Raw genomic sequence first — 72,089 nt, forward strand, 5'->3', positions numbered from 1 at the left:
ATTGTTTGGAGAAATCAGGTTAGTTCGGAAATGTGAGACCACATTTACATACGTAACTAAATAACCAGGTTAGTGTAAAGCGTGTTTAAATGCAGCTGTTCGCTAATCATATTTCTCCTCTACCTGCTGCTATATTTTTTAATCAAGACATCTTTCTTAATTTTAAGCTACTTCTAAAGCTGGTGCAACATGATTTCAAGTTAAACCATGATTTAAGCAAAAATATACAGTAATACTTGTTGGTGCAACCCAGACTTACTCTCTCAACAACTTAGGCCAGAGTGAAGTACATATAGGACAAGTAAAGGGAAACAACATTGTACTTCAGTACTCAGACATGTAACATGAGGAATTTAATAAGAATGAAACTATAACACCTCACAAACTTGAGTTCAACACTCATTGGATTTAGTTAGACTCCAAACTAGTTGTTGCTTAATGTTGCTCTTGGCTCTGTTAGTATTCTTGTGGGGTAGTTTTTTTAGCTCTGTTGTGTTGGTTGGTTACCGTGGCAGCAAAGAATCGGTTTTGTTAATGCCCTTAAACTGTGAGCCTTCCTCTGTGTGTCAGCGAGGGTTCAGCTCCCAGGATGGATCACCTGTGGACACAATACCGGGGTCCTGACCCAATGGGGTTCCTAGCTTCGCCCTAATTAACTTAATACAGATTAATCTACGAGAATGTGCTCTCCTCTGTCACCTCTGCCTGTTTTGTTAAGGGGCCAAAATCGCCCGGGGCCTCGCGCAAACGTGACAGGAATGAATCCGCTCCTAATCTACGTAATTGGTGCTAATGCTTTTTCTTCTATAGACAACAGACAAACAGGGCAACGTTGGTTAGTCATTTGATATTTCCGACGTGCTCGTGATTGGATCCAGGCTGCTGGTGTTTCTGTGTTTCTTTGAGCAATCCAAGTGTTACAGCAACACAATGTGACCTGCAAAGGACTGAATTGATTGAGGTTAAAGCAGAGGTTCCTTAAAGGAGAATTCCGGCCAATTTTTATGTTAATCTTGATCGCTATAAATATGCAAGTGCAGTCAATAGAAAAAAAAACGAGTTTTAGAGTGCCTTTGTGCCTCTTAACAGACACAAAATGCAATTAAAATGTCTGTGCAACATGAAAAGGGCCCTTATGTGACAACATGCGTTTTCAACTCAGACATTGTTTAAATTCACCTACCCTGTCTCTATCCTGCCGGTAGCTAGCTCCAGTGACGTGCGGAGATGTCAGTGAGAGGCTAGGCACTGATTTATGAAAGCCAGATTACCTAATTTATTGATTAGGCTAATATATCAAAACAGTAAACGTTATGCACAAGCACGGCACACACGCACGGTCAGTATCAACAAAATTCCAATCAGGATGACATATCCACCCACACACACACACACACACACACACACACACACACACACACACACACACACACACAGTTAATGTCTAGCATCAGAATGGAAGTTATGCAACCATTTTTATCCTTAATTATTGCACAGCGGACAATTAGGGGTGTTTGTCAGTCAGCAACAATGAAAACACACACACTGCTCAATTGAATATGAAGGCAAATGGCTTGCAATCGGCATTAATTCAACCACACTTATCAATTCATATTAAGCCCAAAATAGTTTCTGACTCACCAATCGGTATTATTTATAGACATAAAATCCATCCGCCGCTCTGTCCTCGTTAAGACGTCGATCACAGCGTTGTAAAACTCGTATTTACGGGCCTTCAGTTTGCATAGTCTCTGGCTCTCAATTGACATAATGGCAAGGGCTGAAAGACGTGCTTGCCCGTAGTTCCGACTTTATGTTTTGATCCGTTTCAGAGTGGTAAAATGTGCGCTCCACCGAAGCTGTGGCTGGTATTGTCAAGACCAGTTGCAGACACCGCTGCTGTCATTTTGACTTTGAATTTCGCGGGGATTACGCTTACAAACAATGTAGCTAATGACGTAAGCTGCGCAAATGTCCAGTAATATCTCGATTTTAATTGGTCCATGTCTGATATGTAACGTAGGTGATTACTGGCCTAACATATTTACGTGTAAAGGCACAGCAGAGTTGTGCTTTTTGCCGTACATGTTGAGGAATACAAGATCGGAGTGCGCATGCGCAACATTGGTTTTTCGCTTTTCATCCGCAATGAATGGACAGTAAAAGCACTGCTTATTCTACCATTTCTTTTGTATTTGATTATGCGTAACTGCTACATTTGTCATCGTAACGTCCTAAAAATTTGAATAATACACATATATAAATCACAAGAATATACAATAAAAAGAGAAATACAAGTTTATTAAATAAAATTATTTAATAAACATTTTTATTTTTGAATTTTGACAGGGTAGGCAGTGCCTAGCTTGCCTACCCTGACTGCACGTCTCTGGCTAGCTCGCCCTGCTAGCTGCTAGCTGTTAGCTGCTAGCTGCCGTCCGTGATGAAGTGCGTTCAGCCAGGCTTATTCTGTGATAATCATCATGCAACAGTTCCGTGTGTATTTGTAGCTCATCCATTTTGTGTGGTATCGATCTGGTGTTGGTGAGTAGGAGGCTTGGCATTGTCAATCTGTGTGGTAGTTCCCTTAGCTGCGCTAACAGGCCCGACCAGGATCCTTGGTTCAGATTTTATATATATATATATATATATATATATATATGTACAGTATATATATATATATATATATATATATATATATATATATATATATATATATATATATATATATATATATATATATATATATATATATATGCATATACAGCCTGGTTTGGTGCGTTTCACAAAGGCCAAGCCAGGCTAAGGAGGAGCGACTTGGTCGAGCCAGGCTGAAGTTATTCGGATAGATGCACATTCACAGCTTTCCTTAACAGACCGCGAGGTCGATCACAGATTTACTGATGCTAACATGGAATCATCATTACCGGCCTGGAATGATTCATCTCTCCCTGCTTATTCCTAGTTGCACAACTTCCAGCACCAGCTATACATATATTATCTTCCTTTTTATTATTCATTTTCATTATTCATAATTCATGTTTTAGTGAAGTTCCTCTATATGCGTACAGCTGAGAGTCCGCCGGGGGGTTCCATACTGCTGCAAACCGGCTGGTGCCACACACTCTGCATCATCTGTCCCAGATTATGAGGGATGAGGAGCGGGGGGGATAACGTGGAGGAAACAGGACAACGGTGGGGTTTTTGGTGAGGAGTGGGTGATGACGAGTGTGCTGATTTTAGTAGTGGGAGGGGGTGATTTTGCAGAGCTGTGGGATACATAAAGAGGAGGCAGAGACTAGTGGAAAAGAGACTGAAAAAACAGGATTAAAGGAATAGTTTGACATTTTGGGAAATTGCCGCATTCACTCTCTTGCAAAGAGTTAGATGAGACGACCAAGATCCGTCTGATATCTGTCTGTTAGATATACAGCCAGGAGATGGTTTAGCATAGCACAAATATTGGAAACGGGGAAACAGCTAGCCTGGCTTATCTGTCCAGAGGTAACAAAATCATTAAATTACATTACATGTCATTTAGCTGATGCTTTAATCCAAAGCAGCTTCCAATTAAGTGCTTTTAACCCTGAAGGTACAAACTCCGGACAGCAAGAATCAAGTGCAAGCACATTAGCTTCAAATAAACCAAACAACAAAGAGTCACACATGTAAGTGCAACTGGAATTGCTAGTTTTTATTTATTTTTTTATCCAATGTGCAGTCAGAAGATATATGTTTTTAGCCTGCGGCGGAAGATGTTTAGACTTTCAGCCATCCTGATGTCAATGAGGAGCTTGTTCCACCGTTTAAGGGACAAGACGGCAAACAGTCGGGATTTTGTTGAGTGATTGGGTGTCCCTTGCTGTGTCGGAGCAGCAAGCATGTTGGCCGATGCGGAGTGGTCGGGCTGGGGTGTAAGGTTTGACCACGTCCTGGATGTAAGCTGGGCCTGCTCCGTTCATGGTACTTTATGCAGGACTAGTGTCTTGAAGTGGATGCAGGCAGCATCCAATAAGAGATGCCAGTCAGACAGGCAGAGATACGTGCTGCTACCTGCGTTTCAGACTCGGGAAAAGAGAGAATTACTTACGTGTCGTCTGCTTTGCTGTAGGTGCAGTGACTTTCTGGCGTCCTGTTGTCACTGTGGGGTTGCTGGTAACCAACGAAGACGCCATGAAGCCAGTAAATCCAGCCAAAGCCCCCAGAAACGGAGCTGGGCTGCGAAGCGATTTTGGTTTAATGGCCTCATGGGGTCTTATTGCCACTTCCACATTCGTCACATGACACATACTGGCCCAAAAAGCATTGCTCCCATACACATCAATGTAAAAGGTATGGCTGTAAAACAGTGAATACAATTGTGTCACAAACCCCTGAAAGTCTTTATGCTGAGCTAAGCTAACCGTCTCCTGGCTCTAGATTTACTGTATGAGTAAATAGTCTCATCTAGCTCACGGCAAGAAAGCAAATAAATGTAAGTAAAATATTTGTTTAGGAAAAAGGATAATTAGAGGAGTGGTGGAATTGAAGTTGTATGATTGATAAGTGAGTAGAATTATTGTCCTTTACTGTTCCAAATATCACAACTTTGTTTCATCAACAGCCATTTGTCCCCCTGTCATAGTTCCCTCAGCATGGCATTACATGTCTAATTTAAGGGTGCATGCACTGTCAAACTGTTAAATCCTCTTCCACTTGCACCAAACAGCTAGAGTCTGCTCTGTTGTCTTTCTCCCAAAAGTATAAATTTGCAAAGCCATTTCAATGCACCAAACCGTATCCAAGTGCAGTGTTAAGCGATTACCATTATCGCTGTTTGCTAATGGCAACTGCTTTGCAGAAACAAAGTGAAGTTGTGTGACCTGCTTTTCTTTAATTACATAAAATGTGTTTGAGGCAGCACTTTTTCTAAAAAAAAAAAACTAATCATAAACTTTAAAAGGGGTAGAGGAGAAGGGAGAGACAGAGGAATACTTGGAGAACAGTTGGAGATAGAGAGGATGACAGAATGGTGTGATTTTATCTTATCTCCTCCCATGATCCTGTGTGTGTGTGTGTGTGTGTGTGTGTGTGTGTGTGTGCGTGTGCGTGTGCGTGTGCGTGTGTATCTGTCGAGGTTGGAGGTTGGGGTTGGGAAGTTTTCTCTCCCCTGGGCTCTGACCCCGACTCTGCTGTTAAACCCAAACCCTATATCATTCGCCCATGGTTAAACCCCATAATGAGTGGGTGGGTGGGGGTCTGTTGGACTGGGACCCCCAAAGGCAGCAGAGGAGTGTGTGTGTGTGTGTGTGTGTGTGTTATAAAAACAGTGGTAGTGGTGACGGAGGGGAATTTAACACAAAAGATCCCGGGGCGTGCAGGTCTGACCTATGTCTAGTCACACCCATCCGCTCCCTCCCTCCATCCTGCCAGCCCTTCGTTCTCCACCTCTTGTCTACCTCCATCCCCTCTTTTCCTCTCTGGGGACCATCCCTCGCTCAGATGGAGGTGTGGGGCAGCAGCTGGTTGTCTGCAAAAGAAGGGAAGTGGACATGGTAAAGTGGATGAAGGAAAAATGGAGGGAAGCATAGAAAATAGCAAGATTTATCTTATTTATGAGTTTTCTTTATCCTTTGGCACAGATTTACACTATTGCTGCCTTGTCTTTGACTTTAGCAGTCTTTTTGGCAAATTAGTTAAAAATATGAAGCTACAGCCAGCCAGCAGCTAGTTAGCTAAGCTTAGCATTAGCCTGGCTTTGTCCAAAGGTTACAAAGTCAGCATATGAGCGAGCCCCTCTAAAGCTCACTAATTAACACTTCATATCTTGTTTGTTTAATCTGTACAAATCTAGCAAATTGTGGTTTTGTGAGGGGTTGTGTGCCAGACAATTTATTGACAAGATTCCAGGAAATAACTGGCTGAACTACTTTCAGCACCGTCATAACCCATGTAAAACCACAACATGTCATTTTTACACTTTGTAAGGATTATAACGTGTTAATTAGGGAGCTTTAGTAGTTGCATTTTATTTAATTTTTTTAACCTTCGGAGAGAGCCAGGCTGTTTTCCTCTGCTTCCAGTTGTTATGTTAAGCTAAGCTAACTATCTGCTAGCTGTAGCTTCATATTTGTCTGAGTATGAGAGAAAGCGGTATCCATCTTTTCTCAACTCTCGGCAAGAGAGCGAATAAGCTTATTTGCCTAACTATATACATATGCATTCCTATTGGTGACACAACAAAATGCTGTTATTGCCATTGATATATAGGATTGTTACAAGCAGCCAACAGTAGGAAGAGCAAGGGTCAGAGCCTGCCATTTTTATTGCTGCCAACTCAAGTGAATCATTTTAAAGAGACATGTCAGTAAAAGAAAAAAATTTCAATCTCCACATTTTCAACACTTCCCCCTCGTCTTTATGTTGGGTGACTTGCATGTGGGACCCCAATGGTGTCTGTAATGTCCCTGAGGGAACCTGCTGACAATATTGCTAAATCACCATCTGTCTCAACTCTATGATCTACTGACCTGAAATTGTCAACCTTGACCCCTCCACCCCCACACGTGCCTGCTGGCCCGTCACCCTGCACACACACACACACACACACACACACATGCACAAACTCAACATATTGTACACATAAGCCCATAAGTTAAGAGTAATTGTATGCATATTAAGCGGAACAGTTTGAAGCCTGTTTTCTTACCTCTTGTTTTCTTACCTCTTGACCGTGGTGAGAAAGCACAGGGGAGACACTTTGTTTCTCCGCCCCCACACTCGATATTCACTCCGAAGCTAATCCCGGTCACTCTCTCACTCGCTCTACCACACACTAACCACACACACAAACACACAAAGAAGCCGGCCCTGCTACTCTCTTAAAGAGATACGCTAGAACAATGCAGACACCAGCGCCCAACTATAAACCTCAGGTCACTTACGTAAGCTATGGCGTAAGCTCTGCGTAGAGTCCCCGCAATGCTGCGTTATATTCCGTCACCTTACTTCCTGCTTATATTACCAACACTAGAGGTCGCCGCCACTGTAACCATAAACATGAGTCGTAATTGCTGCTTGAATAAACAACTTATGTAGGCGTTTTTCAGTGGAGGACAGTCCTTTGGCTATAGTTTGCATTTAGTACTGTATATTGAGTTGTAACCATATCTTGAAATAAAATGTGTTTTCTACCCAGTAAATAACAGGAACCAAGTGAGCATGTCCATGTCTTAGTGGTTGTTGCCACATGTGAGTAGAAATTTGTTGACTTTATTATGAGCTCATGGAGGAGTTGTATGTAGTTATTTAGCAACTGCCTCTTTATATGCGTGTGTCAGTTTTTCCGTTTTTCTCACATTCCACCGAGTGGAGGTAACACAGCTGTACACTACCATTATAAAACCCAGAGGAACGCTGTGGTTGGCTCTGCTGGAAGTCTCGTCTGCTGCCAGGGCAATTGCTCTGTCTGCAACTCACACTTTAACTGCAGCGCCAAGGCAAACCAGACTTATGCTACTCGAGACTTCACCCAATCGTGTTTCTCTCACAGTATGTCCCCTTTCGCTGTCTATTTCATTTGGTTTTGCCTTACAGTGTTTTAATTTTGTGGTTTGTCCTGTTTCGTTTCTCAGTTTTGAGCTGTGTTGTAATGTAACAAAGTACACATACTTTACTACTGTACTTCAGTAGAATTTTCACGTATCTGTTAGGGCTGTCAGTTAAACGCGTTATTAGCGGCGTTAACGCAAACCCATTTTAACGGCGTAATTTTTTTTATAGCAAGATTAACGTTCTTTTTGGCCTTGCAAGCTTTGTCGTTTTTTTCACGTGCTGTTGCAACCACTAGTAACTTTAGAAAAACTACAACCCCGCACCGGATCTAGCTAGGCCAGAAACAAAACAAAAGGCACGCTGCACACACTTGTTTGGGCTTCCGAGTCGACCAAAGAGTAGTAGGCTAACGTTACGTTTTGAGTGGATGGCGAGCACGAGACGCCGAAATGGATGCCAATAAGATTCTGAATGGAAAGTTTACTTTTAAAAAGTTGCCAAATGGTTCCAAGACCAAAGGGATCTGTGTGTTTTGTCGTTTGAAATACCACTCGATGGCCAAGCACACAACTGATGGGAATTCTCCGCCCCCTCGTCAAAGCCAGGCGACAAAAGCACAAAGCAAGCCGATCCACTTTTCCATGTTGATAAGAGCATTAAAATGAGAAAAAAATAATGGGACAAAAATAAATCAAGGGACATTTAGAATAGATAAAAATGTGCGATTAATTGCGAGTTAACTATGACATTAATGCGATTATTTGCGATTAAATATTTTAATCGTTTGACAGCACTAGTATCTGTACTTTGTTATTTATATTTCCGGAAACTTTTACTTTTACTCCACTAAATTTCCTAAATAAAATGTATACTTTTACTCCTCTACATTTCCCCTAAGCATCTTAGGTACTCGTAACTACAAAATAAAATCAGAAGAAATTTGTTACACTGGGAAAAAAAGCAGCTTTGGCGAATCATTGCTCCTAAATTGCCAAGATACTGCACGCTCCACCCCAGTGGGTAACCGAATGCCTGTTTGTTGCCAAGTGGCAAAAACAACAACCATAGGCCAAAACTAAAGAAGAAAAAGAGGAGGAAGCATGATGACTGATAGTGTCACGGAAGCACCTGGTACAGGCTCGGCCGCCATGGTAACAGATGACGACCACCCCGACGACGAAGATAATGTTACACACCTTTGGCCATAAAGTTCATAATCAAAGTTTTCTTTTTTTTTTACTTTTACTTCTAATACTTAAGTACATTTAATATCAGTAAATTACTTTTGATACTTAAGTACAGTAAATATCAGAGACTTTAAGACTTTAAGAATTTTACTAAAGTAATATTCTAAAAGGAGACTTCTACCAAAGTCATTTTCTGGTAAAATACTTGTACTTTTACTCAAGTATTGCTTTCAAGTACTTTATACAAGCGTGGTTTTGAGTGTAATTATTCACTCACTGTTATCCCTTAACACTTATTGGCTTGAATAGAGATACGTCTTGATAATCCCTCTCGTCTGTGTTTGAGTTACGATGTGTGAAATGAATAACAACAGAACAGTTTCCAGGAACAAATCCTTCACACACAAGTGTTAATCACGTAGATTCCAAGAGGAAGTCAACAAAAGCAATGCCGTTATTTTTGAACTCCAACTTTCTCAAGAGTTCCATAAATAGTTGTGCAAAGAAAACTGCAGAGCGTTGATGAGGAGTGAGAAATAATGTTGGATGCATCAAGAGGAAGGCTTTAGAGAGGGGAGCTGTCCGTCATGATGGACTACCTGGATCCAGGCCAGGCCTTTCTCCAGCAGCAGGAGCAGCCTCACGGCCTCTGAATAGCAGGATGCCAGCCGTCTAAACAACTCAATGGTCTTATGCCTGATGGAGAGAGCCGATAAAACACAAATCAACATAAACGGTCAAGGCGAGAAGGAAACCATAAGTTTCCAGTACCTGTCCATTTTTTTAGACATTTGTGATTGCTTTCGCATGAAATTCGCCCACGGGAGGGATGTGGATGGATGTGGATGGATGGCATTTAGCTTCTTTCAAATCTTTCAAATCTCTTCTTAAAACTTTCCTCTTCGTGAAAGCTTTTGGAAATGTTTGATGAATGTTTTTTATATGTATACACTGTTTTTATTCATATTTATTTGATAAACTTATTCTTATTATTGTTTTTTCTTCCTCTTTGCTCATGTCCTTTGGCCTAGCTAGCTCATATATTATGTGCCTTGTGCCTGGTGTTCTCTTCTTTTGTAAAGCACTTTGTAACATTAAGAAAAGTGCTATATAATTTCCATTTGCATATGATTTCTTTTGCAGTTTTGCTGTTTCACATAAGCAAAGTTGAATATACTCATATTGTAGTAAAATAATGCACGGTACAATGAGTATCCTATATAAGAGCTACATCAGCAGAACCTACTTTTACATGTTGAAGGTACCTTATTAAAAAAACAAATCAGCATCTGGGTCGACTTATTTAGATGGAAGGAAGAAGATGAAGGTATAGTTCACAATAAAATACTGGTTCCACCTGACTAATCCTGTTGGATGCATTGACTGGCTGTGAGGTATTTTTAGGTGAACTTGCTAAATGCTTTCAAGGAACTTGTATGCAGTAATGGTGTCCTCCTCCCTCATCGTTCTGAGCAAAGAGAAAGAACTCTTATAGGGAAAAGCATGTTTACTTTATTAACTTCCCATTTGTTCACACTGTTGTCATTTGTTTTTCTATTTGGAAGTGCATTCTAGAGAAGTTTCTTCTTTTTTTTTTAAACAGACCTTCACAGTCGGTGCTTAATTTGTAAAGTGGGACGTCCCGGAGCACAGAGGGGGGTGGAGGTAATGGAACAAAAAAAAAGATTACACTGCCTACGTAGCTTGTCTGACAAAAAAACAACAACCTAAACAACACTGTGTGTACATCAGGGCAATGTTTATTTTTAATTTCCGAACATGCACTGCATGGGTACGAAATATGTCTCCACATTCTTACCCCGAAAAGTCCCCGAAAACTCACCTCAAAACGCATCGAAAATGCAAACACAAGATTTTTGTGGAACTTCAATGGGGAATAAAGACTAAAAAGACAGATAACAACATTGAACACTACACAAACAGTCATTTATTGTTTTTCATTTAGGCGATTCATTTTTTACAGTGACACAGGAGGGCCCGGATGCCACGTCGGAGGTGCCGGAACATGTTCCGGCGTGTTCCGGCTCAAATTAAGCCCTTTTCATACTGTATCTTTCCTGTTTAAAGAATAGTGTTTTTCTGAAACTGGGATGTGATGTGATGATAAGAATTTAGGAATCAATGTGAACAAATATCTTTATCCCCGCTCTGCCTCTTCATAGATCGTTTTTATGTTTTTAGCATGCAATTTTAAAGCTGCTCTATATTTTTATATTATTAACAATGGATGAAAGGACTACCGGTATGTGTAATGAGAAAGGTGTTACTTGTGTTGATGAACCCCACAGAGAATTATCGAGCCTCTTAGACTCTGAGACTTTTAGTGTTTTAGCTATGCTCAACACCTGTTGGATTGATTGACATGACATTTTGTATGGCAACTAGCTAGTTAACACAGTGGAGCATTTAGCAGCTCAAGAGCCAGATATTTCCCTCAGGAGTTGGCAGACACCTGTCTGTATCTGCAGAGACCCGGCCCTATGTCTGTATTTTCTCTTTATTTCTTTTTTTTTTGCTGTGTGCGGGACGTTTTCTGGGCGTCATCCTTAAGCAGTGGGCAGGTAGCCCTCAGCCAGTAACAGCACGGAGAATGTGAGGGCGGGACTCTATAAAAACCATAAAAACGTAGCAAACATGTGACGTTGCTGTCTGTCTTTCTGTCTGTGTCATGGATGTATAAAGAGCTGCAGGTCTGTTTGACTGAGGGAGGGGTGAGCCACACACACGCAGAGCAGAGAGGCCGCAGCGGACCGGATGAAGTGTGCGCTCTTTGGCTGCCTTCACACAAAATCCGGCAATGCGTCACCTTCGCACAGGGTTGTGCGGAGGTGTGTGTGTGCGTTCATTTGTGCTTTAGAATGTAACTGCCGTGAGACAATCAGAAAAATAACGTTTCATTCCTCTGATTCACTGCTTTGTTCTCGCTAACGCAGCTCCCTTTCTTTATCCGCTCTGTAGCTCGCTCCACCACTCCTGCTCCCTCTCTCTCTCAGTCTCTCTCATAGATCTTGCATAGTATGCTTTTAAATGAATGCTAATGTTGCGTGTAATGTGTAAATGGGAAACTGTTCGCTAACAAGTTAACAAGTTCACCATTACAACTTTAGAAAAGTGTAGAGCAGTAGTGGTAGTGTGCACATCCCCACCGGTGAGGTGCAGGGCAAAAAGTAGCCGGATACAACTAAAAAAGAATGAGATGCCCGCACTCTGCTAATTCTCCCATACGTACGTTGATTGTGCTGTAACATTTCGACCCTGCTGGGTCTTCCTCAGGCAAATGGCATTCAACAGTGGCTCAAGCATATACATAGGGCACAGACATTAGAACTTTAACTTTAGAAAACTTTAGAAAAGTAACAATATGTCAGTGTTGTTTACACTACCCCCAAGTTGCCAGAAACTAAGTTAATAAGTTTAATATTTATACAGAATCCTACTCTACGAAATGCATCCTTACTGAGAAACCTCTTTGAAGGAAATGCTAAAGGCCACTGTAAGTTGTAATCCACAACTCATTGTGCAATAACAATGCAGCATATACGGTAAGGGCGTGCTCATATACTCTACTCCCTGCTTTACCGTGTAGCCAAAAAATAACCACAGCAACTGATGACGTCGCGTCTTCCAGGGCCCCCGAATGATTTCCTCTTCTCTGAAGTCCAGCGGTTCGACCGGGGGTCAGAGTCTGAGCCCTCATGAGCTTCCTCCTCCTTAACTGGAAGTCATCAAAAGGACCATCAACACAGCACAGGTGGGGCTGTAAACAACAGCCAGCCTGCTGTTTAACTGTCTCTTTATCGAATGTGAGGCTGTGGAAAATGTGTTACTCGGTGGGGGACATATTTGTTATGTTACATAAGGAGGGAAGCAGCAACGTTTATGCATTTAATTACGAGCTTTTAGGCATATGCTCAAGAAGCTGAACATGAATTGATAAGCCAAGTGCTCCGAGCTGTTTCAGTTCATGAATACTTTTGACTCCTTGAGAGTTTGCGTTTTAAAGGTGTGGGTGTGAAGGGGGGTGGGGGGTGGGGGGTGTTATTGCCCAGGGCTCAGGTAGCAGATAAAAAGAGATAAGACAGTTATGGAACAATGAAATTAAGATCTGCCAACACTCACAGCACTCAAGTTAGAAGGAAGTGCGCAGCCCTTGCTCCAGACTTACTAAATAAAGGCACACAGCCAGACACCAACGCTTTTGCTTTTATGACAAGTAGAGTCAAAACTAGCTTTGTCATGTCTCATTTCAAGACACTCCTTCTACCGATGCAGCTTCAGAAAGATGAAGATTTCATTTCTGAGGCTTCAGTTTTAGCATCACAAACAATATTTACGTATAAAACACAAACAACTTTACCTACTTGTATTTATTTCACTTCTTTTTATGAGTGGTATTTAGATTGAGGTTATTTTACCAATACCACAGCCAGCTTTATGTAGAAAACAAAGAAAAAGCAGAATTGTCTTCACGTTGCCTGTAGGCCTATGTATGTTAGAGATGGCCTGATACCATTTTTGCTTCCCGATACCGATTCTGAGATCTGAACTTGCGTATCGGCCGATACCGAGTACCGATCCGATACCAGTGTGTCATATATTTTATTGTGTTTTAACAATTGTATACTACTATCCTTGTATGGATGTGATATGATTTCTATCTTTATTGTCTGTCTGGTTCAGGTTAAACACAAACAGTGAATGCCACAGAACTTTCTTTTATTCTCCAGTTTGACAGTCAGTTATAACAGAAAAAGAACATAAATAAACTACTTTAACGTAGATTTTCTTTTATTACGTGGTATCAGATCGGTGCATAAACTCCAGTAGCTACTTCCCGATACCGATACCAGCGTTTTAGGCAGTATCGGAGCCGATACGATACCGGTATCGGTATTGGACCATCTCTAATGTATGTGTATTATAATATAATATAGTGTGTGTGTGTGTGTGTGTGTGTATGTGTGTCATAATCTTCCAACCTACATGTGACAGGGTGATGAAGTTTTTGCCTCTGTTGGGTGACAGCAGGGCAAAGGTCAACTATCAGACTCTCATCAGAGGGCTGGGAGGTGAGGTTGGTACAGTCACATTTGCTTTGCAAACTGCCCTGCATTCAAGCCAGGAATGTTTAAGAGAAAATGGTGATTGTTGTTAGTTGTTATGGTGACAACACACGTCAGCGTGTCACACTCATTAGTTGAAGAACTCTGTTTTGGCCTACCGTCCGCACAAAGCCGGCGTTTTCCTTTTGTCTGTCTCTTGTTAAATCCAGCAACCCTCAATTCCTCTCCAGCAGCTAGGCAGCAGACATAGTGCACAAAAGTCGTCTCCCCATTCTTCGTACTACTCTGCTGCTTGTTTGTTGCAAAACCTACCCTCAGTTTGTCCGTGACATGCCGAAAGTCTGTTTTTACAGTCTGCTACAACAGTCACAGTTCTTTTCAATGGCAATGGTACACATAAAAATGGCTGCCGCTCTGATCATCCTGCTATGTTGATTTGAATAGGAATGTCTGGTCTCTCATTCTATTTCTACGGGTGCGCTTTGCGTTTTGCAACCTGCAAAAAGCGTCTGATGGGGCCCTAGTCATTTGATCAGAACCGCTAGGTTGGCACAGTGGGTTTGGCAACACAGTGGGCTCCTGCTAAAAAAAGTTGGACCCGGATGAAATTTTGATGCAACGCTATGCAATACGGGCAGGCACACATTCCTTACATACCACTCTGTTTACTTTGAGATCGTTGCAGATAAATAACATGATTGCCACCGTGATTACTTTGCAGAGTTGTAAAATCCTTCCTCGTAATATTATAAGCTGCTGAGGACTGTTTTCTTGGTTTCTGCCAAGTCTTCAAAATCATGGATGTATTACTCATTGTATTTTTCTTTTTTATGTTATGGTTTGAGGTAGGGCTGGGCAGTATATCGGTTATATCGATGTCGTGATATGAGACTAGATATCGTCTTAGATTTTGGATATTGTAATATGGTAAGGGTTGTCTTTTCCTGGTTTTAAAGGCTGCATTACACTAAAGTGATTTAATTTTCTGAACTTACCAGACTGTTCTATCTGTAGCTTAGTCATTAAATAATTTCTGGTGATTATTTATCAAAAATCTCATTGTGTAAATAACATTTTGTTAAAGCACCAATAGTCAACCATACAATATCGTCGCAATATCGACATTGAGGTATTTGGTCAAGAATATCGTGATATTTGATTTTCTCTTTATCGCCCAGCCCTAGTTTGAGGTATACACCCATGAATTTAAAGGCTGTTTAGAAACCAAAACACTGCACAGGGTTTTTTTAGAGGATGACCTTGCATTACATTTAGGCAAGTTCAAGCCAAGTCTTTTGGCCGACGACGTTGTGTTTTATTTGCCAGATCCTGTTGCATCAGAATCCCCATTGTGCCAACACAGTGGCCCTATTGAAACTGAATGAGAGGGCTCATTTTGTTTCAAAGCTTTACCGAACACATCAGGGTGGGCAGCAGTAAGCAAGTAAACCCACTCTAAAACTAGCAGTTTGATTGAAATAAGTGATGTTTGGTGGACAGATGCGTGCCAAACTCAGCAGTACAAACACGAGATTCCGAGAAGGATATTTTACAAGGTGTGTAACGACACGTTTTGTTTGCCAGGTATTTGAAAGAAGCTTGGTGTAATGTTCTTTCCATCCTAATTTCCATCTTCCAAGTATAGTGGGTTCCAGGAAAAAAAAGATGATACTATTCTGCTGATACTCCATATCAACTGTGATAGTCTGTCCCTCTCTCCTCCCCTATTTCTTTCCACCCCTATATACGTACTTGTTTCCTCAAGATAAGTGGTTAGATGTGGGCATAGCGCCACAGAATGGTTTACAGGGTCGCAGGTCAGATGTTTTAACATTCTTTTTGCGTAAAGTAAACAAAATCCTGTCTCTCGCGTGAACACATGTCCATTAAAATCATAATAACTAAACATTCATCATCACCAAACAGTTATAATGTAATTGTGCTACGATCGCCTCACACACATGCTGGCTGCTCTTTGATGTGTGGCACATATAGGCTACTTGTTGCATCACGCTCACTCTTATCGACGCCTCTCCTTTCATTCAAAGGAAGACTTGCAGAGGAATAACACTGTGGGGTTCTGAGGAAGAAAACAATGATTGTCCTCGTGGGAACAGTGTGGTAAGTGTTGTATCCTCCTCGGCACGCACATGGAGAAAGAGGGGGAAACGTACTCCTCTCTCCTTAGAGCGGAGGTCATCCTGAATTGGTTAATTAAAGCAGGTTGTTGCCAAAACATTAGCTCATCCCAGCTTGTTTTGTCATTAGTTGAACCCAAGCCCCTCTGCTGGCCCCCTCGCTTTGAGAAGGAGAACATGAAGGAGGTAGATCATTCTGCAGTAGAGCTGTAACCTTCCTGCCCATCGTTCATCTCTAAATGTTTTCTTTTATTAAAGGCTGTGGAATTTTGTATTCCTGCAGTCTGTTTTCAGTCATCAGAGGGCCTGTAGTAATGCTATAATAAGGGACTGTTCGTTATTTATGTAAGGGGCCACCGGAGGAGTTTTGGGACCTTCAGTCAAACTAGACCTGACCCTCCCCTCGCCAGTAGTAATTTTTCTATGACCCTCCAAAACGATTTGGGTAAAAAGGCATGACCCTCCCCCAACAATTAATCAATACCTTCTGTACTGGTTTGCGCTTGGCAGAGATATACAGATTACCATTGTTTTTTTTTTTACAGCAATGATATTTGTGATTTAACGTCTGCATTCTCATCTGATGCATCCCACTCCTCTGTTATGATGTGGTGGCCATTTCAGTAGATTTACTCACTAAAATAGTTGTGGAAACACAATAAGCATGGAAACTAAATGCACACTTCCTGCATTACTGCATTACTTCAAATACTAAGTTAGTCCTCTAGTAAACTAGTATTCACATGAAATAAAACAATAAAACATTGAGACCATTCAGCAAAGCACTCTGGATAACATTCAACACACAAACTGGTTGCTATGGACTCGTCACTAGGCTTCCTCCACCTCGCCGTTTAAACAAAGTGGAATAAACGTAAGTCCAAATCTACACAAAACCTGCAATGAATTAGTAAACTGACATCAAATGTGGCATTTAGGAAACCTTTATTGCAACCTTGGCACGGTAAGATGTCCAGACTAGCAACAGTCATTTTCGTTTTTTATGTCCTGCTGCTCCCATCGTCAGCCAGGAAATATGTTTTTTACTAAAGCAGTATATGAAATCAGATGTATTACCTGCCACCATTTAGTTGTTTTGTGTTATTTAGCTAAGATATTTATAAAATATCTGGTCATGCCAGGCGTAATTATTCCACTCATTTTTTAAACAATGCAATTACCCGTTTCAGCCACCGCCACTTTGAAATTTTGCTGTTTCTATGAATAAAAAAGTTGAGTAATTGTTGTTGTTGTTGTTGTTGATTCAAACACAAAATATAACATTCATAAAAAACAGATACAATTTCATTTGAATGTTCCATTCAATTAGAATAACAACTGGAAAGTAAATAAAACAAAACACAAAATATGAAGAAAATAAACGAAATGACGAAAAAATATTCATAAATATATTCATCATTGAATTATTGTAAATTTTGTAAATTCACATTCTTTTGATTCTCCGTGAACCATCACCTTATCGTGGTGGAGAGGTTTGTGTGTCTCTGTGAACCTGAGGGCTGTGTTGTCTGGAGCTTTGTGCTCCTGGTAGGGTCTCCCAAGGCAAAGTGGTCTCAGGTGAGGGGCCAGACAAAGAATGGTTCAAAAACCCCAATGAAAAAGCTAAGCAGAGATGGAGTGACCCTGCCCGGAGGAAGCCCGGGGCCCCCGTCTGGAGCCAGGCCCAGACGGTGGGCTCGTCGGCGAGCGCCTGGTGGCCGGGTTTGCCACGGAGCCCGGCCGGGCACAGCCCGAACAAGCTACGTGGCAACTCCCTCTCCATCCCATGGGCCCACCACCTGTGGGAGGAACCGTTGGGGTCGGGTGCGATGCCACATGGGTGGCAGTGAAGGTCAGGGGCCTCGACGGACCAGACCCGGGCAGCAGACGCTGGCTCTGGGGACGATGGAACGTCACCTCTCTGTGGGGAAGGAGCCGAACTGGTGCGGGAGGTGGAGCGCTACCGGTTAGATCTGGTGGGGCTTACCTCACGCACAGTCTTGGTTCTGGAACCATACTCCTGGATAGGGGTTGGACTCTTTTCTTCTCCGGAGTTGCCCAGGGTGTGAGGCGCCGGGCGGGTGTGGGGATACTCACAAGCCCCGGCTGAGCGCCGCTGTGTTGGAGTTTACCCCGTGGACGAGAGGGTCGCCTCCCCACGCCTGCGGGTTGTGGGGGGAAAACTCTGACTGTTGTTTGTGCATATGCACCAAACAGGAGTTCGGAGTATTCGGCCTTCTTGGAGACCTTGACTGGAGTCCTGCATGGGGCTCCAGTGGGGGACTCCATTGTTCTGCTGGGGGACTTCAACGCACACGTGGGCAATGATGGAGACACCTGGAGAGGCGTGATTGGGAGGAACGGCCTCCCTGATCTAAACCAGAGTGGTTGTTTGTTGTTGGACTTCTGTGCTAGTCATGGATTGTCTATAACGAACACCATGTTCGAACATAGGGATGCTCATAAGTGTACCTGGTACCAGAGCACCCTAGGCCGAAGGTCAATGATCGATTTCATAATCGTTTCATCTGATCTGAGGCCGTATGTTTTGGACACTCGGGTGAAGAGAGGGGCAGAGCTGTCAACCGATCACCATCTGGTGGTGAGTTGGGTCAGAGGGTGGGGAAGACTCTGGACAGACCTGGTAAGCCCAAACGTGTAGTGCGGGTAAATTGGGAACGTCTGGAGGAGGCCCCTGTCCAACAGACTTTCAACTCACACCTCCGCGGAGCTTTTCGTGCATCCCTGTGGAGGCTGGGGGCATTGAACCCGAGTGGACAATGTTCAAAGTTTCCATTGCTGAAGCTGCAGCGAGGAGCTGTGGTCTTAGGGTCTTAGGTGCCTCAAGGGGCGGTAACCCACGAACACCGTGGTGGACAACGGTGGTCAGGGAAGCCGTCCGACTGAAGAAGGAGTCTTTCCGGGATATGTTATCCCGGAGGACTCCGGAGGCAGTTGCAGGGTACCGAAGGGCCCGAAGGGCTGCAGCCTCTGCCGTGAAAGAGGCAAAGCAGCGGGTGTGGGAGAAGTTTGGAGAAGACATGGAGAAGGACTTTCGGTCGGCACCAAAGTGCTTCTGGAAAACTGTTCGCCACCTCAGGAGGGGAAGGGGAACCATCCAAGCTGTGTACAGTAAGGATGGGACACTGTTGACCTCAACTGAGGAGGTAATAGGGCGGTGGAAGGAGCACTTTGAGGAACTCCTGAATCCGACTAATACGCCCTCTATGTTAGAGGCAGAGCTGGAGGATAATGGGGGATTGTCGTCGATTTCCCAAGCGGAAGTCACTGATGTAGTCAAACAACTACACAGTGGCAAAGCCCCGGGGATTGATGAGATCCATCCAGAAATGCTCAAGGCTCTGGGTGTGGAGGGGCTGTCCTGGTTGACACGCCTTTTCAACATTGCGTGGAAGTCTGGGACGGTGCCAAAGGAGTGGCAGACTGGGGTGGTGGTTCCCCTTTTTAAAGGGGGACCAGAGGGTGTGTGCCAATTATAGGGGTATCACACTTCTCAGCCTCCCTGGTAAAGTCTACTCCAAGGTGCTGGAAAGGAGGGTTCGCCAATAGTCGAACCTCGGGTTGAGGAGGAACAATGCGGATTCCGTCCTGGTCGTGGAACAACGGACCAGCTCTTCACTCTCGCAAGGATCCTGGAGGGAGCCTGGGAGTATGCCCAACCGGTCTACATGTGTTTTGTGGATTTGGAGAAGGCGTATGACCGGGTCCCCGGGAGATACTGTGGGAGGTGCTGCGGGAGTATGGGGTGAGGGGTCTCTTCTCAGGGCCATCCAATCTCTGTACAACCAAAGCGAGAGCTGTGTCCGGGTTCTCGGTAGTAAGTCGGACTCGTTTCAGGTGAGGGTTGGCCTCCGCCAGGGCTGCGCTTTGTCACCAATCCTGTTTGTAGTATTTATGGACAGGATATCGAGGCGTAGTCGGGGTGGGGAGGGGTTGCAGTTTGGTGGGCTGGGGATCTCATCGCTGCTCTTTGCAGATGATGTGGTCCTGATGGCATCATCGGCCTGCGACCTTCAGCACTCACTGGATCGGTTCGCAACCGAGTGTGAAGCGGTTGGGATGAGGATCAGCACCTCTAAATCTGAGGCCATGGTTCTCAGCAGGAAACCGATGGAATGCCTTCTCCAGGTAGGGAATGAGTCCTTACCCCAAGTGAAGGAGTTCAAGTACCTTGGGGTTGTGTTCGCGAGTGAGGGGACAATGGAGCGGGAGATTGGTCGGAGAATCGGGCGCAGCGGGTGCGGTATTGCATTCAATCTATCGCACCGTTGTGACGAAAAGAGAGCTTAGCCAGAAGGCAAAGCTCTCGATCTACCGGTCAGTTTTCGCCCTACCCTCACCTATGGTCATGAAGGCTGGGTCATGACCGAAAGAACGAGATCCAGGGTACAAGCGGCTGAAATGGGTTTCCTCAGGAGGGTTGCTGGCGTCTCCCTTAGAGATAGGGTGAGAAGCTCACTCATCCGTGAGGAGCTCGGAGTAGAGCCGCTGCTCCTTTGCGTCGAAAGGAGCCAGTTGAGGTGGTTCGGGCATCTGGTAAGGATGCCCCTGGGCGCCCCTAGGGAGGTGTTCCAGGCACGCCCAGCTGGGAGGAGGCCTCGGGAAGACCCAGGACTAGGTGGAGGGATTATATCTCCAACCTGGCCTGGGAACGCTCGATCCCCAGTCGGAGCTGGTTAATGTTGCTCGGGAAAGGGAAGTTTGGGGTCCCCTGCTGGAGCTGCTCCCCCCGCGACCCGACACCGGATAAGCGGACGAAGATGGATGGATGGATGGACATTCTTTTGAAGTACCTTACCAAAAAAATAATATTAACAATAAATTCAGTGTTTTGTGCTCAGCGATATCCCATATAAAATATTTTTTAATGAAACGATCCACATTTATTTCTGGATAAATATACAGCTGTAAAATAAAGTTGTGTTTCTATATCAGATTAGCAGAAATTGCAGTTTTCATTCAATCAATCCACTATTTCTGAGAACAGCATATTCAACTTTTTTTTTTTTTGAGAAGAAAAGCATGTTCAACGTCTAGTTTATTATTTTTCAATGGAATTTCAGTGGAATAGACTTTTTTCTGCAATGTGATTTTGAATGCAATTCATTACCAGTCAAACTTTCTACTTTCCATCAGCAGGTCCTCCTCTAATCAACTAATCCACAAACATCATTTTACACCTCATAATACTCCAGTTTAAAATACTTTAATAGATGCATATTGATAAGCAGAAAATCTGTGTACATGGAGGAATAGAAATCCAAGGGAATCTGGGCAATTTCTCATTTCATGGACGGTAATGGAATCTTGTTACAGCACGAGGAGTTTTGTGAGAAATATCAAGTTCAATGTAATGTCAAGCATTATGATAGATGGTTGAAAGTTATACTAATGTCTCTGAAATCAATGGTGAGAGAAACATTAGGTACTCCAAAGCTTCTCCTGGTCTGAGGCCGCTCTGCATTGAAGGAATTGATTTCCGTGACTAAAAATGTACCAACAAAGTTATTAGAAATATTCTATTAAAGGAATATTACCCGAACCCAGTAAGAAGAAAATATTATGTTGAAAGAATTTGGAGATGGAGAGGTTAAGAAAAATAAGGAAAAGTTATATCTTATTTCCTCTTCTTCCGAAGGTTACAGAGGTCAACTTTAAACATTTTAAATCTACCCAAAAAAAACGAATTCTTAAGACTGAGATTCAGTTTTGATACTAATAACTGTGTTTTTTTTGTGAAAAGGAAATTGAGAATCTAGAACATGTATTTTTTCTGTGAGTCAGTGCAATCTTTCTGGAGGGACCTGCAGAGCTGGCTACAGACCAAGGAAATTGAGATACCACCTCTGACAGTGAGACTATAAAGTTTGGTGTTTTTGTTGAAGATAAGAAGGTATAGACTTTGTTCTCAAAAATGTGGTGCTATTAGGGAAACATTGTATACGTAAATGTAGATATATTAATACCAAATCCTCCCTGATCCATTGGAAGAATGAGTTAAATATTTTGTGTAAGTCATTGAAACATAAAGTTAATTTGAGATAGCCCTTTTTATTTCTTTTCTCTTATTTTATTTTCTTCTTTCTGTTGATTTATCTATTAAGCTCCTAGGTTTTGTTTATATGCTCGACCTGAGGCAAAAGCTCTATTTTTTATAGTGGATTTGTAAAAATGCCTTGTTTCTTTGTATATCTGTGTATTCTGAATAAAAAATAAATAAAAAAACGTTTAAGTTTAGTCATTTTGTATGACGTTTCATGCTTTTATTCTCGCGAGAAGAAGTGGTTACCAAGGTACCGGCATAGACAGCGTCCTCCAAAACTGTAAATGGCCCAGGCTGACCAATGAGAGGGAACCCGACCATACCAAAGTGGGATCATTTTAGGGGTGCGCTAACTGTCTGTCCTAAATAAACTATAAAGTGAAATGAATTCAGCATTTCACAATCATTGAATCGACTGTTACTCCAACACATTAATCTATTAATTAATGATTTTATAGGTTGTACTGCGTTTCATAGGCGTACAACAAAGGCCAGCTATTTCTGACAGTGTGGTTGGAGTTCCTTCATGGTATCAGCCGCGCCAACATTGAAAGTTTCTGTGAAAGTGTACCATGGATGTATTAAGACAGCGTGGACTTGTTAACCAACGCTTTCCTGTATCTAGTATCTAATAATACCCGCTTCGACACACGAAAATAAATACACCCTCTTCCAAAAAAAGACGTAGACACAGGTGAGTAGGTCTTTTATAATGGAACTGGCCATGTGGAACAATAAATGTGGCTTTTGTTGTAACCGTTAGCGTAATGGCCGTTTGATAGGCTGAGTGAAAAAAACAAAGATTTGAAATCCCTCCGCGGCCCCTTGCAGTTGGTTAAACATTTATTCGAAATATACAGTTGAGGTAGCTAAAGAAGCCAAAATAGGTTGTTTCTTTTATACACTGTGTTAACGTGACTTTTAAAGGAAATATTATTTCCATTTAGCAACAAAATATACTAACTTTTACTCTATTGTTCAAAGATTTCCAACATGCCCATGCACCGTTTTTTGTAGGGTAGCGTTAACGTCAGTGACTCAAACATTCTCTGTAAATGCACCAGGTCTGTCATCTCTCTGAGACCACCTCGGTCCCTCCGTAATACGCCACAGAGATGATTTTACTGGGGAGGTGATGTTGGGAAATCGGGCCTGTTAGCTGGGATTCCCAGAAGAATGTAAAAAAGATCTGAGGTAACACGATGTCTGTTGCATAAAAAGAGGAAGTCCACTACAGGATGTGAGTCTTGTCTGGTTTAAAGGTCACACAATGCTTCACGCTGTTTGGGTTTTGGAGCATTTACACCATGCATGGGGGAGGAAAGCGTTTAGTCTCTTGCCATCAGAGGTGGAAGTTGAGGTCTGAGATGTGCTGCTGTTGAATCCGATGTCCCTTCCTGTATTGAATCAGCAGGTTGAGTCTGGAGTCAGCTTAAAAATCATGACTACTGGTGAAGTTCTCGTGTTCTCTTTTCTTCCTCTTTCCTGGGTGGTGAAAGGTCAGCTCCAGCTACAGAAACCTGACCAAATAATCTGACTGAACGACATTCTGCTGAGCTACTGCGCCATCCTGTCACATTAAATGTAACGTGAGAAAAGTAGACTATGTTTGCTTAATCATTGGTTCATGCTCATAATAGACCTGCAAAAGCTGTTCACTTTGGGCAACGGCAAACAGCCCACCACCTTGTAATTTCCACTCGTAATCATTTCCAGGCCAGGAATGTGCATCCTGCAGGACTCAAGAAAAGTCAGTTAACTTCTCAGCGTGGAGCCTTTTTTTTTTTTTTTTTTGGCCCCCTCAGTTACTGAGCGTTCATCTTGGGGAAAAAAAACAAGAAAAATAGTCGGCTGACCCTATTTCTTATATCCAAATGGAAAAAGCATGCAACTTTTCAAATGGTAATAACAGTGCGTGACAGAGTGCAAATAGCAGTGGTGCAGAACTGCCTACTGTTATTCACGTTTGTCTTTTGAAGAATCCACAGAGAATTACTTTCTTTCATTTAGACAAGGGGAAACATCAAATGGATGAAGAGTAGGGCTTGGTGATGTCTGGAAAGAAGCTTATGGGGGTTTGAAGACAGAGGCCCACCACAACCCACCAATGTCCTGTCCAGGGGATGTACTTTTTTACATCAGTGGTATCAAAGCAGGAGATGGGCTTCTGCTTATGTAATGCGCGTGTAAGATGTTGGCTGTATATACTCCCCTGGTAACGGAGCCTTTTGTCTAATTCAGGATCTTAGATTAGCTTGATCAGCAGCTTTGCCATTCTGGTGGGCAAAATCAATTTAAACTTCTCATTCTTCCAGTGGAACTGGAATAGTATTGGAATGAACATAAACATGTCATCCTTTTATTTTTAATTATTTTAAATTGATTGAGTAGACCTTCACTGATGGTGCACGTGCAAATAATGTATGTCTAAACGGCTGCTTTCTTAGGCACTGTTTTCACTTAATTTTAATATCCGTCCTGAGTGATCCGATCTAGAGCTGGGCAATATATCAATATTATATCGATATCGTGATATGAGACTAGATATCTTCTTAGATTTTGGATATCGTAATATCGTGATATGACATAAGTGTTGTCTTTTCCTGGTTTTAAAGGCTGCATTACAGTAAAGTGATGTCATTTTCTGAACTTACCAAACTGTTGTAACTGTTATATTATTTGCCTTAACCCACTTAGTCATTATATCCACATTACAGATGATTATTTATCAAAAATCTCATTGTGTAAATATTTTGTAAAAGCACCAATAGTCAACACTACAATATTGTTGCGGTATCGATATCGAGGTATTTGGTCCAAAATATTGTGATATTTGATTTTCTCCATATCGCCCAGCCCTAATCCGATCACAAGAAGACAGCTCTAAGTACATCAGTTCACATTAGCCTCGCTTGCCAGTAGGGCTGCCACCTCTTAGTCGATTAGTCGACTAATCGGTCGTTTTAGTTTTAGTCGACTAAGATTTCTTTAGTCGATTAGTCATTTTTTATGCTTATTCATGCTTAATTACTTATTTCCAAGAAACTTGGATTTATGGTAAACACAAGATTTAAAGTGGTGCTTTTGCAGGATTAATTGTGGAGAAACTCAGTTTTACAGATGGTTAATTAACTACATTTATATTGTGCTTTTCTAGTCTTAACCACCTCTCAAAGCGCACAGCTCTGTCAATTAAATCAACTAATCGATTAGTCGACAACATCCTATAAGTGTTAGTTGACTAAGAATATCTTTAGTCGAGGACAGCCCTACTTTCCAGACCATTCTCCACAGCGCTGCGTTAGACAGCCTGCGTTGGCCGTCCAACTGTCCGGCAAAAACGCAGGAATCCATTCCTTTTGAATGGGGGTAGTGCGTTTGGGCTGCAGCGGGATTTGCCGCAGGATGGACAAGCAAAACAACGCAGCGGGTCTGCGGCGAAAAGTTGAGACCGACTCAACTTTGTAGTCTCTGATGTTTGACTTCTTTAGTGCTGAGGCTCCAATAAGGAAGTAGCCTACTTCTTAAATGTCCGGGTTAAAAAATAAGAATCAAGACATTTAGTGAAAAAACAATACTTAGCAGTTATAAGATGTACGCTAGTAGATTTTCTCCAGAAAGTCACCATGTTTGGGGTTTGGTTCATGATGTTTTCAGTCTCGGAGGATCTTTTTTCTCTGTCCGCCCATCCTGTTGTTAACTTGTCGGTATTTTGATCCTAGCGGTGTGGATTTAGCTGGCCAGGGGGAAAAAAATAAGGGAATCCTTTTGTAATTAGGGACTACTGTAGATGTCAGTGGCTGTAATATTACAGTCTGTGCCTAACATAGGCTAACTGCCACAGACAGACACGCTGGAACATTTAATCTCAACTCTTACATCATCTTGCTGTGATGGCATGCATAATGGAGTAACTTACCACTGTATCTAATGCTAGTGATGTTCTCTGCTTTCTCTCAGTTTAGAAGGTCTATGACACCAACCCTGTGATTAGCTGGAACATACCATGTTTTTTCTACCAAACCTACCATACCATTCATCACAAAGAATAGCCAGCAAATAATAGTTATGCTCCACTAGCTGTGGCTCATAATATTATAGCCAACATTATTGTTGCAGAACAACATATGAAAATTGTTTTTCTTCGCAGACTGACCATTTTTAGAGTTTCCACTTCTAAAAGCATGAAGAAAATACGTGTGCTATTTTGGTAGAGTTTTCCCCCGGGGAGGAGGAGTAGGTGAGTATGTTGTGTTGGTGATTTGTGTTAGGTGCCATAGTCAAATCGCACACTGCCCTTTGTTTCAGAACAAAAGTGTTTGAGTGACTCAGAAGCTGTGTGGCTTCAGTTCTCACACTTAACTGTCTGGCTGCTGTGCATTGTTTTGCTGACTGTGCCAAGTCCTGCTTGTCTGTTGCTGTGTTTCTCTTCCTCTCTTCCTTTCTCTCGTTTCTTGCCTGTCTCCGTTTGGCTGTTGTGTGTCCTGTGGTTCTACCTGTATTTGGCCGATATTTCTGCACTGACGTAGCTCTGTTTGCAGGTCATCTGCACTGCCATGAGGTCATTTTTATGTTGGCATCGTTTTTCGCACCAGGCCGAATAATCTGCTCCACTTGGCCAAAGTATACAACATAACCACACCAGACGTTGCAGACACACACACACACACACACACACACACACACACACACACACACACAGAGCCACAGATACAATCTGGCATTATGCAATGCTGTTCAAAGCACTCATTTAATGTGGGTAAAACCGATTATTTATGCATTCATGTGCATAGGTACCACATGTATGATATCACTGACACTAAATAAGCTGCACATCTGAATGCATAAGTACACTCATGAATGGTGGTGGAAGAAGTATTGAGATCTTTTAGTTAAGTGGCAGTATCACACTATAAAAATACCAATTCAAATCATTTTATTTCAGTAAAGGTACAAAAATTAGCAGAAAAAACGATAAAGTTATCCTCAAAAATGTCATCATATGAAACCCATTTTTTGATGATATTTATTCTGCCGTGGCCGTTAAATTAGTTACTCATTAGTTACCAAGTAGTTTACATTGTCAGTGGTGCAGCGCTGGATTCAGATCATGGCGTGTACATGCGCAAGGGATTCACAGGAAATGCATGTACTAGAAGAAATTTGGAAGACGAGAACCGGCATACTTTGGACATCATTTGTGCGCACGCGTCGTATAATGACACAATCCAGAGAGCAGAACAACTGGCCCCAGGCATTTTAAAGAGAAACATTTGTTTTCAGTACAAGTGTAGTTATTTTAACCATGCAAATATATATGAGTTGCTCGCCTTCCTCAAAGTGCAAAGTGTTTCCTGCCCTACAGTGATCAGTAACGTGTTGTTTCGAATGATGTGCTTATTGTTAGCACTGGTAATCACAGCTGTCCCAAAATGGACCAGAATTTATGAGTTTCAACAGTAAAGGTTATCATGAGGCAGAGGAATGGCCCCTGTCCGTGTTTTATCTTATTATTGGATGATTATTACCATTGCATTAATGTGTTAATTATTATTTTACCATGTAGCTAGTGAAGGTGGAACTGATTTGAACTATATTATACTGATGGGTGGTTTAAACAATGCAATCGTGTGGCCGGGTTGGCTCAGTGGGTAGAGCAGGCGCACATATACTGAGAGGTTTATACCTCGTCGCAGAGGTCCAGGGTTCGAATCCGACCTGTGATGTTTTCCTGCATGTCTTGCCCCTCTCTCCCCCTTTCTCACGTAGCTGTCCTATAAAATAAAGGTGGAAAAGCCCAAAAAATCTACAAAAACAACAATGCATCATATTTTATAACTGATATTATTTGTAAATTGTAACTGTGTGTGTGAGCTGTATGTATGTATGTATGTATGTATGTATGTGTATGTATATATATATATATATATATATATATATATATATATATATATATATATATATATATATATATATATATATATATATATATATATTGTAGATTCTCACTGAAGGCATCAAAACTATGAATGAACACATATGGAATTATGTACTTAACAAAAAAGTGTGAAATAACTGAAAACATGTCTTATATTTTAGATTCTTCAAAGTAGCCACCCTTTGCTTCTTTTGATAACTCTGCAAACCCTTGGTGTTCTCTCAATGAGCTTCATGAGGTAGTCACCTGAAATGGTTTTACCTTCACAGGTGTGCTTTGTCAGGGTTAATTAGTGGAATATTTTCCCTTATTAATAAAAAAGCAAAGAGTGGCTACTTTGAAGAATCTAAAATATAAGACATGTTTTCAGATATTTCACATTTTTTTCTTAAGTACATAATTCCATAAGTGTTCATTCATAGTTTTGATGCCTTCAGTGAGAATCTACAATGTAAATAGTCATGAAAATAAAAAGGAAACGCATTGAAGGAGAAGGTGTGTCCAAACTTTTGGCCTGTACTGTATGTGTATATATATATATATATGTGTGTGTGTGTGTGTGTGTGTGTGTGTGTGTGTGTGTGTATATATATATATATATATATACAGTGGGGGAAATAAGTATTTGACCCCTTGCTGATTTTGCAGGTTTGCCCACTTACAAAGAATGCAGAAATCTACAATTTTAATCATATGTACATTCTAACAGTGAAAGACAGAATCCCAAAGAAAATTCCAGAAAATCACATCATATGAATTTATTAAAATTGCTAACCATCTGATGAGGAAAAACAAGTATTTGACCCCCTGGACAAACAGCATGTTAATATTTTGTAGAAAAGTCATTATTGGCCAGCACAGATGTCAAGTGGTTTTTATAGTTGGTGACAAGGTTTGTGCACATTTCGGCAGGGGGATTTGGCCCACCCTCCCTGCAGACAGCCTCCAAATCATTCAGGTTCGAGGTTGTCGCCTGGCAACTCAATTTTAAGCTCCCTCCAAAGATTTTCAATCGATTCAGGTCTGGAGACTGGCTAGGCCACTCCAGAACCTTGATGTGCTTCTTCTTCAGCCACTCTTTTGTTGCTTTGGCGGTGTGCTTAGGGTCGTTGTCGTGCTGAAACACCCATCCTCGACCCATCTTCAGCTCTCTCACTGAGGGAAGGAGATGTCGGTCCAGAATTCCACGATACATGGCCCCGTCCATCCTCCCCTCAATACGATGGAGTTGTCCCGTCCCCTTGACTGAAAAGCACCCCCAAAGCATGATGTTGCCACCACCACGCTTGACGGTGGGGATGGTGTTCTTTGGGTTGTACTCGGTGTTCTTTGCCCTCCAAACACGACGAGTTGAGTTGAGGCCAAAAAGTTCTATTTTGGTCTCATCTGACCACATCACCTTCTTCCAGGCCTCTTCTGAGTCGTCCAGGTGGTGAATGGCGAACTTCATGCGGGCCTGTACATGTTTCTTCTTGAGCAGGGGACCTTGCGTGCGCTGCAGGATTTCAATCCATGACGGCGTAGTGTGTTACCAACCGTTTCTTTTTGTAACTGTGGTCCCAGCTGCCTTCAGTTGATTCATCAGATCCCCCTTGTGGTTTTGGGATGATTCCTCACCGTTCGCATGATCAGGGACACCCCACGAGGCAAGATCTTGTGTGGAGGCCCAGACCGAGGGAGGTTGGCGGTGGTGTGGTGCTTCTTCCATTTCCTGATAACTGCACCGACAGTTGATCTTTTCTCTCCAAGTTGCTTTCCGATTCTCTTGTAGCCCATCCCAGCCTTGTGCAGATCAACAATCTTGTCCCTGATGTCCGTAGAAAGCTCTTTGTTCTTGCCCATGGTGGTGATGTTGGATGCTGGTTGTTTGGGTGTTGACAGGTGTCTTTTATACAGGTAACGAGGTGAGGCAGGTGTATTTGATGTAGATAATTGGTTCGGATTGGGGCTGTGTCTTAAAGAAAGACTAACTGGCTTGTAGGAGCCAGAATACTTGCTGTTTGTCCAGGGGGTCAAATACTTGTTTTTCCTCATCAGATGGTTATCAATTTTAATAAATTCATATGATGTGATTTTCTGGAATTTTCTTTGGGATTCTGTCTTTCACTGTTAGAATGTACATATGATTACAATTGTAGATTTTTGCATTCTTTGTAAGTGGGCAAACCTGCAAAATCAGCAAGGGGTCAAATACTTATTTCCCCCACTGTATATATTAAAAACTTTGATCAAAGTGACTAGTAACTACAGCTGTCAAAGTACAATATTTCTCCCTGAAATGTAGTGAAGTATAAAATAACATGACATCAAAGTACTCAAGTGAATACAAGTTACCTCACACACCCATTGTTGCAGAGTCTTAAATAGAGTAATTAAACTAGGGAGGCTTATATCAGCCTTCATTGATAGTTGGACTTTAGTATTTCCTCTTGATATCAAGCTGTGACGTCTCACTTTTAAAGAGTGCAGTTTGCATTCTTGCTAGCCTCACAGTCAGGTTAAGCCCTCTCTGGCCTAAATATCCTAGACATTAGGAGTCATGTGGCTGGAGTTCCCTTCTGTCATTGGCTCTTGGGTGCTCCCAGTTTGGGCCAGTCTGCCCCTGAGGAATGAGGTCACTGTAACTCCGTGTCCTGGCAAGCTGTGTCTCTGTCTGTACTGAACTCTGGAGGTCAGCAGCTCAGGACTTGCGTGCAGATCCCTCACGTCTTGAGTGACTGAGTGAAGATGTGACCCGGAGACAAACTGACAGCGCTTTGCTCACTGAGAGGTAACGTAGAGAGGAAGACCTTGCATAAAGTTAGTGTCCTGCAGAAACCCTTTTTATCATCTTGTTTTCAATGCAGTTGATGGCTGAACTGGTTTCCACCTGAAACACAACATGTGTACATCAGTCTGACACTGATCTACTTACTTTGTTGTCTGTGTTTGCCAGGTGAAGGAGCACAAGTGGTGTTTCTGTTTGCTGCTATTTATATGCCACCAGCCCACACACCGATTCAGTCATTAATCATATAGGGTCTGAGGCTGAAATCCAGACAGTTGAGACTGACTCAACGATGACTGCATACCAGTGTTTCCCATACATACATTAGGTTCTACTTGGGCGCCCCCGCCCTGGTAGATCGAGACCCACCCAGGTAGGGAAAATCCAAATAATTTTTTTTTCTTCAGTCAATGATGTATTTTTATAATGCACACAGACCAGCGGCCTCCAGCCCCTCCCCCTTTGTGAAGTTGTGTTCAGCGTGCATGATGCAGCGTAGGGCTGCACGATATGAGGGAAATATGCAATAACGTTGTTGAATATGGCTAACTATATTACTTAGCGATAAATAAAGAGATACAGTGTACTCATTTCTGCGTTTCTACTGCTTTCAGTATTCTACTAAAATACAACAAATTGCTTGTTGAAGTTAAAACAAATGTAAGGAAATAATTTCCAACATTCTTTTATTGAACAAATTGAACATTGAATTGAATATAAAAGGCACTGCTAAAAAAGATGGTTAACATTTTAATGTGCAGTTTTCTGCTGATCTATTTCAAGTAACACAAAACATTCTGTGTCTTTTGCGATATGTCGCAGCCTTTCGTGATGTGTTTATTGCGTCAGTGAATATCACGGTGACAATTTAAAAAAATAAATAATCAAAAACTATATTGTGTAGCCCTTATACAGTGTCAACATTCACTTTAGCCTTGGCTATCATTAGTAATAGCATGTTGCTTGTGGTGTTGTGGCTTTCCGGATTAACTGTAAAAAATAAATAATAAATAAAACACAGCGGCCACACTGCTGTTAAAGCACCCCAAACGTCATTTATCGCTAACCAGAGCTACCGTTGCCAACCAAGCCTTCAGTTTGTCTCCGTGCCTGTGAACTTGTGGACTCGAGCCCGAATAAGTATAATAGTATAATTAGTATGAGAAGAGAAAAAAAAAAAGATTTTAACTGGGTCGGGCTCGGACATAAATATCTTAATGCCTGTCGGGCTCGGCCGGGTTCGGTTACTGCTCGGACAGAAAAATCCGGTCCGATCCGCACTCTGTATCATCTAGTCTGGTTTGTTTAATATGTACATAGTTATTTCTTTCTAAATTATCTGTTAATGTTATGTAGTCATTGTTTTCAATAAATAATTCATAAACCTTTTGTTTGTTAGTTTATTACTGAGCGGCGCCGTCACATCCTGCGCCCCCCACCACCACAAGTAAATTCTCAACCTGTGGGAAACACTGCGTACACAATATCCAATTTGATGACTTTGTGGTTGGTTTTGATACGTCACAAAGTGTGCGCTCATCGGTTTGTCTTCATTAATCCCCAACACACCCAGAATGTGTGAGCTCCAAACGGCATTTGAATGTGTTTGCTCATGTAATTTTGGAGGATCTCCGTTGTCTGCCCCACCCTTCAAAGACAAACGACAACAGACTGGTAGCCAACATTTGTTTCTTTCTTCGTGCCCTCTATTAATTTTTTTCTTTTCTTTTTTTGGGCCATTCCCAGAAGGCCATGATTCCTCACTGCACGTGACAGTGACTCTGCCTTTTGCCTGTCATCAGCGCCTCTGGCTGTTTTTGAGGTCGCGATTTAGCAACATGCTTCTTGTTAACCATTATTTACCCTGCCCCCTCCACACTGGGCCCTCTGACCTAGTAACCACAGAGCTCAAACAAACAGCTTTTTAATATGCCTGTGTGTTACAATCCCAACTCTTGTGTCACATTGGTTATCACTTTTTCAATACTCTTCATGTAGCCGCAGACTGTCTGCAGAGTTGCGTGTGAGGGTATGACAGTACAAATAAATAGAGCAAAAGGTCAGGTTTTTAACCTGTGTATACCTTCAACACAACAATGTGATTCAGTCAGTGGTTTTCTCTTCCAAGTTTCAATGGACTACATTTATTGGGGCACTCTAATTGTACACAAGTTCAATTTTTCTGTCTCTAGCCTGTGGAAACAATGATAGTTGTAGTTGTCTTCTATTGCTTTTTGCTCCCTGGGTCAAAAAGAAAATCTCACTGTACCCTGGTACTAAAGTCTCTTCACTGGCTCCCTGTTGCATATTAGATTCAGCTTAAAAATCCTACACATACGTACAGTATAGAGCTTTGCATGGGCAGGCTCCTGCGTGTGGCTGCATATTGAATGCTTTGCCTCCTCACTTACGGTCTTCTGTTTCTGTGGATTCTTTTAAAAATCAGATAAAGCCGTATACCTGTTTAGACAGGCGTTTTGTTGACCCGTATGCACCTGGACTGCACTTTCATTATTATTGTGTAATACTGATTGTGTGTTCACATTAGGGCTGCAACAACGAATCGATAAAATTCGATTACCAAAAAAATTGGCAACGAATTTAATTATCGATTCCTTGTGTCGCGCAACTATTAGGCCACCTAGTCGCGGAGATAAAAAAAAAAAAATTGAGTTGAGCGCAGAGCGGAGCAGCGCGGAGCGAAAGAAAAGAAAAAAGAGCAGAGCGGGGGTAGAGGAAATACGGAGAGACCCGTAACGTTGTTCTGAAACACTCTGCGGAGGCAGAGAAATCAGTACGACCCAAGTCATCCAAGGTGTGGGAGCATTTCACACTAAATAAATCAAAAACGTGTTAATTGCAAGATAAGCAAAAGCGACACGGCATGGCACGGGCGCACCACGGTGATGAGTCAGCACCTAAAACGTAAACATGTTGGAGTCCTTGATGAGGAGGAAGGGAGTTCAACAGCAGGGTAAAGTCACTACACTATCCTACTTCTGTTCCGTTCTGAAGGGAGGAACGTACCGTCCCTCCAGTAGCTCTTCTGGTGCTGCTGTTTACTCGTTATCCAGCTGACTAGCATGACAAGCTAGCGTTAGCTCGGTAATAACAGTAATAAAGCAGAGGCGGTATACTTTGCAAGACTAAAGACACTGTTTTATTCACTCGCCTTTTTTGGCCCATTAATTTTTCAATCTGTTATGTATATATTATGTGCTTTGTCCCATATCAGTTATTGTTGACAAATATAATAGTGTGTGGTGTATAAATGAACTTAACTTGCACTTACTACAATGATGGCAATAATTTAATGAATAAGTGTGTGTGTCTGTCTGTCTGTCTGTCTGTCTTGTCTGTATCTGCTATTTGGGTTACTTACCTTTACACAACTATTAACTAAAACAATAAGTATGCATGTATTGAGTTGATGTAAATTAATGTTTTTTTTTTTTTTTCCGATTCATCGATTAATCGAAAAAATAATCGACAGATTAATCGATTATTAAAATAATCGTTAGTTGCAGCCCTAGTTCACATTCTGTTTTGTGTTTTCCCAGCACTTTGTGACTTATGTCTGTGAAAATTGCTTTATGAATACATTTTACTTACTTCCTTTGGAGGGAGCTTTCAAGTTTAAAACGACAACCTTTATGATGTCATTGGTGTTATTTTGGATTGGATTTGAGACATTTTTAAAGAATAGTTCAGCGTTTTTGGAAATACTGTATGCTTATTTGAGTTGTTGTTGTTGGGAGTTATATGAGAAGGTTTGATACCACGCTCATGTCTGTAATAGTAAATATGAAGCTGCAGCTGGCTAACATTAATTACCTTTTGCATCTCGTTTGTTTAATTTGTAAGGAAAAAAAGTGTAAATGCAACAATTTGACGGTTTACGGTGGGTTATGTACCGGACTATTTCTTCTGGCACAATGGTCAAATAATTGTTCCAGCTTAAGTACTGCTTTTCTTTGTCAATATGACCATTAAATATCTTTTAGATTGTTGTTAAGACAAGGCAAGCAATTTCAAAATATCTCTTTGGGCTCTGGGAAATGGTGATGGGCATTTTCCATCATTTTCTGACATTTAGCCCAAACTATTAATCGAGAAATGAACTGGTAAAATAATCAATAATGAAAATAATAACTAATTGCAGCCCTAATTATGGAAATTGTAGCATCCATCCAGAGTTTTTGGAGCTTGGCCCATACTAGAGATTACGGATTATGGACGTATCTGTGTCTCCACTGCTTAAATTTTGATCATTACACAAAACTCTAGTGAGTCCTACAACTTCATGGTAGTGCAATACCCCTTTGATACAGAGTAGAAGTGGGCATTATGAATTAAATCTTCCAGGGTTAATGTAAATGTGATTTTTGCAGCATTGCTTGCACTGGAGTCGTACAAGCAAAGATGTTAAAGGAACACCTGTCTCTGTGGGAACTGTATGGGGAAATCTCTACAGGACACATTTATGTTATCTCATTGTATCTATCATCATTAGGGATGCACCAAATCCAGATTTTTGGGGTTTGGCCGAATACCGAATCCACTGGTTAAGATTCTGCCTAATCCGAAACCGAATACCGAATCCTACTCCCATCCCCAGTCCGTTAACACAGTAAACACATTAATGACGTAAACAACGTCCAGAGCCTCTAAAATAGCTAAATGTAACAACTAGGGCTGTCCTCGACTAAAGAAATTCTTAGTCGATTAACACTTATACAATTTTGTCGACTAATCGATTAGTTGATTTAATTGTCAGAGCTGTGCGCTTTGAGAGGTGGTTAAGACTAGAAAAGCACAATATAAATGTAGTTAATTAACCATCTGTAAAACTGAGTTTCTCCACAATTAATCCTGCAAAAGCACCACTTTAAATCTTGTGTTTACCATAAATGTGCTCAGAAGTTTCTTGGAAATAAGTAATTAAGCATGAATAAGCATAAAAAATGACTAATCGACTAAAGAAATCTTAGTCGACTAAGACCAAAACGACCGATTAGTCGACTAATCGACTAAGAGGTGGCAGCCCTAGTAACAACTTAATGTTGAATTCACACGCTCTTTTCACATCGTAGGAAAGCACATCGCTATCGCCAGATGAGTGACAATTTTGTTTGGCAAATTTTCGCTAACCAGTGTATGATGAAGGCATGTCGGGTGGGTGAAATTAGAAAGCTAATGTTAGCTAACGAGCAGCAGCCGGCCGTTCGGTCGCTCCGTTCCCACTGTAGGGACACTCATTTGCCGAGAGACCGGCTGACAGACCAGGAGAGGCACTGTCTGGTTAACCCCAGTTTTTAGCTGTGACTGTCCTTCCTTTGCCGTACCTGGGGTTGCTGCGTTTTGGCTGCTGTCTATGGAGTCCTTCATGCACGTCTCGTATTCTTTCGGATGTTTCATGCGCAGGTGTTTTGGCAGCGGCGATGTTGTGTGTTGTTTGGGGTCCTTGCCGCCGCGGGACAGGTCGGCACTGCGGGTTGGGTGTGTGGCTCGGCCTGGGTCGCCTTCTTTTTCCGTCAAAAAGCCCAGTATTCGGCCGAATCCTGGATTTGGTGCCTCCCTAATCATCCCATCACATGCTGAGATAATTTTGCTCTTTGTTCGTGAAGACATAGATAGTGTCCTTTTACTGTGCCAGAAGCATCTGCTAAGGTATTTCAGGATAAGATGTCCATCGAAGGATTATAGAGGGTATCAAGTTAATTCAGAGGGCCAAGACATGAGACATGAGTCTCTGCTCTCTTTGAAATTTTAACACACCTTATTTTTATTGAATACAGAGTTTTCTCTGCCGAGGGGCAGTATGGCTTGTTTATCTGCTATCTGTGATTTAAAGTAGGGTTCAAGGGCTTTGAAAAAAAATCACAAGTTAGAATTCCTAATGTTTAAATAAGCCCAAAATATTGGCTTTGTCTGTTTGCAGCACGTTTTGAGTATGTGAAAGTCAATGAATGTCAGTGTTAACCTGGTCTGATTAAAAAGTCCCTCCTTGAAATTTGAATGTCAACCGCCATCTATCATTCGTGAAATAATCCCATTTACATGGCCAAATTCAACATGACTTGCAAATTTGAGCAGATAAGCGTTTGGACCACAGCCAAATGCTTGTGCTTGTCGCCTACGTTATTACGAAGAAGCATTTTTCAAGATTGTTATCACTCAGCTCAGTTTTGATTTTCTCAGGAGATTTGATTGCGGTTTGGTATCTTCACCAACTGAGAATGCAGGGTGACAGCCTGCTTGGGCATGCCCGTGTGTAATGTGAGCAGTAATGTGAGATGTTAGCATGGTGTGTCCCTGCATTCGTGGAATGTGTGTGTGTGCGTGCGTGGTATGTGTATGATTTTGGTATGAGAGAAAAGAGCTATAGCTGCAGTAACTTTACACCCCTCTGCCTCTCCAGTGGTCACTATAAAAATACATTTCCAGCTGATGAATGAAAAAAGAGAATTGTGAGTAGAGCTAACAGTGTGTTTTTAGTAAACATCCAGTGTGTGTGTGTTTGTGTGTGTGTGTGTGTGTGTGGGGGGGGGGGTGGGGGTTATAATAGACTTATCATTATGTTGGTAAGTGAGCATGTGTGTGCATCTGTGCATCATGGATCACAGAGTATTTGGCCAAATGAGAAGGCACCACACACGCACACTAATGCTCGTAATCCACCTGCCTCCTCTGTGTCTGCGAGCGAAGGTGCGTGTTCTGTTGCATGGAGGTGCTTTACCACTGCCAGAGGGCTGGCTGGGATGCTCACAGCTAAGTATGTTGAAAATATTTCCCCCTGGCACAGAGATCATGTAGCTTTCAATAGATGGATAGAGAAAAGGACTGACATAAGTTAAAGAGAGGAATGAGACAAAAGGTAGAAAACAAGAAGTTCAAAGATATGGGAGGTGAATGGAGGTGAAGCAGACAAGTGAGGAGAAAATGGATCTATTTAAGAAGGAAAAAAGTAGATGTTTTGCCGAAAGATATATGAGAAGAGAAACAGAGATGCTAAATATGTGATTGGCCCAGTCCTTGGAATGAGGGATGCGCGGGAGGGGAGGGGAGGAAGGAAGGGAGGAGAGTGTGATTGATGGTATTAACAGAGGTGGAGAAGGTGTCGAAATTTGTTGACCCAGCTGAAATGTTTATTGTCCTATCCCATCAACTCCCGCTGTTGTGTTTTTGACTTCAGAGCTGCCGGTTGCTTTTCCTCTACAGTGAGGAGCGTGAGCGCAAGTCCGCTCCCTGCTGCTGCCTCCGGAGAATGGCTGACCACTGTGTGTGTGTGTGTGTGTGTGTGTGTGTGTGTGTGTGTGTGTGTGTGTGTGTGTGTGTGTGTGTGTGTGTGTGTGTCTGTCTGTGTGTCTGTGTGTGTGTGTGTGTGTGTGTGTGTGTGTGTGTACTGAGGACTGAGGGCAGCTCAGCCACTGTGTGCAAGAAGTGAAATAAACTTTTCCTGGGAATGGATACAAGTGCATTTACTGATTAATTCTTTGGACACAAATCTTTATACAAACTCACAGGAGATATTCCAGTAGTTAAAGCTTCTGCTGAACCACTGTTTTGCAGGCCCTAATGACAGGATATCCTTGACCGCACCTCCTTCATAATCTTATTTTATTCTTTCATTCACCATCTGTTATCCCACTTCCCTACATTGACTTTCTCACTTACTAGAATACATTGTTCCCTATCTCAGAAGAATCTATTGGAAAGGAAAGACTGTTATCTAGAATAACTTGGAAATTAGGGACGTAGTAGAGGGTCTTGCTCTGATTGGTTATAGGTCGGTCTAATTGTGTGTAGAGGCATTTTGGTCTGTTGACAATGCCTCTTGGAAATCGAAAGTGAACTCAGAGGTGTTTTCTTTTTCGTCACCGATATTGCATGCAGTCAGCGTTTAAAGGCTCTGAAACACCAACCCGATTATCGGCCGTCCGCCAGGCTGGCGAGGTCGGTGACTCGAGTCTGTTCGGCGTGTTCCGTGCCGTCGTCAGTCGGAGGAGCCGCCTGCGTTCATTTTGGCCGATTTGACTTGTTGAATCGGCCAGTGGGCAGTCGGACTCAATGACCAATCTGATTGGTGGAGTGCTAGCCCTTGACTAGCGAATCAGTGCTTCTTCCACAAGAAGAAGCCTGAGAGCTGACAGCGCCAGTATCTTCTTATTACTAGCCATCGTATTTTCTTCCGTTCAGGGAGTAATGACAACGATCCTTCTTGACTACCATCAACACTCTCTGATGAAAAAAATGACGACGATAGCGTGGGTTTTTTTGTTTTTTTTGAGCGACAATATAGATTAGGGCCGCCTGCTGTTATGGAGACGTACCACGTCTCGCGCACGCGAACGTTTGCTCAAGTTGGCGTCGCTTCGGTGTGTTCCTGAGGCACTTTTTTGAGAGACGGGAGCCGACTGATCAGTCCGACTGCCTTTTCTGCCGGTCGGGTCGACGGTGTGTCAGAGCCTTTATGACGCGGTGCTGTCGGCAGCCTATCGTTAACAAATTTAACACTTAATTTCCAAACAGGCTTAGTGGCTTGACGGTTAGGGTTTAAGTATGGATTTGAATCGCGGGGGGTATTTTGCCGACGGTAATGTTATCAGTGTTAGAAGTTAGCAGTACACTTGAACGACCGGACTCAGGGTGAGCATAGAGGGTGAGTCTGAGCAAGAATTTACAGCTTTCGGCAACTTAATACGATATAGTCCCTGCCTGTACGATCCAGTGTCAGCAAAAACGCCTTTTTGATTGAGTTTCCTCTAAGCGAAATGATCCGAGTGAATTTAAGCGGGGCTTTTATTGTGAAGGGTAGACGCGGAAGAGCCAGCGTTATGGCCGCGCTTTTTTTTCCCTCAACCTTTTTTCCCCACGGCCTTTAAGTTTTATTCACGGTTTAATATCCAACGCTGTCCAAACTGCTCCCAATTCCAAACCCCAAGTTCATTGGGTACCCAGGAAACTAAGTGTAAACGGTTCACGAGATATTTCAAAGGCTTCCCGATTAGATGTTTAATCATATACATAGAAAGCAGCGTCAAACTTTAGACTGAATTTAGACTAGTCTATCCCGCTACACCTGCTGCTCAGTCTTTCCCAGGACAAGTCCTCTTGTGAACAGGAATTTTATATTTTCAGCTGCAGAAATGGCAGCAGTTTGTTTGGAATAAGCAGGAGAAGGCCGTAATTTTCATGAGAAGCAATAGCAATCATAGCTGTAAAATCACAGAAAAATGTGCATTGCAGAATCTGATATTAGAACCTAACAAGAAACGGCCTCCACAGTACTGTCCACACAATTGAATTGATCTCTGATTTGTGTCTATATTGATTGATTTCTTCATGATGATTCACTGGTGACACTTTTCCTTTTTCCTGTACCACTACATCCGCGTGGTTAAATGAATCGTTGCTCCCATTTCCTGCATTACAGGTGCCACTGCTTTACAGTGGATTTGGCACTTCAAAAGAAAGACGGGGTAATGAGAAAGTGTCAGAGATCAGGTGACTGCTAGGAAAAGCTCTTGCTTCCTGCTCTCCTAACTGTCTTCCTGTTTCTCAACAGAGGGGGGCGGAGTCTTCCAAGGCAGTAGGAGGAGAAGGAGGGGAGCATATGAGCCTAAGGAGCAGACAGACGCACAGGTTAGTGTTCATTTGGTTCGCGCACACACAGAGGAACACACTACGCTTACCGGCACATTGGCTCTTGTGCCGTGCAGACTCCGAGCTCCTACCTGCTTCTTACGGTGTTAACTCGCGACTTCTGGTTTTCCTGTGAACTCGTATACATCACGTAAGTAAACTTTACCTTCTGTCCTGTTTGAGCAGATCAGAGTGCCTCCGGTGTGTAGACTTGGGTCTGTGTCTGTGTACTTAAAAAGGGGGGAGGGCTTGTTGATCTGGCAGATATCGACAGCAAACTTTACGCTTGAGAGTGATGTTTTCTGACTTAACTCTTTAGTGAGTTAAGCTATTGCTTTCTTTTATGGCCTGTTTATGTAAATGCCTTCAATCCATTGTTGCTATTAATATGTTAAACATGGCAAGAAGCTCAGCGCAAGTCTTAATTCTGATGATAGACCATGCAGAGCAATTGAAATACTCTATTATTGTAGAGGCAGCTCTTGTCTCTTTCTGTGCTTCTGCCTGTGCTTCCTTGTCCTTGGGATGGAATGCCAGATCTAAAAATACTGGTCTTGATTATAACATTTGGCAGCTCTGCTCCAGGACTATTTTCATTCCCACAGCCCTCACAGCTGTAACAGGGCGAGAAGCTGCCCGGCAGGCTGGCAGAGTGGATGTATTGTACCTCTAGCAAAGTTTCATGTTGACGTTTTATCTCAAGCAGAGAAGGAAAGTGTTTCTCACCGTTAACATGGCAGAGGTACTTTGGTTCATCTCACAGACTGTGTTGATAAGGGACAAAGATGTGACAAAGTTGTATGAGCTCATTTCTCTCTATTTTCTCTCTTAAGATGCATAGAGTTGCTTCAGTTTTGAAGCCTGCATGTGTATGGGGGAGAAAGAAATGTCTAGCACATTAGGCTGTTTGCTAAAACAAACAAAAACATGCTTTTCGTGACCACTCTTTAGACTTTCTGCACCTCTCTCTGTCAGTGGATAGGTAATTGGGGATTATAAAGGGATAACAGTCGGAGGTGTGTGTGTGTGTGTGCGTGTGCGTGTGCGTGTGCGTGTGCGTGTGCGTGTGTGTGTGTGTGTGTGTGTGTGTGTGTGTGTGTGTGTGTGTGTGTGTGTGTGTGTGTGTGTGTGTGTGTGTGTGTGTGTGTGTGTGTGTGTGTGTGTGTGAGTGAGTGAGACACTCCCTGTATCTAAGCCAACAGTGTGGCCTAGCCATTGAGGCGACTCCACAGTGACCACTCTCCCTCCCACCAGTGTGTGTGTGCGATGTGGCTCTGTAGCTGACTAAGGACAGCAGTATGTGACTGCATCCATGCTTGCGTTTCTCTGGAATGTTTTCATCACCACGTTATAGGGAGGTGCGGGCCCTTTCTCTCTCTCCCTGCATTTTTTGTTTGCCTTCAGCCTCTATCGTTGCACATGTCTCCATGTGTGTATGTGTTACCTGACAGATTAGCTCCAACTGAGTGAGGCAAGGAAAAAATGCCTCAAACCCCTGATCCAAACACAGACACACTTAAAATCACACTCCTCTCCCAAGATCTACAGATCAGTTTGCAGGGTATCATCACAGTTTCCATAATCAGCAGAAATTCTTTGCTGGATCTGAGTTTTTTTTCACCCTCTGGACGCTCTGCAATGCCAGAATCCCTTACGAGCATTGTAAATCCGAGGGGTTGTAATCCTACATGCTAGTTATCCAGTACAGGGAGAGAAAAAAACCAAACATCTTATCATTTTATATAAATATATAATATAGGATGACTTTTTTGTACTTCAAACAAGACCTAAAGTTGCCTGCCGTCCTTTAAAATGTACTTGAATTCGTTGAGTTTTGTAATAGTGTTGCACTCTTCAAAATGTTGGTTTAATTTGGAAGAAAAAAAAAAAACTGAAATACACATAACTTCATCTACTGGGTTGTGCCAACGGAGTGCAGTAACAGTATGTAGATTGGGAAGTTCTCTGGCTATCTATCAATTACTTTTCCAGTGACAATTTATAAGCTGCTACTAGTTGGTGATAATTCATTTCATTTACAACTTTAAATACAGAAGAGTGGATGAAAACATTTTTTTTGTATTATATTTTTAATATTTCTTTTTTCTATTTATCTAATGTGGGCCAGTGGCAGATGTTCTAATATGTTTGTCTTAGCTGCCGCCTTTAGTTTTCCTGAGGGAATACTTAGCCACCTGCTCTCCACTGATTACCTACTCAGTCCAAACTCTCTTACACACACACAAAAATGTGGATGCTGACATTCATGGATGCACAGCTACACATGAGACAGGATTTCATTGGATCCCTCTCCATCCCACCCTTGGGTGTAACTGTGCATGGATGTGTGTGTTTCCTGAGGCCATAGGCTCAGACAGTGATGGGCAGAGGTGGAGGAGGGGGTTTAAGGGGAGACCAATGGGTGAAGAGACTGGGGGAGGGCCATACAAAGATGAACATAGATGCTATAATAACTGTCTGCTTATGGTTCAATGGTTGTTTTTGCAGTTGACTAGACCCTAGTGCATAATAGTTGCATAACCCTCTAGTCCAGACACTTCAGTCATGCATGTCGGCCAACTTCTCCACCGAGCCAAGTGCTGTTTTCAGTAGGAAATGATCAGCGTGGCTGGAGCTGATAGATGCACAGCACTGTGTGGTGAGGCCAGGGCATTTAACATTAGCACTGCCAGGCATTTTAGGGGTACTATAACCACCAAGTCCGACGGCCAAGAGGTGATGCAAGACCGTTAGTGTCCTGCATCAGCCTGTCGAGGTTCTAATTAGAAATAATGACCGGCTTGCTCTACGTTATTTACTTGCATATAGCGCACGCCCAGGACTTCCATGTCAGGACACAGCTTTTATAGTCTGACAGAAAGTGTGATTAGTTTAGATTAATTTCTGATATTTTACATATGATATATGAAAAGAATGAATACTGTGGGCCTACAGAACCTTAGTGTGCATAGAAGTGCATGTGAGTGAGTATTGACGTGCAAATGAGTTTCTATGTCCCATTCATTGTCTCAATGCGCTGTACGGCCATCATGCATATGCGTCAATTCAGCTGCGGACGAGGCCATCAACGTTAATCAGCACTACTCCTGGTGAACAAAGGGGGGGGGGGGTGTGAAAACGACACCAAAAACCAGTTTATTTGGTTTTTTAAATGTTCTGTCATTATGACAATTTGGAAGTAGTGCAGAATAGATAAGGAAATGTCAGGGCAGGAAGAGGGATAACAATGACAAACTAATTCAATTATTTTTTTTTTATCACAACTTTTAATGCGGTGGGCTCTGGCAGTTCTAGTGTTAAGGGTTGAATCCCGTGAGGTCTGGTGCTCGCCTCTCTGTCTTCATTAGCTGTCTTTGGAGCTCTCTAAATCAGCCTGGAAGGGGTGTGACTGATAACCTTTTGAACTCTTCTTTTAAGCTTTTATGGACTTACAAACTGAAGCGGGGGTGTCCCAGTGGGGTGATGGGCTGGGGCTTGTGTTGCATGCACATAACCTTTTTTTTTATACCCAGGTTTGGGCTTATTTTCTATCAGGTTAGACTATCATTCAACCAGAGGATACAAGGAAGATGCTTAACTGAGTGAATTACACATGGAGTGTTCAAGTGGCAGCCATGATGGGATTTCATCAGATGATGTACTTGGTGTTTAGTGCTATGTCGGCAAATGTTGTACTCATGAGAGTTTTCATTGTTTTCCTTTTTTTGTTTCTTTTTTGTTGAGCAGTGGTTAGATTGGAAAGTCTGTGCTACAGCTTACCTCAGTGTGGGATTCCTCTGCAGCGGTTGCCAGTGCATTGTGTACCGGCTTCATGGCAAAGAGGCCAAGTGCCCAGAAATAGATGGGCGAAGGTCACCATAAAACACGGCCAACCTGCCGGTCACGCAGTCCGAAGAAAACACTCCAGCTGAGTGTGTTTGTCTGTTTTTTCTGTCTTTGTCAAACATTTCCTGTTGTGAAATGCATCATTGCTTCCTTCTCATCCCTCCAGTGGGCCACAAACCTGAGAAATCACTGCTGACTAACTCGCCGCAACTACTCTTTCTCTCTCTCTCTCTCTGCTTGGGGTGAAGGTGACCCTTTCAAAGAACATTCATGATACTGAGTTTTTTTTCTCTGACAATGAAGGATTTAAACATTAGTTTGTTTGTATTTAGCCGCACATTGCCCCTGAGCAACATACTGATCCCCTTCCAGCTGCAGGAAAGTCGTTTAGCTCAAACAGACCTCTGAGATTGAATTAATTGAAATCACCTTACCACCTGATGTTGTTAAGATCATGAATGGAAGGAACATCCATAAAAAAAAAAGAAAAGAAATCACCTTCTCTTGTTATCTACACTTAACATCTTTCATTTAGTTCACAAGGTTATTGATGTTTTCTTCAGTGTCTACGTTTCAGGTTGGACAGGAGGGGATTTCTGGTGAGATCTCTTTAGGTGGGATCTCTGTTGTTTTCTATACAGTCTGGGGTCAATGTCCGCTGGAACCAAGGCCACTGCAATATGAGCCAGCTGGCTTCACGGACCCCACACATGACATGCAACCTTGTTCCTGTCCCTCAATGTTTGGACCCTCAAGAGTGCTGCATCTTCCTGTTTTTGTCATGATTTAGGACATTTTCAAAGGAAAAAAAGTATAAGAACTATAAGTTCTGGCCTGTGTTCCTCTTTGCTCTCGCCTCGCCTCTCTGGCCGCAATCCATTTTCTCACATGTTGCTGTTTGCTATTTAGTCACTCAGTAACTTTGTGCTAGGAAATAGGCAAAAAAAGAGGCCAATTGCTCCCAGTCGTGGGCTCTCTCTATAATTAGTCTTAAGCAGGCCGGCTGGTAGTTGACCATAGTCAGCTGTGGTTAAAGGTTAGTCATCCCTTCTTTTGAGCAAGAGCTTCCCCTGCCACCCCTTTTGCCACACTTTTAACACTTTTATGCCATATACCTGCTAATATGGCGGTTGGAAAGCTGAATGTGAAAGTGGTCAGATTCATAACAACACAGTGGTTTGCATAGTTTTAGGATAATCGAACCGAGCAAGTTTCCGTCTTGGAAAAGAAATCTCATTCCTTGGTCTGTTGCTGTGGTTGGTGCCTGTGGTGCGCTCATCACTTTTAGAGACAGCGCACACACACACACACACACACACACACACACACACACACACACACACACACACACACACACACACACACACACACACACACACACACACACACAGTTATACATTAGCACCAGTCAAATGCTGGTAAAATATGTGTGACTGGTAGATTTGCTTCACTCACCAGCCAAAAAAAAACAATGGTAATCTATTGAGTGGCTGGTAAAATTTGAACATTCACAAGCCATTTGGCCATTTTTAGTAGTTCAAACTCTTTCTCCTTCCAATTCTCCATCTTCAACAGTATCCATGGCTAAACTGTTAGTTCCAGTAAGGTAACAAAGAGAGTTAATAATGAGTGGATTATATATAGTTCTCCACTGAAAGTGAAAGTGTGTGTTTGCATGCATATAGCTCTTGCATGGTTGTTAAAACCTTGTGTTTTATAGTGTTTGAACTGGAGAGATATCCCATGATTCCCCTTTTGTGTTTTACATGATTAGTCAATTTTATTAATTATGTTTAAGGTGTGTGCCAGAGGCAGAAATTGAGCCTTTAAACTATATTATGTTTTGGAAAAGGCAGAGAGGAGGCCAAGTTAGTATGTGTACACATTTTATACCATTACACATTAAATTGGGACCCTAATTTTCTTGTACCCAAAGACCAGCCAGATGTTGGCCATTCTTGAAGAAATTGGTCTTTTTGTGGACCTGAAGAGGCTCTAAATCTGGACTAAAAGGATGTGTTTTTCCCCCCGGTAGAGGCCTGTTTGAGGGTAATTACAAGGCCACAGCATACTAAACCTGAACTGGCTGAGGTTTCTGATTGTGTGACCAGACTTTTGTCCTCACTTATTCTTTAGGATGAGTTTCTATGAATGGACACATACATATACATACCACCATTTCTATACTTCGAGCTATTGCACTGAAGCTGGTGTTAGTGTGTGAGTGGGGAGGCAGAAGACCTTTTTTCTGGTGTTTCTGTGTATTTAAAAAAAAAAAGATTTACAAAAGAATTAACATATTGACATATTTTATTCCTTGAAAAAAAAAGATTTTAAGATGGGCTTTAATGGCTGTATTCAAATAGTCTCTAGGCTGGATACTGTATGTGTCAAGTATAAGGGGTTGGCTCCAGTTTTTACTGTGGTCTTTTGTGTGTTTACTGTGCTGCGGTGCAAACGTTGAATCTAGCAGGTGGAGCGCCAGCGTTGCATCATGTGCTTGGTTTGTTGACAGACCCACCACATTCTGTACAATGGAGCACCACTGAATATGTGAAAAAGTTGTATGCAACCTTTTGTCTGAGTTTCTCCGAGGATCATTAGGCCCTTTTTGATAAGCCAAAAGTCCAAACTGGGATGATGTCATCATCTTCTGTGCGTCTAATGGGTTTCCGTCCTCCTGTAACTGAAACTAACTGAACAATCCCTCCTTTCTTTGCCAATAAGGTGTCAAATTTTTTTTTCTCTCGCTCAGATAATTTTCTTTATTGTGCGTTCATTATTAGCATAATAGTATGTTTTGCTCTGGCTCCTGAATGTACTCCCTAGAGGTTTGCCTAAAGGCTTTTTGGTCGCTTAATGTTTGTGAAGCATTATTTTCTGTGATGCAAATGTGTTTGCAATTTAAGCCAGACTATTTTAAACTCGTCTTTGGTTTGTCACATAGTCGAGATGAAAGCAAAGTGTGTGTGTGTGTGTGTCTGTGTGTGTGTCTGTGTGTCTGTGTCCAAGTCTAAACTGTCATGGTTGCTTTTGCTCTTTCTCTCTGCTGCTGTTCAGGGATGAGAGGAGGGAGATGTGGGGGGAAACGGGGTCACATGTTGAAGGAGACAGGAAGGAAGACGGCTATAAAAAGACTAATTAAAAATGTGCGAATAGATATGTGTTGGAGGTGGAGGTGAGGAGGAGGAGGAGGAGGGAGAGAGAGAGAGAGAGAGAGAGAGAAACAGGCCCACTAACTGGGTGTGATGTAACCCTGGAGTGTAATGTTGTAAACGGTAAGATGCAGGGGAGGGATGAGCAGCGGGGAAGAGTGGAGGAGTGTTTGGGGGGGGATGGAGAGAATTGTTTTTCTGGGAAATTAGAGCATTGAGAAACAGGGAAATACATGAACGTAGTGTGTCGGCAGTGCTTTTAATTCCTAATACCCAGAAACTATACAGAAGTTATTGGGTGCAAACATGTAAAAACTGTGAAAAAACTTTCACTGCCTGCCTTTGTTCGTTTGTCTCTAAACTAAAGTTGCAATTGTTAGGCCAGTGTTTAGACACTGTGTCAACATTGAGACCATAGCACTACAAGCACCAGCTGAATAGTTAAGTTAAAAATACACATGTAACCACAATTAGACATGGAATAAGGCAATGGTCTATTGTTTGCTGTGTCTCTGTTGTTCACACCCTCCACACTTGCTTCTGCGCTGATGAAGACAAAGAGCTGAACAAGAAGAACAGTTGTGTGGGCTTTCAGTGTTTTTCACAATGTTTTCATAACCCCCGCTGAGCTTGATGCAAGTCAATGTAAAAGATTGCAGCTGTTTTGCCCGTTGCCCTCCTCTCTCTTTCTCTATCTCTCCCCCCCTTTCTCCCTTTCAAATCATTTTCATTTGAATGAAAACCCTGCTCAGTGTTTTGTTGTGCTCAGATGGGGGGAGGGGTTCGATTGGTCCGAATCCCTTTCGGGGTGGACCAATTGGAGCACGCCTCCCGCCTTCCGCTCCACCCCTGTGCCCCACTGAGGCTCCCAGCCTGACGTGTGATTGGCCGACTGGGAGGAGCTAGACTCTGTATTAAAGCCTGTCCCGTCTGCTCCACTTCAGTGTTAAAGAGAGTCCCCGTCTGTCAGCCGTGTGTGTGAGTGTGAGTGTGTGTGTGTGTGTCTACCAGTGCGTGTGGATGCTTTTGTTAATGAGGGGCGGATAGGAAACTGAGAGCGCTACTATTATCTGACTTTGAATGCCATCTCTCTCTCTCTTTTTTTTTTTTTTTTAACCCTCTCCAGGACTGTGGGGCTCTCCAGCTGAGTTTGTGAACAGCTTTTTGTGTCCCATCAAAAACTGGACAGGCGGACGGGCTTGACAGACGAGTTGGAGAGAGATCTTGAAGGGGATCTTAAAGGCCAGTGTGTTGCCGGTATCATTGCTGGCAGATCTACCAGACCTGCAGATTTGGATAAAGAGCTCCTATCAGCTGTGGCTGACCAGTGACCCCGATCTGCAGCCAGACCCCCCTTTTGGGTCACCGCTGAGCTAATAGATGTGGTCTGGTCGGGCCCGATGTGGAATTTGACCCCGGCTGACCCTGTCCCACAAGTAGTCTTTGACTGAGACTCAGCGGAAAGGAAGGATAAAAGAGCAAGAGGGGCGACTGAGAAGAAAGGAGGAAGAAAAGGAGAAGTGAGAGCAGCAGCACAGCGACTGGTAAGGAAGTTAAAGCGAGGGTGCGAGGGAGGAAGCAGCGGTGGGAGAGTGGGAAGAAAAGAGGGTACAAAAGAGCTGTTTTCTTAAGCCTAGAGAGGACATGCGGGAGCTCTAAAAGGATGTTCGTTGACTCACCCACCTCTCCCTCTGTCACTTTTTTCTTTTTGTCTCTAGTCTAACTTCTATCTCCTCGTGTCCACAACATTGTGGTTGCTATAAATCCCTTTTTGTTACACTATTTATTGTGTTAAAAAGCTATAATTTTCTTCTCTTCATTCGTTTTTTTTTTATTTTTATTAAACAAACAGCATAAACGCACTTCACACATCAGCAGCAGGTTATATTTACATTATTTCCTTTGTACATAATTCAGTAAAAAAACAAAACAACTTTTGACTGATAGAAAGTGTTTCTTTCTCTCCGTCAGCTCGTCCAGTATGCCGGTGGAGACCCTGCGGCCGTCAGACGGCCGTCTGGCCGGGGTTCCCTTCACCTCCGCCATGCCCTTCAGGATACTTCACAAGGGTCCAGACTACTTCCGTCGTCAGGCTGAGCCCGGGGCCCGTAAGCTGAGCGCCGTAGAACGCCTGGAGGCCGACAAGGCCAAGTACGTGAAGAGCCAGCAGGTGGCCCTCACCCGCCAGGCCCCCATCAAACCACCAATCATCCGCAAGCCCCTCGTTCCTCCGGGGATGATGCTCCAGTGCCAGATCAGCACTCCTCCGGCCCGCAAAGTTCCCCGCTGCCCAGCTGACGTGGAAAATCGAGGGGGGAGAGACGGACCAGGAGGAAGAAGAGGACCTGCTCTTAACTTGGATATTCTGAATAATCTCATCAATGATGTATGCGACGGACCAGTGCCCTGTTCCCAGTCCTCTTCCTCCACCTCCCCCTCCTCCTCGTCTCCTTCGTCAGGAGCTAAGAGCATCGGCAGCAGCCTGTCAGCCGAGCAAGAGAGGAGCAACCAACTCCTCAACAACCTCAAACCTTTGAATCGCGGCACCATCAACTCCTCGTCCACCTCCTCCTGCACGTCCTCTCCACTCAACAGCAACCTCCGGATCCCCGCATCAGAACCCAGCCGCCGCCCCCCCCGTTCCAGCGCGAGTACCCCGGTTAGGGGTTCCGGCGCCCTACAGCTCCCCGAACTCAGTGACCGTGCGCAGGGTGGACGTTCGGCCTCAGGCTGACATTCGGAAGCCCCAGAGGACCCTACTGCAGCCGCAGCTCAGGCCCAGACAGACTGCCCAGGGCCAAGTCCCACACCCCCTGGTCCCACCTCCACCACCCCCTGCACCCTCTCAGAACAAACCCCAACCCCACCCGCAGCTTATGACCCCCACCCAAACCCTGCCCTCCCCTCCAGTCTACCTCCCGCCTAGTCCCATGTTGGTCCGAGCCGGCATGATCCCGCCAGCCTCCCCCGCCTTCACCCGGATATCGAACGCCAGCTCCAAGGGCTCTGCCCGTAAGCACCCGTCCTTGCATCGCTCCAAGTCGGACCTGAGCGACCGCTACTCGCGCGCCACGGCCGACCTGGAGCGCTTCTTCAACTACTGCGGGCTGGACCCGGGGGAGGTGGAGGGCATGGGTGGAGTGGAGCGGTTCACAAGAGCCAACTCGGACATTGTGTCGGTCTCCAAGCTCCGCAGCGTCAGCACGCCCAGCTCGGAGTGCGGGGACGAGGCCGCCCAGGCAAGGGAGGACGGGGGAGACGAGGACGCCGACGGCGGGCCCGCAAGAGCCAACGAACGGGTCCCCTACGGCATCTCCGTCATCGAGAGGAACGCGCGAGTCATCAAGTGGCTGTACGGCATCCGTCAGGCGCGAGACGCCAACAACGCTGTCTCTAACGTATAGACTAACAAGGACTTCAAAGTCAAACAGGGAAGCAGTACTTTTTGTATTGTATACATATACGTCGGAAGACGGGAAAGACCATCTGTTCATCTTCTGCTGCCTTACATCACATTTAAGGATTTAAGTAGTTTGCTTATTTTCTAGTTCCTGTCAAGACTCTCACGTTTTGGAAGTTACACATCAGTAATTTGTTATCTGGGCTGCAAGTCAGGACTGCTTCCCTGCAGGACGAAACGGACGATACATTTCCCTTTTCTTTCACTTGATCTTGTATGACAATATTGGTTTACGAAAGCAATAATAGACTGGTATAAATGATGATGTGAGCATGAAGGCAGAGGATTTTTGCAATTGTGGTTGCTCGTGTAAAGGTACTTTGTTTGTGTGCGTGTGTGCGTGTCTGTGTGTACCAGAGAGCTCCGCAGCACAAAGCCACTGGAACTTGGCTGCAAACTGCTGGAGACTCTGATGCTACACAGTTGAAGAGAACCACGATGATACTGTGAAACTTCACAAAAAAAAAGCTTCCATAAACACATTTGTATTTTCAAAAAATCTTTTGGCTGTAAGACTGTTATTATACAATTTTCTGTCAGCATGCGAGTGGAACATTTGTACACATTTTTATTTTAGGGTTTGCCACGTCAACAAAGCACACACTCTGCTCATACACAGATTATCACTTCATGGCACAGACGTGCGTTCAGGTCAATTCCAGTAAATGTGGGAGCAGCTGCAGTTGGTGCTGTGTGTATATCTGACTGTAACATTGTCTAGGTGTGTGATTGCATCTGAAATATGGTCTCATGTCTTGGATGATGCTGCACTGGTGCAGTGAGCGAAATCTGTTTACTATGTATGTCTTGGCATGGATGAGAGAGCAAGTCATATGATGGTTGAAGTAAGTGCAGCATGAAAAAGTTATTTTACCTCCAGTAAGAATGGAGAGAAAATCTAAGAATGGATAAAAGGAAGACCGAAAAGAGCATATTCATAGAAAAAAAAAATATATCTATGGTGGTTCTGAAAGTGACTCAGGAAAATGTACTTGACATACTAACGAAAACGGACCAATATTTATTTGGACAAAATTAATTTAATGTATTTTTTAATATTGGACAACTTTGTGTACAGAATTCAATCTTTGCTCTTCCGTGCAATCTGATCATATCTACTACAATTACAATATGCATTTAAACATGCAAATACAGACACCAGTTGTGAACGTTGTAAACAGGGGGACGTGCCCACTGCTCTGTGGGCAGAACTAAATCAAGTGTGTGTATTTATTTGACTTCCCTTGTCGCAGGAGGAGAGCAAGAGGTGAGGTTTTGTCTCCCCTGTACAAGTTCTCCACCCTCTGCATCTACTTCCTTTCATCTTTTCAGGATATTCAGAATGAGCATTGGCCAGGCTTTGCTCTCCGTACGTGTACCTATCGCAGGTAAATGAAGAGCAGCGTACAGCTGCATTCAGATCAGAGGGCTGGAGAACACAACAACCGTGACGGTGAACAAAGTGTGCTGTTGAATCCGGCACTGGATGCCCAAAGAGTCTTCAAGTGAGAGATCCAAAATTGTGTATTCTAAAAAATAAAAAAAAATAAAAATGTTTTAAAGTACGCTGTTGTTTCTTATTTTTCTGGTCTTTTAAGTAGGGCTGGGCAATATGTCGATATTATATCGATGTTATACCGACATCAATGTATGAGGCTTTCTGACCACACATTTAAAGGACAATTCCGGCGCAAAATGAACCTAGGGGTTAATAACACCTGGGTACCGAGTCGACCGTTTTCATGCTAATCAAATGTGACAAGTTTTATTGCAAATCGTTAAATAGCTTATAAAGCTAGTTGTCGGGGCATGCGAAAGTAACGACGAAGGCCGTGCTTGAGTTATTTTACCGTTTACTAATTACGCGGCGTTCGTGGTTGGACTGGTCATGACTGTTTTCCCAAGATGGCGCATGCCTGTATACGTGAACGGTACTGTCATTATAAACTATCTTTTTAATAAACTGTCTGTACACTTCCAAAGTTCTCAGTGCTTCGGTTTCCACGTAGAGACCCTTGTCATGTTACCGTGGAAGTGTGGTGCTATTTTGAGCCATGTTAGTGATATAGAAATAGTGATTTCTTTTTACTTTCGCATGCCTTTCGATGACTAGTTTTATAAGCTAATTAGCGGTTTGCGCTAAATCTGGTCACATTCGATTAGCATGAAAACGTATGCCAGAGAACGGTCGACTCGGTACTCATGTGTTATTACCTCCTAGGTTCATTTTGGGTTGGAATTGTCCTTTAAGGCTGTTTGACTCCCTGTGGTCTGTACATGAAGAATCATACAGCCGTTTGTACAGACGAACCTGCTCTTCCCAGCCGACCATGTTGAATTGAAAGCACAGCCCACGCAGTCGACGCGTAGTTAAACATTCAGAGGTGCACGACCACGCGGCGCGATAGCTTGCAGAGCGACCTTAAATTAAGCTTTAGTCATTGTATCCACATTATTGGTGATCATTTATCAAAACTCTCATTTTTTTGTATTTTGTGAAAGCACCAATAGTCAACCCTACAATATCGCCATCAATGTATTGGGTCAAAAATATGGTGATATTTGAGTTATCGCCCAGCTCTACTTTGAAGTTGACTAAATGTGAAGATGAGCCCACCTGGTCCTAGCATATGGCTGCAAACAGACACTGCTCTGATTTCCTCAGTGTTTTGGGTGTTTGTGAAGTGCTGCTTTCAAGTCCTTGGTTTATGATTTAAAATCTGGTGCGGGTCCAGTTCAGCAGAAGCAGGTGTTTGGCCCCTCGTTTCAGCATCAATAATTGACACACAGCGCTTTCACTGATCTCCTCTGGATGGCTTTTGTTTACTTTGATTGTGTTATTATGAGAGTCTGACTGCTACATTATTTAGATGGAAAAATGTTGACACACATACAAACTCACTCTGCTCTTGGATTTCTAGTCTCTCATTTAGTCACTGACATGGAATTGCACGAGACCCACACCCTGTTTCAGAGCTCTGGACCCTCATTAAGAGAGCAACTGCTCAATTAAGCACAATGTTGGAGGGTAAAATGAATGGGTGTGATGCTGTCCACACTGTGTATGCATTCATTGCACTGTAAGTTTAGAATCAGAATCAGCTTTATTGGCCGTGTGTGTGTGTGTGCAAAAGCTGAACAAGGAAAACATGAACATTGACTACTATGTACAGATGTAAATATATATCAGAATATATATATATATATATATATATATATATATATATATATATATATATATAAAACACAAGAAAATTGAAATTCTTAGACAGTAAGACAATTGTGCAGAGTGCAAAGTGGGCTGGAATAAATATGGGATTATGACTAAAAGTTTTATGTAAATATCTATTTATTTAGCACTTACCAAAACAAAGGTACAAATTGCTTTACATAAAAACAAAATAAAAAAAACAGCAATAAACGCTAAACTTGGCAAAATAAAAGTATTAACAAATAGTAACAAAAAGTAGCAACAAATAGTGAAACCCATGTGACAGAATAAAAGCAGAATCAGGTGAAATCAGGGAAGGCAGTGAAATAAAAGCATGTTTTGAGCTTAGATTAGAAAGAAGCCACATGAGGTACATGACGTTTAGGAAAAAAACATGAACGTTGGAAGGAGGACCAGGGAAGGAACGCTAAAAATGTATATTTGAGTATGAAGTTTTTACCTCCTGTAGGTTTGAAAGGTGACTCGGTTTGATAGAAGTAGGTTATTCTGCAGGAGTGGTTAGAGAAGTTTTTTGAGGTGACTCTGGGTCACTAATGGATCTCATTGTAACTGCTTTGAATCCAAGTTGAGTATATCTGCCCCTCTCCACCAAAGAACAAGCTGCACACATACAGATGGTCAGTATTTCATGCTTGGGCTATGTTTAAACGGAAACGATCTGAAGAGAAAACGCAAAAGTGGCGTTGCGTTCTCACTTTTTATTCCGCGTTTAGACAAGCGTTATGGGGGGGGAAATCTGCGTGCATAGAGCTCAACAGTCCCGCCCACAGCGGGTTCCGGAAGTAAAAATACAATGTAATTTCTCCATTGACAATTGTAGTATAAGCCATAAAATCGTAACCGTCAATGGTAGACTTAAAACCAGCTACGACATGACTCAGCGATTCTATATGCTCATATAGACGCCAAAAGTTCATGGGGCACCAACCTTGTTTTGAGATAAATGTCTTTTATTCGCAATGTATTGGATACATACTCCATTACCCACAATCCTGAACAATCCAACAATCCCACAGTGATCCCTCTGATTGGTGGAACGTCATGCGCATGCCCAAGATGATAATCTTGTTTCACGAGGATTTACGACCAAGGGGGTAAGCTTCGCTTCAGAACTCGAGCCATCTATGGCGCCATTTTGTTGCTAACTGGCCATCACCTCCTGTTAGCATTTCGCTGACCGCCATTTTTTTTTTTTTTCCTTCACTTGACTGCGAATAACTTTACATCAGAAATGTTTGAAGACTCTATTTGTCCGTTGTTTAGTTCCAAAGAAACACGACAATGTATAAAAGGCTCCATTACCTTGTACCTCACGTTATAGCTCCGTAGCAGACGTTTTTGTAAAAATAGGCTAACGATTGTGTCATAACCAAGTGACTTACTGTCGCATAGTAGAGGAATTACCGTACAGTACAGGAGAAGCTCGCAGGCAGTTTCGACTTACATGAGCTGTTTAGGTTTAATTACTAATGTTAACTAGCATGTTAGTTAGCAATAATTAGCCTGTGCCCATGTTATCTCCTTACATCCACCTACACTCTCCGTATCTGTAAGATTGGGAATGATTGAGATTTCTCTTGACACAGCTACCAGAAGACTTCCAACTTTCAGACACGTTGCTCACGTCACATTCTCTCAGTTGGAGGCTGCGCAGTAAAGCTGGCCATCACCGGAAAAGTGCTTCTAATAGCCTTCACTGGTCTCCGTCCAGAGCAACGGGGTCTATTGGTCCATTATATACTTTCTATGTTTACGACACTGCACGAATCACGACCTGTTCCACACTGCTGCCATTAGCATCCACCGAGAAGCTAACATTAGTTTAGCTAACAGCTAATTCGGCTAACCGCTAGCTGTTAGCTAAACTAACGTAGCGTCCTTTATTCAGTGGTGCACGGTGGTTGATGGAATGAGTAGTTCCTTTGCTCGATAATGAAAATATGAACACAGCACCTTTGACTTCTTTTGATTTTCTGTTTGTTTTTTCACTCTAAATGATATGTTGTATGCTTATGAGTCACGTCGTAGCTGGTAGACTGAATGTATCCTGCCTTCAGTCTCTGGGTGAGCTGGTCAAAATCGGCAGGGCCGTCAATGTCATCGGCCGAAACATTTGGTGTGTGCTAACCACTTTAGCTAATACCACATCAGCTAGCTGTTTCTCCAACTTCAGTAGTACAAGGCAGGATTAGCCGGGAGACTTCTTCTAAACGAAGGCACACTTCCAACTTTGCGTGGAATACCTGCAGACGAGGGACATGTCAGTAGTTCTGTAGTGTTGTAGCAGTGTTTTGCCATTGAGAACGACGTGGCTAACCGCTAGCAGCGCTAGCTTCTAGCTAGTAGTCCTTACCTAGCTACTGGCATGTGCGACTCCCAACAAAGATGGGACAGAAGTGTGATGTCTCACTCTGTAGCTAAAACAGAGAGCTCAACACTCAGGGTGAAAAGAGGAGCTGCAGCAATGTGCAGTAATACAAAAATATAGTGTTTTCTGAAAATTAAACCATGTAAACATATTCTGTTACAACCTCTAAATACAATTATGAACCTGAAAATGAGCATGATATGAGCATTTCAATGTCCAATAAGTGAAATCAGCAGCTCTGCACTCATGGCAGGAAGACAGACTATTCATTTGAAAATAAATCAGGAGACAGTTTTTCCTTTGAACTTGATTTTGTCACTTGTTTGTTCATTATTGTTATGTTGCTTTTTAATTAGTCTCGCATTGCCAGACCTTCCTCCACAACGTTCCTGTTATATATATATATATATATATATATATATATATATATATATATATATATATATATATATATATATATTCTCCTGATATAAATATATACATTATATAGACACTGGATTCGCTATTGTGCTGAGATATAGAAAAGTTAACTTGTCTTTCCTAAATAGGACACAGAACAATAACAAATGCATTTCAAATCTTTATTTGTGAACTTCCAAGTGAACTCCCCCCCCCCAAAAACAACAACAACAAACAAACAAACAAACAAACAAACATACATATTAGGGTTTTTGATGCCTATATGAAAGAGAGACCGAGATCAAGCTGCCAGGTTTTGTTCCAAGCTGTCCCACTTTTCGTTTTGACACATGATGTACACGTTTCACATCGCTCCTTCGAACCGCTCGGTGCAAGTTACATAACTAACTAGTCGGTCTGGCACGACAGTTCCCTTGTTTTCATCCCGTTGCAGTCTCATCATTAGATAACCCAGAGTTGGACACCTCTGACCTGCTCCCCGGGGTGATGTGAAGAGTCAAAAAGACTAAACGCTTCAGCTTTGGGAAAGGAACACATGTCCTGGGAGGATAAGATGTCTCCGCCTGCTGCGGTCGCCCTGTGGACGGATAAGGGACACTCGCCAAGAACCATCCCAGTGTCATCTCTCTCTCTCTCTCTCTCTCTCTCTCTCTCTCTCTCTCTCTCTCTCTCTCTCTCTCTCTCTCTCTCTCTCTCTGACCATATGTCCATATTTACTGAGAGATCAGCTGGGCTTTGGCATCTTGTCGGAACACAAACATAAACACAAACACAAACATACACACACACACACACACACACACACACAGAGGTTGTATTTTTGCCTGTGCACGCTCTGTTGCGTGTCTCGGCCTTGTTTGTGTTGTTTTTCCAAGCAGTAAGTCCTCCAAGTGTATGTGCATGTTTAATGATTTGTATGGTACTTACATGCAGAGGATATTTCCAATCTTTCATCAGTGTGTTCTCTTTGCATGCATGCATACTAAGGTCCGAATCTGTGCATGTGTGCATGTTAGGAGTGTGTTGTCAGCTCCAGTGTGTTGGACATGTGTACATGGCACGTGTGTGTGTGTGTGTGTGTGTGTGTGTGTGTGTGTGTATGATGGGGGGTTGCTCTATTATGAACCGTATATTGCTTGATCCCAGTAGTACCACTAATGTATGTCAAAGCTTGATATAGTCCTTCTGAACAGCCTCAGTGCAGGGAGTGATAAGCTGATTAAAGCGCCGGGGCAGATGGGATCTCTGTTTATGACTATATTTGTGTTTGTGTGTGTGTGTGTGTGTGTGTGTGTGTGTATATCTCACTGGGACCAACTGTATATCCCGTGGGAAAACAAAACTGGGTTGTCTGTGTTAGCTTAACGCGTTGTTGCAGTGCGCTGCGTTGCTTCCCTTATCTCTTGACGTCCATCTTTCCATCTCCCTCTCTTTGTCTCTATCTGTTCATCTAAATCATATCAGCCTCTGGACGCTGCCTGCTGCCTAAATACACAGCACACTCTGTTTTCTTTATGCTCCTCTATAGATTTGGACACAGTGCAGCTTTCATCTTTCATCCAGCCAGGATCAAACAGCAAATACCATCAATCTCATCCCAGGCTTTTGAATGTGACTGGTGACAGTGAACACAGTTACATGGATTCCTGTGTTAAAAATAAAAAAGTAAAAAATTGGATTTCCTGGAAAGATGACTCTTTGGAGATTTCTGTGCTGCAGTATTGATGTGTCGGTCCAAGTGTGTGGAGCAGTGAAATGAAGAGCCTAATGTATTTGTGTGACAGATCTGCCTTAAGCAGCAGTACACTGCTCAGCTTCCTGTCTGCTTCTCCAGACCGCAATCCAAGTTCCTGTACTGTTCCTGTACTGTTCCTGGTCTGTTACTGTACTGTTACTGTACTGTTACTGTACTGTTACTTTACTGTTACTGTACTGTTCCTGTACTGTTCCTGTACTGTTCCTGTACTGTTACTTTAATGTTACTGTACTGTTACTGTACTGTTCCTGTACTGTTACTGTACTGTTACTGTACTGTTACTGAACCAACGTCATCATACCGAGACATATGTAAGGTCCCGTGGGAAACCTTTTTTTTAGGACGGCTTAGGAAAACAGCATTTTGACGCTTAACCCTTGTGTTGTCTTCGTGTCAAATTTGACCCATTGTCTAAGTGTCTACAGAAATATGGGTTTCTTTTTAACTACCTAATTTTGATTACCCAAAAATAACATGGATGATTCCATACAATGCCCTTGTGTTGTCTTCGTGTCAAATTTGACCCATTGTCTAAGTGTCTACAGAAATATGGGTTTCTTTTTAACTACCTAATTTTGATTACCCAAAAATAACATGGATGATTCCATACAATGCGCTTCACAAGTGCAACAAAAATCTCTACTTTCATTGAATTTTGTGTTTTTAGCATTTGAAAAGAAATAGAAATCTTGACTGAACATTGACATATGCAATTCTGTGACTACCCTTCCTTTAATATTAGTCTAAAAAAATACATAATTTCTGCTTTTTATCTACAGTGGGGGAAATAAGTATTTGACCCCTTGCTGATTTTGCAGGTTTGCCCACTTACAAAGAATGCAAAAATCTACAATTTTAATCATATGTACATTCTAACAGTGAAAGACAGAATCCCAAAGAAAATTCCAGAAAATCACATCATATGAATTTATTAAAATTGATAACCATCTGATGAGGAAAAACAAGTATTTGACCCCCTGGACAAACAGCAAGTATTCTGGCTCCTACAAGCCAGTTAGTCTTTCTTTAAGACACAGCCCCAATCCGAACCAATTATCTACATCAAATACACCTGCCTCACCTCGTTACCTGTATAAAAGACACCTGTCAACACCCAAACAACCAGCATTCAACATCACCACCATGGGCAAGACCAAAGAGCTTTCTACGGACATCAGGGACAAGATTGTTGATCTGCACAAGGCTGGGATGGGCTACAAGAGAATCGGAAAGCAACTTGGAGAGAAAAGATCAACTGTCGGTGCAGTTATCAGGAAATGGAAGAAGCACCACACCACCGCCAACCTCCCTCGGTCTGGGCCTCCACACAAGATCTTGCCTCGTGGGGTGTCCCTGATCATGCGAACGGTGAGGAATCATCCCAAAACCACAAGGGGGGAACTGATGAATCAACTGAAGGCAGCTGGGACCACAGTTACAAAAGAAACGGTTGGTAACACACTACGCCGTCATGGATTGAAATCCTGCAGCGCACGCAAGGTCCCCCTGCTCAAGAAGAAACATGTACAGGCCCGCATGAAGTTCGCCATTCACCACCTGGACGACTCAGAAGAGGCCTGGAAGAAGGTGATGTGGTCAGATGAGACCAAAATAGAACTTTTTGGCCTCAACTCAACTCGTCGTGTTTGGAGGGCAAAGAACACCGAGTACAACCCAAAGAACACCATCCCCACCGTCAAGCATGGTGGTGGCAACATCATGCTTTGGGGGTGCTTTTCAGCCAAGGGGACGGGACAACTCCATCGTATTGAGGGGAGGATGGACGGGGCCATGTATCGTGGAATTCTGGACCGACATCTCCTTCCCTCAGTGAGAGAGCTGAAGATGGGTCGAGGATGGGTGTTTCAGCACGACAACGACCCTAAGCACACCGCCAAAGCAACAAAAGAGTGGCTGAAGAAGAAGCACATCAAGGTTCTGGAGTGGCCTAGCCAGTCTCCAGACCTGAATCCGATTGAAAATCTTTGGAGGGAGCTTAAAATTCGAGTTGCCAGGCGACAACCTCGGAACCTGAATGATTTGGAGGCTGTCTGCAGGGAGGAGTGGGCCAACATCCCTGCCGAAATGTGCACAAACCTTGTCACCAACTATAAAAACCGTTTGACATCTGTGCTGGCCAATAATGGCTTTTCTACAAAATATTAACATGCTGTTTGTCCAGGGGGTCAAATACTTGTTTTTCCTCATCAGATGGTTATCAATTTTAATAAATTCATATGATGTGATTTTCTGGAATTTTCTTTGGGATTCTGTCTTTCACTGTTAGAATGTACATATGATTAAAATTGTAGATTTTTGCATTCTTTTTAAGTGGGCAGAGCTGCAAAATCAGCAAGGGGTCAAATACTTATTTCCCCCACTGTATGTAGTAACATGTTGGTGTTAGTGGTGTTTATACATACATGGTAGTGAAAAGAAGCGTAAAAAGTGCCAAAAACACTGAAAAAAGCGCCAAAAGAGACAAAACTGTTAAGAAATACATTGGTAATTGATTAGTTATACTTCTTGTGCTTCAAAGTGGACCAAACAGGGGAAAACTATACTGCTATATTTATTTCACTTCTCTTTTAATTATGAATAATTATAATAAATCTGTAAGAAGTGGAACAAAAAAAGGTTGAGTAATATAATAAAATCATGGGAAGTTTTAAAAGTTTTAAATTTATTATTGACTTAATCCCTCCAGAAGTACCCACAGTACATTGCACAAGCTGAGATTCCTGTTTCGTACATCGACTGTCTTCCAGCAGACGTATAATTAGTCCTGTTTTCTCAGATGAGAAGACGACGTAGGTGGATGAGCAGGAAAGCATGACTGGACGTTGTGATTAAGAATGTTACATTAGTGTGTTTGTGTGTGTGTGTGTGTGTGTGTGTGTGGGTGTGTGTGTGTGTGTGTGTGTGTGTGTGTGTGTGTGTGTGGGTGTGTGTTTTGTGTACGCTCAGTTTTAATGAGGTGGACTGTGGATGTTTCGCAACACTATGTACTCACAGACCACAGCAAAGAGGAACATTTTCCTAACACACACACAGCCACACACACACAAAGACACACACACACACACACACACACACACACACACACACACACACAAACACACACACACACAAGGACCACGTTAAGAGTCTTTAAGGAGGATAAGTGCAAAGAGATTTTGTCAATAATTCATTTTGAATATAAAGTGTGTGAAAGCCTAAGAGACACTCAGCACCACAGAAGATGAGTGCAACCTCACCAACAAAAATTATTACTTACTCTTCAGTCGTTTTCTATTTCACAGACTATAACTCACTGTCAGTTATGTGTGTCAGCTAGACATAAGGAACAGAAGAAACATCACACCATTCTTCAACCTGAGTTTTATTCTCATAATTATGGCCATACGGACAACACAGTACAACACAAAGTTGTTGACTGAGTTTTTCTTGTGTTATTTATTTAATAAAAATAAAGTTTGGTTCCAGGCTTAAAACTCTTTATATAAGCATTTTCTGAAACGTCAATGGAGATATTGAACGGGGAGAATCCCTTCCGGAACCGGAGACGTTCAAAAAGTGAGCGGTTACTGTTAGGGCCCTATCTCGCCCCCGGCGCAGCACGAAGACCGACGAAGTGTCTTTGCTAGTTTAAGGCCGACGCAGTTGTCAATATCCCGTCCAGCAAATACACCTGTGCCCATCTGTGCGCCCATGGGCGTACTGGTCTTACAGGGAGGTGTGTTCAGGTGCATTCTTGGCGTATTGCTATCTTGAGGCAGCGGGAAGTGATCGCGCCATTGACCAACACAAACCTGGTCTAAAGTCAATAACGCAGCATTTCATTGTTATTTTAACAGCGCATTAGTGCCTAGGCTCGTGCACAGCACGCTCACACTATGCTTTTTACACACACGCACAGGGAAGCGTAGCAGCACACACACATGCAAAAGATTACATATAAAAATATGATGGTGCAAATCCGCCATCATAACAGCAATGCGCCAAGGTACAAACGCGCCTGGCTTTTAAAGGGAATGGGAGATGACACTCTGATTGGTTTATTGCATGTTACGCCCAAAACACACCTTTGAATTCATGAAGACACTATGTACAACCCTTTTGAACCATTTCTGCCATCAAACTAGCAAAAGCGGATTTGGACACGCCCTAAATGCACCTAAACGATCTAAACGCAGTGCGCTTAGATCGTTAAAATAGGGCCCTTAAGCTCTACAGGAGGCTCTTGCTGCTTGTCCTAATATACCTTGTTTTGTTCGCATTTTACCATTTCTCTATAACAGAGGTAGCAAGTGCAAAGTTGACAAAAAATGAACCATAAACCGAATGGCCACATTTATGGGACTAAGACTCAGGTTTAAAAATACCAATATTTTCCCTATGAATCTGGAAATCCATCGAAAAGAGAAACAGGGCAACAGCGGAGTATTCATTTCATGGCACTTAACACAAGCACTGTGACCAAATTGCTATTCCTTCCAGTGATTCGGCCAGAGCACTCATGTGAACAACTTGACTGTGTGTGTTGTTGTCTTTAAGTCTCAAAAAAATTTGCTGAATCTAGTATTTTTCCTTTTGTTTTATATTTTTCTTTTTGTAAGTCTTACTGACTTTTCCTTCCATTTTTATGACTCAGCCATGGCGCCTGGACTCATGTGAGGACGTTCCCGACCGGAGGTGGACTGAACCTGTGGGTTTGAAGGCCTCGGACTCAGCCAAGCATTCTGGGAACAGATCTGCTGGACTTTGACATGGCAACAGTCCCATGCGCACACACCAAGCAGACTTGCCTCGCTGGCTGTGTCTGGATCCTTCTTCGCTCATGTAAATTCTCTTTCATTCAGTAGTCAGTGCCTGTTAGTACGACGGAGCATTAGGGCCACATCAAGGGGAAACAAATTAAGGAGGAAGATTTTTAATTTTTTTTTTGCATTTCAGGAATAGAAAAGTCGAAATGGCGAGAATTAAGTGAGCATGACGAGAATAAAGTTGAACAACCATTTCGAGAATAATGTCCAAATGTCGAGATTAAAGTTGAAATGACGAGAATAAATTCAACTCCTTTATCACTTCATCACATTAGAGCGACTGTCCGCCACGCCAGCTGCCATGTAGGCAACATCACAGATAGGCTATGGGTTACATTCTTGGAGTGCCGCGCTCGCCTGAGCCCCACTCCTTCAGGATCAAACAATTTGATCAATGGTCTTATTGTGTCTTGTGATACAACAGATCCTCTCTGTATTGCGTGTAGGTGTAACCATCGATAGCCTTGCATCTGTCCATTACAAGCTATTTCAGTTTCAGCAGGAATACGGCCACCTCTTCCAAGTTTGTGTGGTTTCTCCTTCTGAACAGACGCAATTTTCGGCACTATCTCTTCAAAGTCCTAATACTTTTCACCATACTGTGTTTATGTGCTAAAAGAGAAAGAATTTCCTTGTTATTAAAACCGATTCTGAAGTATAATTTCGCAAGTTCATATAGGCCTTCACAAGGCATTTTGTAGAAGACTAGTAGTTTGGTTTATTCTCAAAAGTCCGACTTGATTCTTGAAATATCAAGTTTTATGTCGACTTTATTCTCAAAATGGTATCTAAAACTTTATTCTCATCATGTTGACTTTATTCTCGACATTTTGACTTTATTCTCGAAATGCTAAATAAATAAAAAATCTTCCTCCTTCATTTTTTTCCCCTTGATGTGGACCTAATGCTCCGTTGTACGTTAGGGACGACAGAAAGTGGAAAAATGAGACCAAAGAACTCTTGACGGGACAGCACACTCATCGAGGGAAAAAGCAAAGTAGAAGCAAGGAAATTTTGATTTCTATATACGTCATTGCAAAGCTTAAAAGCTGTGGGATTTTTTATTTTTTTTTAATGTTTGGAAGGAAATTCACACCGGTCATCTGCAGCCAAAACAAAATCTCTGGCCAGGAGCTCCACAGCAGCAATCAGCGGAAACATGGAGTTTACCCGCCTACGAAGGCTGCCAAACGCACAGAAAATGTGACTGGCAAGTGTGTGAGAGAGAAAGAGAAACCGAGCTGGCTTCCAGAGGCTTAATGTTTACCTAACCTCTGACTGAATGAAAAGTCCCCTTCTCTGACTGACTACAATGTAGGAAGTTTCCCACCCTGCTGTTATTTCCAACTTTCAGGTATCCTGCCACGTTATCACAGACCCTGATTAGTTAAAGGCAACATCATGAATGAATGACAATGAACAGAAATGTGAGGGAATCAAATGGATGAAATTAACCCAATTTATATCCTTTGATTTGATTGATAACATGGAAAGAAGTTACGAGAACAGCGTTGCCATTTGATTGACAACAGAGACCGACATTGCATTGTTCCATTTTTTGAAAACGTTAATAGAAAACACAAAAAAATCCCTTCCGGGTAGACAACTGGCAGTTGATTTGAATTGCGGAGATATGTGAAATCGGCAGACTGGTTTATTTCTGATGCCATTTTCAGCGCTTTCAACGTTTAAAGATGTATAGTTAAACACGGAGGTCCGACCTATCTGACGTTTCTGCTGTGCTTATTTTCTGTACCGTGTTGCTTTGCTAGAATCTTTGATAAACCAAATCTAGCGCTACAAACAGCAACATCTCAGCGTCGGTCGGACTGACTGCCAGTTCCAGTGAAAGTGTCGACATATGAAAGCATCAAACATGCATATTAGATGGATGGAATGAGAGTACATTCAGCTGTTCCTCATCCCCCGTTTGTTCAACTTCGTTAAATTGTATGGGACCGGAAGTTATCGTAAACAAACACTGTGATTGTATCTTGTGATAAAGGCTGCCTTCCTTCCTTTGCACTAACCTCTTTTCCCAAAATGAACAATGTCTAGTATCTGTTTAATTCTTAATTTCAGTGTAATGCTTTAGTTTATTTGCTACTTTATCATTTGACATAGGCCTGTTTAGTGGGTTTATGAGTTCATAGTACATTTCGGTGTTTTAGCCCCCAACGTTGTCTTCCAGGCAGCGCTGCATGGAAGGCACTAGGGTTAGGCAAGGGTCGCAGCGCTGCCTTGAAGTTGACAGTGGGGGCTTAAAACACCATCGAGCTAGTATTTTATTTATTGTTCTGCCTGTGATGTGGGGGTGGGGGGGTAGATCAGCTGAATCAAGGACAGTGCATACAGGTTTGCCTGATTAGGTCCTTTCAGCAGGGAGGGGATGGGCACTCCTAAGGTGTAGAACAATAGGTAAGATAGTTCTGCAGTGAATGACATTTTTATGATACTTGGGGTGCCTGTTGTTGTGGGTGAACATATATGTATAAATAGCAATGTCAGTGTAATGGTATTTTCAGATACAGAGTGTTAAGGTTGCTCTTTCAGTTTAGCTCACCGAATAATCACCTGTGCAGGTGGTAGGGTCCAGTTAAGGTGAGGCTGAGAGCTTCAAATCGCCTTCAGAAGAACGGAAAGGACAGAAAGGACTTGGCAGGTTGCCATTTTGCTTGTTTGATGTTATTTTGCCTCGGTTTAATTTAGTTTTTTGTATTTCTCGGGGTTCAGTTTGTGCCCTTTGTTTGAGTACGGTTTTGTTGTTGTTTTGTTAATGAACGCCAGTTTTTGCACTTCTCGAGCTTCCTGTCCGACTTCCTCAAAACGCCCTTCCACCTCATTGGCCTCGCCGTGAGGTGGTGGTCTGACTGATCTATCATACAGAATGGAAGGGAAACCAATAGCTAGTTGGATTGGCAGACATCATGCAGCTAAATGACTGAAATACAGCAGCTAAATGGTTGGTTGTGTTGCAGACTGTGTCAGTTGACACATTTCATCCTGTGTCCCTCGGCTGTTGTAACGATCCATCGGTGTGGGATCTTTACAGCTGAATGACCTGTGAACTTATGACCCATTAACCGCCCCTTCTACACAAAAGCACCACTATACTGGCTCAGTGTTCACTGAACTGATCGGCCCTCTCTCGGCATGTAACATCTCTGCTCATTTGGCCTTTTGTTTTAGACCGAATGAGAACTAAAATACCATGAAATGATGATTCCTCTTCCTTTTGTGTGCCTGCTTCTGCCAGGAACAAACCCTCAGACATGCTGTCAAAAACACACGCAGGCCCAATCAAAGCACGCAAAATGAATATATTGTTGAGTGAGACAATAAACCAGCACATTCCTTTCTGTACCTGTCCTCTCCTGTCATAACATCAGCCTCATTTCTTCATCGCTCTTATATGCTTCCCTGTGAGAATCTGATCACGTCTGAACTGTTTGAACATGTGCACATATGTTTTTTCTATAGGTGTGTGTGTGTGTGTGTGTGTGTGTGTGTGTGTGTGTGTGTGTGTGTGTGTGTGTGTGTGTGTGTGTGTGTGTTATAAGATAGCAGGAGTTTTTGCCCTTGGTTACATATTTGCAGCATTGTCTCTGCACTGTGACAGATGCATGGGAAGTTCAAAGAGCAAAGAGGTCACTACCCTGCATGTGTGTTTGATTAAGATCTCGTCCCTAAATGTGATATCTACAGCAGCGGGGTGAAAGTTATGACTGACAGCTGTGATTGACTTAGAGCCGTAATCGGGCCTTAAAAGTTCGGCCCAACAAGGCCCGATCCCGACAGAATTTGGCCCGAGCCCGACAAGTACATTTTTTGACAGCTTTTTAAAAGCCTGCACACAGCTCTTTTGCCTTTTGCCAAAAATGAGTCATTTAGAAATGTTTTAACATAATTTATTCATGACTAACGTAGGCTATAGGCCACTTGGAAGTTGGAACAAAGAAATAAAATAAGTCCTCCAGAGGCCAGCCTCCGTTTCACCTCCTCAGCATCCATTTTCGCGCTAATTGCAACGCATCACCTGACCACTCATTTACTACCGCGCAACCCGGAGCGCAAGCCCGAGCCCGTGTAAAATAATAGAAATTAAGACCGAACCCGTCTGTCGGGTCCTGTTGGGTCCTGTTGGGTCCCGTCGGGTTCGGGCAAAGATCTTCAGCTCTAGATTGACTCACGATTGGTCGAGCGGGTGTATGGGCGGGACGTATATACTGCGGCTCCACCGCCCGATCACTACTGCGCAGAATCTTGCTGCAAAATTGCAAGATGGCAGCGCCCGCATCTGGGATATTTTTGCTTCACTTTTGTACAGTGGGAGGAAGAGGAGACGCGTCGTCTATCTTTATATACAGTCTATGTTCACAGCACAATGGGTCCTCCTCCCAAATGTTGAATGTTGTAAAGGGACAACAGGTTGATCACCAACTCTCTGTAGGCTTGTTCAAAAAGGGTTAAAAAAAAAAATAGCGCACCATGGAGGCTGCCAGCGTGTCTGCCATCAATGCCGGCTGTCATACGGTTTTATCCTCTGTTGACAAATGGAAAGAACATGCACAATTAGCATCAGCATCGTTTTAGCTCCTATTTCCGTAGACAAAAAGTGAGGAGGAATACAAATTTCACTTTGATTTTAAGATATGAGGAGATGAATTGAAAGTAACGTCTAATTAAGGCCGTCATTTGTACAGGATTAGTTCTGAATGCTTATCTAGTTCATCACCAGACATTATGTAAAGTCCATTTAAAACTTTGCGGCAGTTCAGTTACGGGTGGCCTCAACAAACTGGAACGATCTTTTCAAGTATTTTTTGTTGTTGTTGAGAAGTCATGACTCCAGTTGACTCCAGTCATTATGCCGATGGGTCACGGGGGCCTCATGTGCGTAGAGAATTTGTGTGTGTGTGTGTGTGTGTGTGTGTTTGTGTGTGTGTGTGAGAGAGAGCGAGCCAGTGGGACCGTTGCATCACAGCTGGTACTCAGCAAAAAAAGCAATACAGTGAAACGGTCATGAGCAGCTGTCGTTTGGACTGAACTGAACTGTGGGAATGTATCTAACAACCAGCTTAGCACGGTGTGCTTGTGCCAGTTATGATGTTGCAGATTAAAAACAACCACGCTGAAAAACAAAACAAAACAAAAAATTTACATTTCACATGTACAGTATGTGTTCATGTCTCATTCTATTTCATTCAAAATATAGAAAAGAAATTGTGCGTGAAAGTGATTTGTACGTGTGGATCACATTGAAACCTTTTTCTTGTGTGCAGAGCAGCAGCACAGCGAGCACGTTGGAAAAAACTCGCTTGATGGCTTCATCTGTACATTAAGCATTGCCGTCCCAGAAGAGCCTTTCCCAGAGGAGAAAGACAGGCCGGATGCTTTAACAATTTTGGTAGAATTCAAGTTGATTCAGGTGCTGATTCCCCCGCTGAGACGGTAAAGTGACTCCCCAGCGAGAGAACCTCGATTTCACAAATTGACTAGAGTTTGTAATCAATTGAGCCCAAATCTCTTCCTCCATCTTAAAAAACCCCCCCAAAAAAACAGCCTTGAACAAAGACAGACAATAGATACATGCAGAGACAGAAACACACTCAGGGCGTTCAGACCATGTAAATAATACGCACAACAGCACCATTCTCACAAAAAACAATGACAGCCCTTTATTTCTTTCTCTCAGTTTGGCTTTCATCCTCTTCTGTGTTCTCCCCCTCTTCACAGAGCTGAGGAGCTTTTCAGGGAGTAAAAACCCTGCTCTAATTACACATGCACGATGTAGCCCACTTTTGGCTCGAGCTAATGTTGGTAAAACTGCCTCCGTAAGGCTGCAAAGCTTATAATCGGCCGCGCATTTCTCAGTCTCTTTTCTTTCAGTTTGGCGTGCAGTATGTCACATGGACCAACATGCTAATGTTATGTCCCATCTTGAATGCACATGCACCCTCTTACATGCACCACACACCCATACCTTATACTTTTATTTGGCATAGTATATAGTAAATGAAACCCTTCTCTGATGGTGCAGATGCTGAAAACCACTCTAATGATGGCAGAGCGTTTGAAGCAGTAACTGACATCCCATACACAGAGAATGAAAGATGTTCTGGTGGATCAAACACTGTTTGAGCTGCAGCATCCTATCAAACACAGACTGTGTAAACGTTGTGTCACATTGAATCTGTGCATGATGAGATAGTGCCGCAGCAATACAGACTGGTGTGCTTCCAGTTTCCTTCAGGAATCTGCTTTGTCAAATAAATATTTTTTTCAGCATCATAAACTGATTTATAGGGCTGTCGCGGCAGTTTGTCACACTGATTTTATTCTATTTTAACACTTCCTTTCATCTTCCATGCCAGGCTGCACGGCATAACGCAGCCAGAAGACTGTAGCTAAATTGTAACAGTGCAATGAAAGCCGGTAAAATAAGTGGAGCGATTTTAATGTGAAGTAACCTGGTGATCCAGCCGGAAACCTCATGATATGTAGGTTACTGTCTCGTCTCGTCAGCCCATCTCACTACTGAGGAAGGGTCCGCCTGTGAGCCTGGATTAATATTTCACTATTGTTGTACAAGGGATTTTGTGTGTGTGTTTGTGTGTGTGTGTGTGTGTATGTGTGCGATAACAGCTTGAAACAAAGGCCAGCAAAGCTTGAAAGAGGTAAACATGAACATTGACTACTATGTACAGATGTAAATATATGTATATCAGAAAGTATATATAAACTGTATATATAAATATATATATATATATATATATATATATAAAACACAAGAAAATTGAAATTGTGTGCGCGTGTATTTGTGAGAGTGTTTGTGTCCATTGCATTTGTGTATGCATGCGTGCATTTAGGTGTGCATGTGCAGAGGCTTGTGTCTGTGCGCGTGTGTGTGTATGTGTGTGTGTGTGTGTGTGTGTGTGTTTGTGCAGATTCATCAGTGCAGCGTGGTTGCATCTCCTGTACTGCATATCTGGCTGATTGCATCTGCGAATGCCTTCATGCGCTTGTGTGGGTGGGTGTGCTCTAGTGTGTTTGTATGTACACTAACATTATTTGACCCAACCATTATCACTTCATGAGGGCAAAGGTCACTGTTGTGTTCTTGATGCTGGATAATAAGCCCTGCAGATGTGCCTCTTTGCAACAGTACAAACAAGACCCCACACGGACTGCTATCTTTAAATCCCGTCCTATACTACAGTGGCTTACGAAAGTATTCTGACCCATTCACTTTTTGCACACTTTCTTGTGTTATAGATTTCATTTAATCCAATGATTATATCATTATGGATATGCCAGGAAGGATTGGAGAAACTGAGTATGGCATACGGCATAACTTCAGCTACTTCCAAGGTGGATGGAAAAGTGAAAAAAGGGTAACACTTTACTTGAAGGTATCTACATAAGAGTGACATGACACTGTCATGACACATGAACCCTAACCCTAATCATAACTTGTCATGACAAAAACCGAATGACATTTACTAAAAGAAGCGTTATGTCATAAACGTTTATGACATAATTTTATAATGTTTATGACACGTTCACGACAGTGTCATGTCACTCTTATGTAGATACCTTCATGTAAAGCGTAACTGAAAAAAGTCTGAAGAGATCAAAGCTCCAGCATCACTTGTAGTCTGCAGAACAACTATATAGATAGACCAAACACCTTTCGGCTTGTGCACCCCGATGAAGGCCACGAGCCAAAATGCTTGGGTCAAACAATATAGTTATGGTTAGGGTGTTAGCGGTTAGCTCTCCAGCTACAGTGGTTCACCAACTAGCCTAGTGCATATATGTCACATATTTCCCAAAGATGTGTGACTGTACGTTGCTGTGTCACTTTCTGGTGTGACCTGGCCTTAACTTAAGAAGACCTGGAACTGTATTTACTGCTAAAGGTGCTTCTCTAAAGTAATGAATCAATGCACAGAATACTTACTGTATGAGATTTTATGTTTTTGTACATTGTAAAAAAAAAAAAAAAAATGTAAATTTATTCCATGTTAAATTAAATCTACAAAAGTGTGCAAAAAGTCAGAATACTTTCCAAAGCCACTGGATGTGTGGTGACGCGTATTTGTTGATTCATCACTGCTTTACACACACTAATCTGTGGTTTTCTCTTTGGCTTCTAAAAATGTCATAACGACACTGTAATTCCAACTTTCCATGGGCTGGGAAAATTTGTAAGACAGCGTTTATGAGCACAGAAATATATAATCACCAACACAAAAGTGCAACAAAAAGTAACGTAAATTATGCTGCCCGGCACCGAAGCATCCATCTGGTACAGCAGAAGCAGATACGGTGGATCCACTAGAGCTTCCACACTGGAGGATGTCTGTCACATCATCACTCATGTATCAAAATTGCATTAGCAAAATATGTCAATATACTTACTATGTATTATGTGATGCCGTATCCTATATCATACATCAAGAGAGAATAGATTATTGTGTGCAACCTAACACTTTTATTATTTTACTATTATTATCGAGTCATAAAAACTGATATGGTTAAGTGAATAGTGCACATTGCTTTCCCCTCAAGAGTTGCCAGTTTGTAATTGAGCGATTTTTCCTCCTCCGGCTGTATAATGGGCTTGTCATGCTGCGCTGCTCAATGCATCTTCAAAAGGAACCAACT

At 42.6% G+C, this 72,089-nt stretch overlaps 1 protein-coding gene across 1 annotated transcript; it reads left to right on the forward strand.

The window, feature by feature from the left end:
• The first annotated feature begins 22,549 nt into the window (after positions 1-22,549).
• Positions 22,550-51,804, forward strand: LOC114559412 (protein FAM110A). Its single transcript, XM_028584028.1, is given in 5 exon segments — positions 22,550-22,700; positions 40,280-40,356; positions 48,484-48,901; positions 49,329-50,085; positions 50,087-51,804. Coding segments are annotated over 2 exon segments (1,422 nt in total). The 5' UTR covers positions 22,550-22,700; positions 40,280-40,356; positions 48,484-48,901; positions 49,329-49,338; the 3' UTR covers positions 50,762-51,804.
• The last annotated feature ends 20,285 nt before the right edge of the window (positions 51,805-72,089 follow it).

This window comes from Perca flavescens, chromosome 7 (assembly GCF_004354835.1).
Source record: "Perca flavescens isolate YP-PL-M2 chromosome 7, PFLA_1.0, whole genome shotgun sequence".
NCBI classification, from domain to species: domain Eukaryota; kingdom Metazoa; phylum Chordata; class Actinopteri; order Perciformes; family Percidae; genus Perca; species Perca flavescens.